The sequence below is a fragment of the Muscardinus avellanarius genome (assembly GCF_963383645.1).
Source record: "Muscardinus avellanarius genome assembly, chromosome: 6".
In the NCBI taxonomy this organism is placed as follows: Eukaryota; Metazoa; Chordata; class Mammalia; order Rodentia; family Gliridae; genus Muscardinus; species Muscardinus avellanarius.
Window position 1 is genome coordinate 82,120,572 of NC_137791.1, and position 65,943 is coordinate 82,186,514.

Here is a 65,943-nt window from a genome sequence, read left to right on the forward strand (position 1 = left end):
ATTTTCCCAGTAATTTTTCTGAGCACTTACACATCAATAAAATGTTTCAGAAATACAGAGCAAAAGGAAGTTCTAGAATATCCTATGCTAACAAATTACTCCGAGTGTCTGGTGATATTGTCAGGTCAACTAAAAGATCATACTCATGAAACTTTAGCTTTAAGTATTTCCTTTCTAATCACAATCATACATAGGACCCAATTTCTAACTTAAAAGACAAAGTCAACATTTATTAAGAGGAAACAGTCAAATTTACTGAAATTCAGACAATACCCACAAGTGATACTGGCCAAGCTGAAAAATTCTTCATATTCTATATCAAATCTTGTACAACTGTTACACAGAGAAGTGACAGGACTGTCTTTATTCTATAAAGATGTGGTTGATAATCGTATTACACAGAAGTAGAAATTTTTAAGAAGAAAAAGAGGCTATGAATAAGGACAAAGTAGAAAGCAGATTCCTTAGAAAAGGAAAGTACCTGAATTTTGAGTATATTCTTATCTTTACCTCCTCTTTTTTTTTTTTTTTTAACCAAACATACTTATTTCTGCTGTGAGTGAATTAGACACTCCCCATTTCCCATTTGGAGAGTAGTACAGACCACTCCAACACTTAAACTACTGTTTTACTAAGACTCTTAGCCAATAGTCAGTTTTAGGTCACTACCTAGGTAAATTACAAAGAAAAATAACCCTCAAATTCCTCTAGCTGACTCCAGTGGACCCTTCATTGCTTACCTACCATAAACCATCTCAATTTTGGATCTCTGTAGTTTGATTAAAAAGTGTGGTCTGAAGCTAGGAGTGGTGGTGAATGCCTGTAATCCCAGTACATTGAAGGCTGAGACAGGAGGATGGTAGGTTTGAAAACAACCTAGCAAGCAGTGAGACTCTCATCAACCTAGTGAGGCCCTGTTTCAAAATAAAATAGGGCTCAGAGGTATAATGCCCCTGGGTTCAATTTCCAGTAACACACACACACACACACACACACACACACACACACACACACACACACACACACACACACACACACACACTTTTGATGGGGGGATCTGGGTCAACTTCATACCTTCTTTAGCTGTTTCTGAGGACAAATCAATTATTCTAAATTACTTTAGCTTCCTCATCTGAAAAGGGAGGGTCCTATTTGGCTCATCACACAAGAACATGGGAAATATCCAACAAATGCTTATCTTTTCCTAGTTGCTGGATCAGAAGGAGAAAAAGGCAAACCCAGAGTTTCTTGGCAGTGCTGAGCAATTACCAAGGTTTGCAGTAGTGCGCTAGCAAGAGGGAGAAGAGGAGAGAGGAACAGAGACCCATCCAGCAAGGTATTTGGCCTTTACAGCATACTTTATCCGGTCAGTCACATTTTCATACAAGATCGTGTCTTTCTTTTTTCTTTTTTTTTTTTTTTTGAAGATTTAAAGAAGTTTATTAAAAAGATAGAAATACAGAAAATAAAAATACAGAAAATAGTTACAGCTCCATGCCAAAATGGCATGAGGGGGGAGGGTGGCCCAGGCCAACTCACCACTCCCCCAAGATCGTGTCTTTCTGTACCAGACTTAGGTTTAACACTCTTTCAAGAATCCTCACATTACCTACGCTAGGTGCCCGCTCACTGCCACAGCAATAAGCATTTGTTGATGCGCCAGGCGGGCGGCATCTCGAGGGCGCCTGTGTGGCAGTGACTTTAAAACGTGGAGGCCCTCTGGCTGACAAAAGAGAAAACCCTGGTGGGTGCCCTTCCTAAACCACGCTTTCCCTTCTCGTCCACCTCGCTCACCTCTCCGGATTTCCAGTCCCTTTTGGGCAGACGCATCTGTCATATTTATGGGTATGGAGTGAACGATCGTAAAAAATTTCACTAGTCTGGCTGGGGCGGCGGCAGCCACACCTACTCGGTTGTCGGGGCGCGGACGGGGGCGGGTCCGACGGCTAGGCTTTCCCGGGTGGGGGTCCAGGGATGGGGGTCCCGGGGTGGGGGTCCCAGGGTGAGGTCCAGGGATGGGGGTCCCGGAGTGAGGGTCCAGGGATGTGGGTCCCGGGGTGATGGTCCCTGAGTGAGGGTCCCGGGGTGGGGGTCCCTGAGTGAGGGTCCAGGGATGGGGGTCCCGGGATGAGGGTCCCGGGGTGTGGGTCGGGGTGGGGTCCCGGGGTGATGGTCCCGGGGTGGGGGTCCCTGAGTGAGGGTCCAGGGATGGGGGTCCCGGGATGAGGGTCACGGGGTGTGGGTCGGGGTGGGGTCCCGGGGTGATGGTCCCGGGGTGGGGGTCCCTGAGTGAGGGTCCAGGGATGGGGGTCCCGGGATGAGGGTCCCGGGGTGTGGGTCGGGGTGGGGTCCCGGGGTGAGCTCCCGGCGTGGGGGTCCCGGCCCAGCGCCCGCGCCCGGGGAGGCGGCCAGGCCGGGGCACAGAGGCCGCCGCGCTCCCGCTGCCCCGCGCCGGGACCGCGCTCCCGAGGGCCCCGCCGCCCGGCCCGCCGAACAGACCCGAGCCGACCCGATCCGACCCGATCCGACCCGAACAGACCCCACCCGAGCCGCCCGCGCGGCCCGCGGCGCGGGAGGCGGAGCTCCGCGGCCCCCTGCCCGTCCCGTCCCGCCCGTGTGTCCCGCCCGTCCGTCCGTCCCGCCACTCACGGTGCTTGCCGCCGCCGCCGCCGGCCGGGTAGCTGAGCAGCAGGAAGGGCAGCGGGGAGCCGGGCGACGGCGGCGTCCTCCAGGCGCGCGGCGGCGGCGGCGGCGGCGGCGGCGGCGGCGAGCGGCGAAGCCCGCGCCTCCATCGCCCGGGTAGAGCAGGAAGAAGGGGGCGGCCACCGGCGAGTCGGGCTCCGCGGGCCCCGCCGCGCCCGCGCCCTCGCCCCCGGCCGGACAGCCGCGCGGCTCCGCGCCGCAACTTTCGGCGGCCGCGCTGGGCGGCGGCGGGCTCTCGGCCATGCTGGTCGCGCCTCCCCGCCCGCCGCCTCCCCCGGGTCTGCCCCGCCGCCGCCGCCCGCGGCCCCGCCCCGCCCCGCCCCCGGGGGCCGCAGAAGCCCCCCCCCCCCGGGACGCCCACTCGGGGCCGGCGCCGGCCACGCGTCCCGGGGGGCCTTCACGCCGCCGCGCTCCGCAGGGACTGAACGGCGGCATCTGCCGTTCTCAGAGCTGCAACTTCCACCGTGGACTCAGGGTTAGCTGCCTAAGCCTTGGCATGAGAAAGGTGGCTGCCACCTCCGCCTTTGTTCCCTGTCCATGTGCCTTGTGTAGCAATCTTGGGTTCGCTTTGACTTAATTCTCTGGTTTCCCAGTGCTCTTGGGTGGACACGAGTGCGTTTTAAAACTACCAGTTCAGGCTCTTACAGCCTGCTTTCACTTTCATAGTGCCTGTGTCTTGCGAGTAATGGGCCACTCTTGCTTTATTTTGCATATTCGAATCGAGATTTACCGCTCCAGTGATTCCCGAAAGTGAACACGTCTTTCGGTAAGAAAGACATTTTCCAGTTGCTAGCACTATTCTTTATCCTGGATTCCTAGCCGAATAGCTCTCTGTCTGGTTGCAGGATGCTGGCACAGAGTCCATGTTGACTCACAGTTAAAAATCACTGTTGTGTAACATTTTGCCTACCTGCTTGGCTCTCCTCTGTTTAGTTCTTCTCTCTGTAGAGGGAGATTACACTTCTCTAAGAAGGAGAAGTAAACCGCACAGGGTGGCGTCCTAGTACTTGGGAGGCCGAGACAGGAGGATCGCAGGTTCGCGGCCAGCCTCAGCTACTTTAGTGAGGCCCTACTCAACTTAGTGAGCCCCTGTTTCAAAATAAAGAAATAGGGCTGAGGTGTAGCTCGGAGGTAGAATGCCCATGGGTTCCGTCCCCAGTAATGCAAAATAAAAAGGAAAAGTAAACCGAGTGTGGTGGTGCACACTTGGAATCCCAGTACTTGGGAGGCTGAGACAGGAGGATTTATTTCAAAATAAAAGGGGCTGAAGCATAGCTCAGAGATAAAATGCCCCTGGGTTCAATCCCTAGTACCACAAATGAATATAAATAAAATAGAGGGTGTAGCTTGGAGATAGCATAGCCTTTGAGTCAGTCTCCAGTAACTCCCTCTCCAACACACACACAAAATCCTAAGAATTTTCTACTTCTCAAGTTTTTTCATCATAATGTTTTGTAAAGAATTTGTTAAGATTCTACACTTATCCCTTGGTAGGTAGAGGAAGAGAGCCAAACCCTCATGGATCATTCTTGAGAAAGGCCAGTAATCAGCCAAAGGAATCGCCAACTTAAAGTGTGGAATGCTATCTATAGTCTAAATGCCAGCTTTCTCCCTTTTTAAGCCAAGAAACCTATAGGTATAAAAGTAGATGTGCTGTGGAATCTTGCAGTGTACTTTTTTGTGCCTCTTTACTTTTAAAAGGGCTTTGCTAATTTTCTATTGTCATTAATTAAATGGCAGGAAGATGAATATAAAAACAACTGAAATATGAGTACTTTAAAATTTACAGGCAAGGTTATTTATGAACCTCTTCTTTAGAGGTGAATAGTACTCCAAGTCCTATTTTCTTATGCTTTTAGTTTTCAGATCAATAATATAATCACAACTTTGCATTAGCTTAATGACAAAGGGCTGATTCTGCTGCTACACACATTTAAGAAAGCCAAGATTATAAAAACAAGCCTAAACATGTCCCTTTATAAAATTGTACAGAACATCTTCCTGTGCTTTTTATTTATTTATTTATTTATTTGGTGGCACTGGGGGTAGAACCCAGAGGCTTTCTACCTCTGAGCTATACTCCCAGACCTATTTTATTTTATATTTTATTTGGAAACAGGGTCTCACTAAATTGCCGAGAGCCTCTGGGGATTAGGAACTTGTGCTGCCACACCCAGTGATTCCTGTGCTGTTTTAAAGCCACAAAAGTCCAAGCGTTATAATTAAGAATCAAACTCATTTTCTTGCAAAATAAGGTAGAAGTTGCTTTATACTTTATCTACAATTCTAGTTATTCATGTTTGGTTTTTAAGTGCTCTTTTGTGATCTTAAGCTGGAATACAGTATTTAGAATCAGTATATTACAACCCTTTTAGAGAACGATGTCATGGAAGATAATGTATTTTTAGTATAAGCTTCTTAATACTGTGAATCAGAAAAGATAGCACTTGAGAAGGGCAGATAGTCTTTCAGTATAGTACATGGATTTATTTTGATCCCGAAATAATGGTTTTCTTGAATTATTTGATATTGCATGGTATTTGGGAAGTCTTTTGGAAACAAGGCACTCAAGACTTCACATTAACTTTTTTGTTTTAGTTAATGCAGAAACTGATTAGCTAGTCTGTTAATGTAATGCCTTAAATATGAAGGCTTTAAGGGTTGCCTGTGTTGTTTGTGTGTGTGTGTGTGTGTGTGTTGTGTAATATACACTCCTCTCCCTCCCTTTTTATTTTGAAGCAGAGTCTGGCTAAGTTACCAAGTTTTGGCCACCAATATATGATCCTCCTGTCTCATCCTATGATTACAGGGTTGAGTGATCATGCCTGGCTGAGTCACTGTTCTTTACTTCTGAATTATGTTTTGGAATTATGTTTTGATGACTGTCACTAACTTATTGATTCATTTTCCAGAAACATTAATTATGAAAACACTTAGCCAATTGTATCTCCTATGTTTATTGTACTCTGCAGAGATGTAACCATGTGCCAGGCATGGTGGTACGTATCTTATAGTAATTGGGAGGCTGAGACAGGAGGATTGCAGGTTTGAGGACAGCCTCTGTAACTTAATGAGATCTTGTTTCAAAATAAAAAAATAAAATAGGACTGGGGGTATAGTTTAAAGGTAGAATGCCCCTTGGTTCTATCTCTAGTACCACACACACAAAATGCTATATAAGCAATATATTTAGTCAGGTCAGATAACCAGTGTCATTTTTTGGGGGGGGGGTGATAGAAACATGATATAATTTTGCATTTTTTTGTATTTGCAAGTAGCCTAAAAAGGATGTTACTTTTATAATAAAAATAAAGCATATTGGAGTGCTACTTTAGTAGTTTGATAATTATATCTTTTTATTTTTTTTATTTTTTTGCGGGCCTGGGGATGGAACCCAGAGGCATTTGACCTCCGAGCTATACACCCTGCCCAATTTTTTTATTCTTTATTTTGAAACAGGGTCTCATTGAGTTGCAGAGGGCCTCACTAAGTATCTGAGGCTTTCCGCGGACCGCAATCCTACAGTCTCAGCCTCCCGAATGCTGGGATTACAAGCACACGTCACCTGCCCGGCTGATAATTATCTTTTTATTTGTTTTTTGTTTTTTTTTTTGTTTGTTTGTTTTTTTGCAGGTCTGGGGATGGAACCCAGGGGCATTTGACCTCCGAGCTACACCCTCTGCCCTATTTTTTATTCTTTATTTTGAAACCAGGTCTCACTGAGTTGCAGAGGGCCTCACTAAGTAGCTGAGGCTGTCCGGGAACCGTGATCCTCCAGGTCTCAGCCTCCCAAATGCTGGGATTACAAGTGTGCGCCACCACGCCCGGCTTAGTTATATCTTTTTAAATGAAGATCTACTAACAGTAAAGCTGTATTCCTTGGGTATTTATTCTGTGGAGAAGCAGAATTCAAGGGACCCATAGGAGCTCATATTTTGTGTAACTTAGTGTTTTATATCTTAATAATGTTGCTCAAGTATTTAGTTATTTGCTCTGCTTACCTTCTAATGATCTCATCCAGTTTGTCCCAGTTCTCATGCTCTCCAAATTCTCTTCTAAATTTCTTTCATAATGTCCTTTAATTTAAATCTTCATTTTTTTTTTTTTTTTGGCCAATATTATTGCAAAGGACTAGCGACTGGTTTCCTTGCCTCTGGTTTCAATCCAGTCCAGTTCCCTTCCTGTAGAGCAGCTAACATGAGTACAATGGGTATTGTAGTTTTTCTGAAGATTGACATAATTATGTCGTATCATTTCTTAAAAACTGGTTGGCTTCTCCTTATTGGGATGAAACATAAGCTGTTTTAACTACCTGGGAAGGTTTTGAAAATCTAACCCCTGCTTACCTTTCCAAGGTTATCTTCCTACATTGCTTAACCTTTATTGCCTTTGGCTAAATTTTAACATGTTTGACATTCCTCATAATGCCATAGCCGCCCCCCCACTTTTCCTGCCAAGATTCTGCTCTAAAAGATGTCTTTAAAAAAAAAAACTCTTCTTACATGCAGACATGCACGTGCATGCGTGTGTGTGTGTGTGTGTGTGTGTGTGTGTGAAGGGGTACATAGGATTGAACCAGGAACATTCTGCCTCTGAGCTACAACCCCAGCCTTATTTTTTCCCTTTTTTTTTGTGTGTGTGTGTGTGTGTGTGTGGTGCTAGGGATGCAGCCCAGGGGCATTCTACCTCCGAGTTACACCCCCAGCCCTAGTTTTTATTCTTTTTTTTTTTTTTTGCGAGTCTGGGGATGGAACCCAGGGGCATTCTACCTCCAAGCTACACCCCCCTGCCCTATTTTTTATTCTTTATTTTGAAACCGGGTCTCACCGAGTTGCAAAGGGCCTCACTAAGTAGCTGAGGCTGTCGTCGAACCGCGATCCTCAGCCTCCTGAATTCTGGGATTATAAGAATGCGCCACTATGCCGGGCAACCTCAGCCTTATTTTAACTTTTAGTAACAGACTCTCTAAATTGTGGAGTGCCTTGCTAGGTTACTGAGGCTGGCTGCAACCCTGTGATCTCCTGTCTCAGCCTCTCAAATACTAGGATTATAGGAATGCACCACCATTCCCAGCTCTTTCCTTTTTTGGGGGTAGTGGAGATTGAACTCAGGGTCATTCTACCTCCAAGCTATACCCCCAGCTCTATTTTATTTTTTAATTGAAATCAAGGTCTCACTAGGTTGCTGAGAACCTCACTAAGTTGTTGATACTGGTTTCAAACCTATGATCCTTGTCTTGCCTCCCAAGTACTGGGATTACAGGTGTGTGCTCCATGGCATCTTGCTTACACAGCTGTAATAGCTCCATCTTCTCTACTAACATGTTTGCTTCCAAAGTTGACATCTTTGGATTTCTCCATTTTAGAATGTGCAAATTTCAGCCCCCCTTCACTTTTATTTTTCTAAGTCCTTTCCAAGATCCTATCAGAGTTCTTTGGTTCTGACTGTAGCCATCAAGCCCTGACAAAAACCTGTACATGATGTACATTCACAAATGCATCGAAGTCAATCACTAAGCCAAACATGAAGAGGGAGGGAATTGGGTAAGGGCTGAGTGATGTGTGCATGTATGCCTCTACCATCTTGTACTCCATTAAGATGTATGACTATAACGCACCAATAAAATAAATAAAAAGAAAAGTTGGGCTAAATATGAAGTTTAAGAAATAACTTATTTGGCTTATATTTCCTTTTGTATGTATATTTAGTGTGGTGTAAATAAAAATGTTATGCCTACCTGGGTGGGGGTGGCACATGCTTGTAATCCCAGTACTTGGGAGGCCGAGATAGGTGGAACACAGGTTCTTGGCTAACCTCAGCAACACAGGGAGGCTCTTGGCAACATAGCAAGACCCTGTTTCAAAACAAAAATCAGGGCTGGGGATGGAGCTCAGAGGTAGCATGCCCCTAGGTTCAATCCCCAGTACCACAAAAGAAAAAAAAAATTTATCTAAAAAAGACCGCTGCATGGTGGCGCGCACTTGTAATCTTAGTACTTGGGAGGCTGAGACAGGAGGATTGCAGATTCAAAGCCAGCCTCAGCAACTTAATGAGACCCTGTTTCCAAATAATAATATAAAAAGTACTGGGGATATAGGTAGAGTTTAATATAGGTAGATATAGGTAGAGTCAGAGGTAGAGTTTAATTCCCAGTAACACACACACATCACTTAATGAATGTAAAAAAATTCTGGGTGCTAATAATTTGTCATTTACTTAATTTGAACAATCTCTTTCTCCACCCATGGTAAAATGATCTCTTAGTTTATATGTTAATATAGGTCAAATAAAGCAATGGTTAGGGGTTCATGGACTCTTGGCTTCAGGGAGTCATGGCATGTAAGTGCTATGGTCAGACTTATCCTGTGGCTCTGGCATCCTTTACTTTCAACAGGTTCTCTAGTGTTACACTTGAGGTTTTATAATTCTCAAGTAAGACATCATATTCTATTCCTGTAGTTAAATTTTTATATATACTTGATGTTATATGCTGAGTGGAACCTGAAAATCAGAATCATCAGATCAGTGTTTCCTGAAGTGTTCTGTTCCAATTCCATCTGGATTGGAATCTGGTGGAGTGCTTTTGGGCCTCATACCAGGCCTCATACCTCATACACAATAGGAAGTAAAACACTGGAATCTGCATTTTAAATTTACTAATTGATTTTTAGGCATTCTAGAATAAGAACCATTATGTATATCCAAAGAGAAATTAACCCATTCAAATGTTTTTTTTTTTTTGTGGTACTGGGGTTCCTGGAAGCCCTTCTACCTCCGGGCTACACTCCCAGACCTTTTTTTTTTTTTTTAAACAGGGTCTCATAAGCCAGCAGGGCTGGTTTCGAACTGCGCGATCCTCCTGTCTCTGCCTCCCAAGCGCGGGGATTACAAGCGTGCGCCACCACGCCCGGAAAAAAAAATTTTTTTTTTTTTAATGGACTACTAGTAACCAAGCACTTACTATTTGCCAGGTATTTTTCTAAATTTTTTTGGCACAGAGAATAAGTAGATCAAAGGTACATAGCAAATGGTGAAACTGTGAGGCAGAATTTGTGCTTGACCTTGCTCCAGAGGCCAAGATCCTAATCTCTCTCCTATAGTCTCTCTGAAGGCAAAACATTTTCCTCCAGTTTTTGTTTTGTAGTTTAACAAATGTTAATTCTTAGTATTTACTATCATTTAAAGCTTTACTTTTCTTTTTAAAGGACAGCTAAAAGAATCCAAAAAATACACTGTCTGGAATACTTGGATAGCTAAAGTAACTACAACAAGTGGCAATGACTAGCCAAAAGAATAAAATGTGTACTTTATTAACCGAAGAAACCTTTATAAAATTTGAATGACCTAAAATTCTAATTGAACACTACATGATTTTTATTTTGGAGCATCTTCTACTCATTTATCATTGTGACCCAACATGTAAAGTGTATTAGGCTTAATGTTTTCCAAATTATTTTTGTATTGTTAACTTATTTATATTTTTATTTTTATTTTATAGAACCAGAAAAGCAAAATAAGCAAGTCTAGCCATTCCTTAGATATAGCAGATATTTTCTGTGTATGAAATATATAAATACAGCTGGGCGTGGTGACACACGCTTGTAATCCCAGCGCTTGGGAGGCTGAGACAGGAGGATCGCACAGGTTCGCAGCCAGCCTCAGTTACTTAGGCTCTCAGCAACTTAGTGAGACCCTGTTTCCAAATAAAATATAAAATAGGTCTGGGAGTATAGCCTGGAGGTAGAAAAGCCTCTGGGTTCCACACCCCCCCAAAAAATATATATATATACAATTATTCATATAATCCAGTTTTTAAGATCACAAAAAGTAAATTTCTGGTTTGCCAAATGCAAACTATTAGGTGGTTTTTAGAGGTCTGATAAAATTTATTTCTACACAAAAACTAAGGGGACATGTTTATTTACTTCCTACAGGTAAATAACTGGCTTAGTGAAATGGACTAGCCCAAAGCTGTTTAATGGTAGAGTAAATCACCGGACCATTAATTGGATGTTTTTGTCGAATTTTTAGTATTTTCCATAACTGTCTGCATTTTAAATATTGTCATACAATCAGTTTGCTGGCCAGCCATGGCAGCACATGCCTGTAATCCCAGTACTTGGGAGGCTGAGACAGGAGGATCACAGGTTCAAGAACAGCCTCAGCAATTTAGTGAGACCCTGTTTCAAAACAAAATTGGAACTCTGATTTGTGAGCCTCTCTAGAGTTCACAAAGTGAGTCCCTCTGAAAAATGACCATCACACTAGTTAAGGACTTAATATTCGAATCAGACCAGTACTTGGCACATCTTGGTATTCTTTAATGTTTATTAAAGTTGGGAGTGGTGGCGCACGCTTATAATCCCAGCACTTGGGAGGCTGAGAGAGGAGGATTGCACAGGTTTGAAGCCAGCCTCAGTTACTTAGTGAGGCTGTCAGCAACTTAGTGAGACCCTGTTTCCAAATAAAGTATAAAATATGTCTGGTATATAGCCAGGAGGTAGAAAAGCCCCTGGGTTTCATCCTCAGTGCGCGCGCACGCGCACACACACACACACACACACACACACACACACACACGTTTATTAAAATGCCAGGCAGGTGGTGCACACCTATAATCCCAGTACACAGGACAGCAGGATTGCAGATCTAAAGATAGCCTCAGCAAAATAGAGAAACTCTTAGTAACTTATGAAGACCCTGTTTCAAAAACAAAAAATAAGGGCTGGGGAGTGTAGCTTGGAGCTAGAATGCCCCTGGGTTCAATCCCCAGTGATAGACACACACCCACAGTTTAAAAAATAGACACAAAGTTTACAGGATATAGTAAACTTTTTTTTTTCCAGCAACTTTTTACTATTAACTCACATCAAAGCCACCTTTTATAATATATGGTAGCATCTTAAGCCAGCTTCAGCCACTTAGTGAGACCTTTCAAAACACTATCATAAAAACAAACAAAAAAATAGGGTAGCATCATGTACATCCTAGCTATTTCATAATGAATACTTATAAAGTGAAGTTTTGAAGGAATATATGCGTATTTCTGAGATAGATATATATGTATATCAGAATTTTTTCTTCCTTCCTAAATGGAAGACTTTTTCTTCCTTTAAAATAGTTTGCATCATAAGCAAGCGCGCGCGCGCGCGCGCACACACACACACACACACACACACACACACAGCAGAAATTAACCACAGCTTCAACTACTTAGTGAGACCTTATTTTATTTTATATTATTATTTTTTTGGTGGTACTGGGGTTCCTGGAAGCCCTTCTACCTCTGGGCTACACTCCCAGACCTATTTAATATATTTTTTTAAATTTGGAAACAGGGTCTCTTAAACCAGTGCGGCTGGCTTCGAACCTGCGTGATATCTCCTGTCTCTGCCTCCCAAGCACGGGAATTACAAGCGTGAGCCACCACGCCCGGCATGAGACCTTATTTTAAAATAAAAGAATAAAGTAGGAAGTTTGGCATGGTGGCATACACTTGTAATCTCAGCATTTGGGAGGCTGAGACAGGAGGATTTTGCAGTCTGTTGACATCCTCAGCTTAGTGAGGCCCTTTGCAATTCAGTGAGACCCTGTTTCAAAATAAAGAATAAAAAATAAGGCTAGAGGTGTAGCTCAGAGGTAGAATGCCCCCTGGGTTTCATCCCCAGTACCATGAAAATAAATAAAAATAAAAGAATAAAATAGGCCTTCTGCAACTTAGTGAGATCCTATTTCAAAATAAAAAAATAGGGCAGGGGGTGTATCTCAGAGGTCGAATGCCCCTGGGTTCTATTCCCAGACCTGCCAAAAATAGATAAATAAATATATAAAAATAAATAAAATGGGGCTGGTAGCCGGGCATGGTGGTGTGGGCTTGTAATTTGGGGGGTGGGTAGGGATAGGAGGATGATTGGTTTTGCGCCAACCTCAGCAACTTACGAGGCCATCTGCAACTTAGTGAGACCTGTTTCAAATTAAAGAATAAAACAGGGCTGGAGTGTAGCTCAGAGGAAGAACGCTCCTGGGTTCCATCCCCAACACCATACTAACACCCTCCCCCGAAAAAAAGAAATGAAACACCAAATACTTCTGACATTTATTTAGTGGCAATGGGGATTGAATTCAGGAGCATTCTACCTCCAAGCTATACCCCCAGCCCTGTTTTATTTGGAAACAGGGTCTTATTAGGTTGATGAGTCTCACTACTTGCTGAGACTGTCATTAAACCTGTGATCCTCCTCAGCCTTTCTAGTACAAGGATTACAGGTGGGCGCCACCATGCACAGCTAACTTCTAACTTTATATTTTGGCCCTGTCCCAGACTTTATCACTTTATGGACTTGCTGAAAACTAGATAGTAACCTTCCACTGATAGGCCAACACTTTTTATATGACTACTATATAAGAAATGCTATTTTCAGTGCTTTATATGTATTTACTTAATCCTCATAATAGACCTATAAAGTAGGTACTATTTTCCAGGTTTTAGATTAAAAAAAATAAGGAAAATCCAGGCATGGTGCTGAGGCAGGAGGATCACAGGTTTGAGAACAGCCTCAGCAAGTAATAAGACTCTCATCTACCTAGTGAGACCCTCTTCAAAATAAAAAATAGGGAGTGTAGCTCAGAAATAGAAGGTCCTGGGTTCAATCTCCAGTACAAAGAAAAACACTCCCACCCCCAAGAACATCATGTTAACTCACCCAAAGCAACAGGCACTAAATGATAAAGCTAGATTAGGAACTTCAATAGTTTTTATCACATACTGCTCTGCTCTTAATCCCTGTTAATATAGCTTTATCAAGGTAGGTGTAACTCACAAATAGGACAAACAAGAATTCACCTAACTCAAAATTGCCCTGGTAACTCCAAAATCTGTACTTTTTCTATTTTATAAGAAAAGAAATAGCCAGGTGGCATGGCACACATTTGTAATCCCAGTACTTGGGAGACTGAGACAGGAGGATCACAGGTTTGTAGACAGCTTCGGCAATTTGTGAGGCTCTCTGCAACTTAGTGAGACCCTGTTTAAAAAAAAAAAAATTAAATAGGACTGGTGGTGTAGGAAAAAAAAAAAAAAAAAAAAAGCAAGGAAGTGTGGGATTGGGCTCTCAAGCCAAAAAGCCTGGATTGAAATCTTTCCTCTGCCACCACACAGCTATATGACCTTGAGAAAGTTTATTCTTTGCCACAGTTTCCTCATTTTCAAAATGTGGATAATATAATTTACCACATAGGGTTGTTGAGGAATAAGGAAATAAGGGGAAATAAAGTGCTCAGAAAAGTAACAAAATAAGCACTCAGTGTCACTTTTATTTCCAACTAACTCTTATAATAAACCAACAGAAAATAATTTGGCACATGTGCTACTCTGAAGAAGCAGCTAGAGGCCAGAGGTTAAAAGTAAATTCTCGAAGTAGGCTGGTTTGGGTTCAGATCCCAAACATGTTAGAAAGTTGACCTCCCAGAAATTCAGCATCATCCTTTGTGATACCAAGAGAAGTTCTTTTCATAAAGTTATTATAAGGATTAGATGAATTAGATTTGATTTGCTAGTTAATGCACACAAAAAACCCATGTACCAGTTTTAGCCGGGTGTGGTGGCGCACGCTTGGAATCCCAGCATTTGGGAGGCTGAGACAGGAGAATCGCGGTTCTCAGACAGCCTCAGCTACTTGGTGAGGCACTTTGCAACTCACTGAGACCCTGCTTCAAAATAAAGAGTAAAAAATATGGCTGGGGGTATAGCTCAGAGGTAGAATGTCCCTGGGTTCCATCTCCAGTACTGTGAAAAAAAAGTTTTTTTTAAAGATCTAATGAAGATTTTTTTTTTTTTTTTTGGTACTGGGGTTCATGGAAACCCCTCTACCTCCAGGTTACACCCCCAGACCTATTTTATATTTTTATTTAGAAACAGGGTCTCTTAAGCCAGAGAGGCTGGCTTCGAACCAGCGCGATCCTCCTGTCTGCCTCCCAAGCGCAGGGATTACAAGTGTGCGCCACCATGCCCGGCCTCTAATAAAGATTCTTTCTGTCTCTCTGATAGTTAACATCACAATGTTCAGTAAATAAACGATGGTGTAAGTAACACTTCTTTGTACTTTCCATCATTATTCCTTACTTTATTCCCCGGCATCATCCTAAGTGCTCAGGGGCATTCTATCTCTAAGGTATATCGCTGGCCCTATTTTATTTTTTATTTTGAAAGAGAAGTTGCAGAGGGCCTGAGTTGCTGAGGCTGATCTCAAACCTGTAATTCTCCTGCCTCAGCCTTCCAAGTACTGGGATTACAAGCATGCACCACCATGCCTGATTCCATCCTAATCCTAAGTATTTTAAAGTTCACTATTAATATTTTCCCATTATAAGCTGGGCTTGGTGGTGCATGCTTGTAATCCCAGTAATTGGGAGGCTGAGGCAGGAGGATCGCATGTTTGAGGATAGCCTCAGCAAGTAATGAGACTCATCAACCTAGTGAGACCCTGTTTTCAAATAAAAATGAAATAGGTATGAGGACATAACTTGAAGGTAGAAAGCTCCTGGGGTTCAATCCCCAGTACCACACATACATACACAAAAAACTCATTTTTATATATACATATATAGTACATGTATATATAAAAAACATATATATATACAAAAATATATATTTTCCCAGTTATAAACACCAGAGTAACTATAAAGAAAAATACAACTGCTTTAACCATAGAATGTATGAAATCAACATTTTACCACTAAAACCCCATGTCAATAAGAATCCTGTCCAAGAATTATAGTTGTAGAAATGAAATATATGTCAGAACTATTTTATAGGCTATCATACAAATAAGATGACTGCTAAAGGTATATTCTTTATGTGAAAAGTTATACAAAAGTCTAGCTTACATTAACACTAGGCAATTAGCTTGGAAATTTTCCTAGGCTAAAATTTTACAAACGATTGGTTATTTTTTGTCATCATCATCTTTTCCCAAATCTTTGTACTGCTCCCAAAGTGCTTAGTGTGATTTAATATAAACTAAATGGTAAATAAATTAAGCAATAACCCAAATTTCCCTGTTGGCAAGACCTTTTAAAGTTAAGATAAATTAATAAATCACTTCAGTCAAAATTAAAAAAATTTATTGATTTAAAATTATTGTCAAAAACCTTAAGCTCAGCAAAAACTTCACTTAAGCTTAATGCTCTTTTTAACTCCTGCACGGATGCCAGATAATTCACCACTATAACGCTGCTCTTCTCTGCGAACTTCTCGAACTTGGCCTCTTCTTCTAATTTTGGCTCTTCTGAACTTCTCCCTATGTTTCACTCTGGGGTTGCGATCAATCTTCTTTCTCCTGGGTGTAAGTCCCCTATTTTTAGCTATCTGATAGGTAATAGCTCTCTTTGCATTTTGATCTTCAAGAGTCTGTTCTTCGGTGCTATTTTCTTCTTTCTTTCTCTTCAACTTTTGCTTGTCATCTATTTCTTTATTGTATTTAAGGGCGGCTTTTTCATCAGCATCTGAATCATCAGAGAGACCTACAGCAGAAGCAGCAGCAGAAGTCTCTGAAACAGACTTCGGCTTGGCCTTGGTGAATTTTGCTTTTGGATTCAGTTCTTTCTTTACAGCACCATCTTTAAATGTGAGTAGATGACGAATTTCAGAGGAGAGTCTCTGATCCACATTTGACAGCTCGTTGATCAGATTTCGGTAGGTAACAAGCCTTTCAATGACAGGATGTCCATGTGCAGGGACTCTCCTGGCTTTTAGGATCAAATAAAAACTGATGTTGGAACAATAGTTCAAGTAGAGGTTATACTTCATTTTCAGGTATTGGCTTCCTTTTCCTGGCGGAATGATCCTTCGCTCCACCAATTGTAACAATGGCTCCAGCTCATCCTTTAGTTCTGTCAACTTGACTTTCAGGTCTTCTATCAGCTCCAGGAGCTCTGGCGACTCCTTTCGCAACATCTTCAGCTTTTCTTTCACTGAGACTTTAGCTAAATCCTTCACGACCCGTGTCTCAGCCACGTCTACTTGAGGCACTGGCTTTGCAAAGGCCTCCACCCAGGCAACTCCAAAATCATCCTCTTGCAGGGCTTGAGCTAGGCGCCGCTGAATGGCCTGTGCCTCCTCCTCTTCCTCTCTTTCCTCTTCTTCCACTTCTTGTTGACTCTGACGGCCTCGTTTTTTGGAACCATAGTCCGTATCATAGTAAAGTTTTTTCCTTTGACCCCACGCCAAACTGAGATCGACAGAGGCCTCAGCCTCACTCTGCACGGAACTACCACCATCATCATCATCCTCTTCATCCTCCGCACTCTCTCCATCTTCGTCGTTTTCATCATCAATATCTAAGGCTAACACCTCCTCCTCCTCATCACCATCCTCCTCGTCCCCACTCTCGGCCTCACTCCAGCCCTTAGCCAGGGCTGCTCGGGAACGTGCCTCATGGAAATCATCTACCTGATCTTGGTAGTAGCTGGAGTCTCCCGGCGAGGGTGGCAATCCTAGGTCGTCTTCATTTTCGTCTGCGGCGGCGCTACCTGCCTTGGCTTGCACAGCTGCCCACTTGGCGGCTCCGCGCCGCCGCGATCGCCCCACCATCGCTCACCCGCAGTCTCAGATTATACAGCGACGCCGGGATCCTGGCCACTTCTGACCTCTGCGCAGGAGCCACGCGCTCGATCCCCGAGCCGCTTCAGACAGCAGCGCGCTCCCTTCCACGCGATTCTGCCGGAGCGGACGGCTGCACCTCCACTTCCTTCCGGCTCCCATGATCCTCTCGGCTTGGCGTGCGATCCCGGACTTCCGCCCGGCCCTAGTCTCGTCGATAGCTCTTTCCCCGCCCTGTGTTCTTTGAATGCCAGCCGGTTCCGGCGAATTAAAAATCTTTCCGTGTAGGAACCTTAGGCCTAGAGGATTCCGTTCCGCGAGGCCCTTTCCGGAGACGTCTGCACTTTCCTCTCGCGAGCCTGGGCGTGGCTGGGGCCGGGACTGCGACCGCGCCGCGGCCGAGTTCGCCCGCACCGGCAGGTGGCGGGGTCGGCTTCCCTTTTCCCGGTCTCGGAGGGAGCTTAGTGCGTGGTGGGGGGCGTCTCCCGCTCGCCCCTCCCGCTGCCGCGCGCAGTCGCGGCCTTCGAGGGCACCGCCGCGGGGGCGGCGCGGGCGTGCGGATCCGAGCGGATCCTCGGTGGCCGGGGCGCTCCAGGGGCGCTGGGCTCCATCCTCTTGCGAAGGGCTAAGGCACCGGGGTTTCCTTCCCTGGAAGAGACACATTTTATTTTATTTTATTTTATTTTATTTTATTTGTGGTTCTGGGGCTGGGACCCAGGTGCAGTCTAGCTCTGGGACCCCCCACCCCCCGACCTGTTTTATTTCCTGTTTTGAAACAAGATGTCGCTCAGATGCGGAGGGTCTCGTTAAGTACCCGGGGCTGACCCAGAACCTTTGGTCCTTCCGTCTCATCCTCCCAAGTACCGGGATTACAAGCGTGCCCCATAATGCCGTGCTAAAATAATGCAATTTAACTCTCAGTGGGGGCGGATCCGTTATTTGGTAAAGTCTGGGCCCCTTACTGTTTAGGGCATTGAAAGTATTTAATGAACATTCAGAAAGGGTTGTGTGGTCAACATTGATAAAGCGGACACGTGTTCTTTGTGACCATGCCCGGCTCTGTCACAAACTCCTGACAGTCAACTTTATGAAAAAGATAGTATAATAATCTCTGATTTATGACTGAGGAAAAGAAGGCACATAGAACTTAAACGAGGTTATAAAGCTAGCAAGTGGCCGGGCGTGGTGGCGGAAGCTTGTAATCTCAGCATTTGGGAGTCTGAGATAGGAGGATCGCAGTTGGTGGACAGCCTCAGCTACTTAGGCCTTATGTAACGCAGGGAGACCCTGTTTCAAAATAATAAAAAATAGGGTTGAGGGTGTCATCAGTACTGCAAAAGCAAAAACAAAACAAAAACCTACCAAGTGGTACAACTAGTTTTGAACACAATCTAGTTCCAGAATTCATGCTGTTTTATAACTGTTCTGAACTATACTGTCTTTCAAATATTTTAATAGGTCTCCTATTAGTGTCTGTGGTACATTTAATCCAGCATCAGATATATCTTCCTAGAATACATTTCCACCACTCATATCCTGGTTCAAAAACTTCCAATGAGAAGTGGCTTTGGTGGCTTCTGTAATCCAAGTACTTGGGAGGCTGAAACAGGAGAATTACAGGGTTGAGACCAGCCTTAGCAATTTAGTGAGACTCTCAGCAATGTAGTGAGACCCTGTATTAAAACAAAAAATAAAAAGGGCTTGGGGTGTAGTTCAGAGGTAGAATGCTCCTGGGTTTAATCCCTAGTACCACACACACACACACACACACACACACACACACACACACACACACAAAAGCAAACGAACAAAACTTTTTTTTTTTTTTATGGTACTGGGGATGGAACCCAGGGGCATTTTACCTTCGAGCTACACCCCCAGCCCTATTTTTTATTTTTTATTTTCGAAACGGGGTCTCACTGAGTTGCAAAGGGCCTCACTAAGTAGCTGAGGCTGTCTGCGAGCCATGATCCTCCCGTCTCAGCCTCCAGAATGCTGGAATTAAGCATGTGCCACCATGCCTGGCCCAAACAAACTCTTTAATATCCTTTCTTGTCTTACCATTCATTAATCCCCCACTAAAACCTTCCATTCTAATCTAAACGCTCTGCTGTGTTCCAAACATTGCTTTTTATTTTCCTTCTCTGTAACTACTGATTTTTTTTTCGGTGTTCAATAGTTATGTCTGAAATTTAAAAATCTTTACACATATCCTTTTGGTTAAGAATTCACATACAAAAGGAAAAAAAAATTCTCATGCAAATCTGTCTGTAAAGGGACCTGTATTGGACTATTTTAAAAGTTATTTTTTAGTAGCAGGGAGTTGGAGGCAATTTGGATGTCCATCCCTGGAAGAGTATATAAATAAAAGTCCTGGATTAACAGCGCAGAATTTGAGCACAGAGTGATTATAATTCTGGTTTTCCCTGGACAGCCCTGTTACACCTGTTATTCCAGTGTAATTATTTTTTTATTTTTATTTTTATATTTAGTGTTACTGGGGATGGAACCCAGGGGCCTTCTACCTCTGTCCTACACTCCCAGACCTATCTTATATTTTTTATTTGGAAACAGTGTCTCTTAAACCAGCTGAGGCTGGCTTCGAACCTGAGCGATCCTCCTGTCTCAGCCTCCCAAACCCGGGGATTAGAAGCATGCGCCACCATGCCCGGCTCCAGTGTAATAATTAAGAACACCTTTTACCCTCATGGTTTCATGGTTTAGGTGACAAATTTTATGGTCATTTACCATTAAAACAAGATAATTATTTTTGTGTGTGGGTCTGGGGATGGAACACAGGGGCACTCGACCTCCGAGCTACACCCCCTGCCCTATTTTTTTTTTTATTCTTTATTTTGAAACAGAGTCTCACTGAGTTGCAGAGGGCCTCACTAAGTAGCCAAGGCTGTCTGCGAACCGCGATCTTCTGGTCTCAGCCTCCAGAATGCTGGGATTACAAGCGTGTGCCAACACGCCCAGCTAAACGATAAAATTTTAAAGTCATCATCCTAGTTATGGTCTTAACTACATAGCAGTTGAAAGCAGTGGATATTTTCACATAGCAATATGGATGTAGTAGTAAGTGAAAAAAGTAACACATAAGCCGGGCGTAGTGCCGCACGCTTGTAATCCCAGCATTCAGGCGGCAGAGACCAGAGGATCATGGTTCGCAGATAGCCTCAGCTACTTAGTGAGGCCCTCTGCAACTCAGTGAGACTCTGTTTCAAAATAAAGAATTAAAAAAAAAAAGTAGGGCAGGGGGTGTAGCTTGGAGGTAGAGTGCCCCCTGTGTTCCATCCCCAGACCCGCAAAAAAAAAGTAAAAAATAGAATGCAGTATGTAAAAGTACATGCACAACAACGTAATGTGTATACATTTTGTAGGAACATGTACAAAGAAAACACAGAAGTACAATTGCCTACAAAGAAGCAAAGAATAGGATACGAATTAGAGATTAGGAGAGAGCCAGGTGTGGTGGCTCAGGCCTATAATCCCAGTCTTGGAAGGCGAGACAGGAGGATTTGAAGTTAGAATTTGGCCTCAGCAATCTAGTGAGTCTCTCAGCAAGTTAGCAAAAACCTGTTTCCAAATAAATAATAAAATAGGGCTGGTGGTGTAGCCTGGAGGTAGAAGGCCCCTGGATTCTACTCCAAGTACCATTAAAAAAAAAGAAGAAGAATAGGAGAGGAACTTTTCAGTTCTAGTAATAGTATGTCAGGAATTGAGAATAATTCACTGTATTTGAAGTTCAATTAAAAATCAAATGAACAAACAAAAAATTTAACCGTATTACTACCTATCTTGCAGTTCTTCCTAAACTCTCTAGTGTTTATAGGAAGTTCATACGCCTTATGGTCTGACCCCTGCATAGACCTCACATCTCCTCTCTCAGCACACTCTCACTGCCGCCACCCGGAACAGCATCAGTCCAGTATATATATTGACTTGTTTCGGCTGTGCTCATTTTTGCCTCTTTTTCTTTGTACCTATTTCCTCATTGCCTTCTATAGAACCGTTATTCATCCTTTAAGACATAAGAATAAACCAGGAGTAGCACCCGTCTGGAATCCTGGTACTCAGGGGGCTGAGACAAGACGATCCCAGGTTGGAGGCCAATATGGGCAGACTTAGTGAGACCCTGTCTCAAAATAAAACTTTCATACATATCTTACTTATGCTTACTGCTTTCCCTGTACTAAGTCTATAAACTCAAACGTTTGTCCATATAGTCTTTTTTCTTTATTTCTTTACTGGAATTACAGGTGTGTGCCACCATACCCCAGGAATATGTTTTTGTTTTTTGTTTGTTTTTTTGCGGTTCTGGGGATGGAACCCAAGGGCATTGTACTTCCAAGCTACACCCCCGGCCCTATTTTTTAGACTTTTTATTTTTGAAACAGGGTCTCACTGAGTTGTGAAGGGCCTCGCTAAGTAGCTGAGGCTGTCTGTGAACCGCAATCCTCCAGTCTCAGCCTCCTGAATGTTGGGACTACAAGGGTGCACCACCACACCAGGGTGCATGTGGTCATTTTTTTTTCTTTTCTTTTTTTTTGTGGTACTAGGGGTGGAACCGAGGGGCTTTTCTACCTCCGCACTATACTCCCAGTCTCCCCCCCCCTTTTTTCAGACTTCATTTGGAAACAAGGTCTCACTATCCCAGACCTTTTTAATACTTTATTTGGAAACAGGGTCTCACTAAGTAGCTGAGGCTGGCTTCGAACCTGTGCTATCCTCCTGTCTCAATCTCCCAAGCACTGGGATTACAGGCGTGTGCCACCATGCCTGGCTCACATAGTCATTTTTAAATTCCAAGAATCTCAGGCTAACGCAGTAGCATGTGCCTATAATTCTGGCTACTCAAGAGGCAGAAGCAGGAGAATCACAAGTTTGAGGCCATCCTGAGCAATTTAGTCAAACAATCTCAAAATAAAATTTTTAAAAGGGCTGAGAGTATAGCTCAGTGCAAGGCCCTGGAGTGCAAGACCCTGTATACTCCTCCCCAATGAGTCTAGGTCAGTACTTCAGTATAGGTATAAAATATATAGATCTTATCTCTCCAAATAGACTGGACTAAACACTTTCCGAGTACAAGGAACAAATAGTTGGTATTCACAATTCGAAGTATTGCTATTTTGTCATGCAGAACATGAGCATTCAAAAACATTTTGTTTATTCATCTTATCCAGCCATTTTTTGTGTATAATGAAAATAAGAGATATAAAATAGCTGAATTACTTTAACTGCTAGAACAATAATAAGCTAACTCAGAATAGGATGCCAGTTTTAAATACTTTCCTGAAATCTTTTTAAAGCACACCAAGTCTAACTGGTCATGTGTAAACATAAGAAATACGGAAGCTGGGCGTGGTGGCAACCTCTTGTAATCCTGGTACTTGGGAGGCTGAGACAGGAGCATCGCAGGTTCGCAGCCAACCTCAGCTACTTAGTGAAACCTCTGCAACTTAGACCCTGTTTCAAAATAAAGAATAAAAAATAGGGCTACGTCCTGGTTCAATCCCCAGGACCACAAAAAAGTTTTTTATTTCAATCATGATTATAGATAGGGTCACTCATGTTTATACATACCAGTGGTGTGTAATTGTGCCTGAATCATGTTGTTTAGATGGACATGTCATTTTCCTCTGGGTCTATAGCTATGTCCAGACTCAGACTTCAAAGGTTATGGTTTCCAATGTGGATGTGAGATTATATAATAATTTATTTCCTTGTGGGGATCCAGGGAGAGTTGAGTTGCAATCAGTCCAGGTACATAAGTTTCTGTACTCGATGTCGTGTATGTTTCCATACCACATCATTTCAAAGCAGGAACTTTAACGGTTCAGTGTCTTTTTAGCTTTTGTAGTTCTCAACAGAGGTTTATATATGTCAACAATTGCCATTTAGAGGTTAAAATATTTAACATATAGTTTATATGAACTTAGGATGATAGTTGAATGCATATTTACTTTTTATCTCTGCATTACAAGACTAGGTTGAGGTGACTGAAGCTGTCAAGCAGCATTTTTCTTTCAAACGTTTCCTGAGGTAGTAATGACTAAAGTCATAATTTGATATAAGGATAATAGTAGGAAAATGTATTCTTGGTATTAATAGCTATCAATTTATTTAGATAATATAGTCATAGAAACTCACTAAACTTTTTTTTTTTTTTTTTGGTGGTACTGGGGTTCCTGGAAGCCCTTCTACCTCCGGGCTACACTCCCAGACCTATTTTATACTTTTTTTTTTTAAATGTGGAAACAGGGTCTCTTAAGCCAGCATGGCTGGCTTCGAACCTGCTATTTTTGAAACAAAAAAAGAAGAATTATTTTTAGGTGTAAGAAAGAAAATGGAAGTGATGAATATAGCTACCATCTGCTTTCATTTCTCTTAAAAACCACTTACTCAGACTAATATGTAATACATTCTTGTTGCAAATAAGGTCTGTGTTTATTTTAAGTCACAAAAAACCTTAAAAGTTATTTGGAAGTACAATATGAAACTTCTACTGAAATATGTTAAATATTTGAACCTTTCTAAGCTTTTGCTTGAAAATAATTTAGTTTTATAAATAATACAAAATGAAAAATTTAATAAAATTGTGACATTACTTTCCCTTTCAAATGAATCCAACTAAAAACTGTAATCATTTTCTAAACATTAGTTTAATCATAAAACTTATATAATTATTTGCATATTAACTGCTAATCTAATGACAATTATAGCTTTGGTGGTAAAGGTCTCAGGTAAAAAAAAATCTTTAGTCTTTTCTTATTCTTTATGAAATAAGGTCCATAATTCTTAGCCTGTATTTAGGATCTGCCTTTATCTGACCCCAACATATTTTCCCAGTTGCTCTTTTTTTTGTGTGTGTAATACCAGAGATTGAACCCAGGCCCATTCCACCTCTGAGCTACACCCCCATCCCTATTTTAATTCTTTATTTTGAAACAGGGTCTCACTAAGTTGCAGAGGGCCTCACTACGTAGCTGAGGCTGGCTTCGAACCTGTGATCCTCTTGCCTCAGTCTCCCAAGTACTGGGGTTACAAACGCCATGCACCACCATGCCTGGCCTCTCAGCAACTTGACTAGACCCTGTTTCAAAAAAAAAAAAAAAAAAAGGTCTGGGGGCATAGCTCAGTGGTAGAATTCTCCTGTGTTTAATCCCTAGTACCAAAAATAAAATAAAACAAAATAAAAGGCTACTTAAGGAATGATATTATAGGAGTTAGTATCTGATTAAGCATAAAAGATAAGGAGTTATAGTGAATCCCAGATTTTCTTGAAACAACTGAATGTATGATGTTCTCTCCACAAATAAAGAACACTCAGGAGAAAAGAGTTTGCCACAGGAAGGAAAGACCGAAAGTTAGGGTTTGGGCACATTGTATTTTAGGTGTCTATGAAGATGTCCCAGTGTCTGCATGTCTTCTAGAGAGTCGTTTGGATAGATGGGTCTAAAGTTTAGGAGAAAAATATGAACTATAGTATTTTAGTCTTTCAAAAAAAAATTTTTTTGGGTGGTACTGGGGTTCCTGGAAGCCCTTCTATCTCCGGGCTACACTCCCAGACCTATTTTTACATTTTTATTTGGAAACAGGGTCTCCTAAGCCATCGCGCGCGGCTGGCTTCGAACCTGCGCAATCCTCCTGTCTCTGCCTCCCAAGTGCGGGGATTACAAGCGTGCGCCACCACGCCCGGCAAGTCTTTCAGATTTAGTTGGACTAAAGACTATATTTGATATTTAACTAAAAACTACGATTTTTGCACAATTCACAATTGCCAAACTATGGAACCAGCCAAGATGTCCATCAACATATGAATGCATTACAAAATTATGGGATATGTACACAATGGAATTTTATTCTGCTATAAAGAAGGACAAAATTATGTCATCTGCAGGGAAATGGGCGGAACTGGAGAACATTATGCTAAATGAGGTTAGTCAGCCACAAAAAGTAAAAATTTGGATGGTCTATTTAGTACTTGGAAGCTAGGGAGAAAATAGGTCATAGGAGGAACTGTAGATGAAGAAGGAGATACTATAGATGAGCAAATAAGGTGACCTAACTGAGGGGATGGGAGGGAGGAAGAGGGAAATTCCCTACAAACATATCAAAGTCCATCACTAAGCCCAACATGAGGAGGACGGGGAAGGGAATGGGATGGAAATTGGGGAAGGACTAAATGTGTGATGTGTGCATGTGTGCCTCCACCATCTTGTACACCATTATGATGTAGAACTACAATGCACCAATAAAAAATATTTTGAGTTTTTTTCATACTATATATCAAACCAAGGGTCATTCTACCTGCAAGCTATACCTCAAGCCTTTTAAAAAATTGAAATGGGGTCTTGCTAAGTTGCTGAGGGCCTTACTAAGTTGTTGAGGCTGCCTGTGAACCTGTGATCTGCTTGTCTCAGTCTCCCAATTACTGGGATCATAGGTATGCACCACCACACCAGGCTGGATTCTTTTTTTTTTTTTTGGGTGCTGGCGATTGAACCCAGGTCCATTCTGTCTGTCCCTGAGATCCTCTGGGGAGGGGTTACTCTTTATTTTGAAACAGGGTTTCACTAAGTTTCAGAGGGCCTCACTAAGTAGCTGAGATTGGCTGCAAATCTCCATCTCAGCCTCCCAAGTATTGGGATTACAAGCATGTACCACCACACCGGACTCCTGGATTGTTTTTAATTAAGGATATATCACACATGAACTAATACAACAAAAGAGTTATATACTATTTGCTTACCACTACAGTTATAAGACTATCTCGGTATTAGTGAGCTTTCATTAACTAATGTAACAAAATATCTGAGATAATTAACTGGCTCCTAGTCTGTTCAGAGGTTCCAATCCACATTTGATTGACTTTATTGCCTTTGGTTTTATGGTGAAGTAGAATATTATGTCAGAGAGAGAGAGAGAGAGAGAGAGAGAGAGAGAGAGAGAGAGAGAGAGGAAGAGGGGGAGGGAGAAAGAGGTAAAAGTGGGAGGGGGAGGAGAGAGAGGAAAAAACCCTGCAAAACCCCCCTGCACAACTACATATGACTTGAAGATTTCCAGGTGGACTCCACTTCTGAAAGGTTCTACCACCTAATAACACCAAAGGCTGGGGACCAAGTGTGTGTGTGCGCGCGCATGCGCACGTGTATGTGTGTGTGTGTGTGTGTGTGTGTGTGTAGTGTGAGAGAAAGACACACACACACACACACACACACACACACACACACACACATTGGGGATTGAACTCTGAGATACACAGCCCTAGTCTATATTTTATTTTGAAATAGGGCCTCCCTAGGTTGCTGAGGCTGGCTTTGAACCTGCAATTCTTCTGTCTCAGCCTCCCAGGTATGTGCTACCATGCCTGGCTTGTAACACTGAATCTCTGAATAGAAGTGTTAGAACAAGAAAAAAATTATTTTCTTACCTATTTCTCCAAGTAAGTTTTTATAGTTTCTTTTTGGGGGTGGAATGCTGGGGATTGAATCCAAGGCCTCACCCATGCTAAGTGTACTCTACACCACTGAGCTACACTGCTGACCCAAAAGTTCCCTTTTGGTCTCTCTTCCTCTCCCTCTCCCTCTCCCTCTCCCTCTCCCTCTCCCTCTCCCTCTCCCTCTCCCTCTCCCTCTCCCTCTCTCTCTCTCTCTCCCTCCCTCCTCCCCCCACCCTCTCTTGCAGGTCTGGGGATGGAACCCAGGGGCATTCAACCACCGAGTCACACCCCCTGCCCTAGTTTTTATTCTTTATTTTGAAACCGGGTCTCACTGAGTTGCAGAGGGCCTCACTAAGTAGCTGAGGCTGCCCACAAACCACGATCCTCTAGTCTCAGCCTCCCAAATGCTGGGATTACAAGTGTGCGCCACCACACCTGGCTTTTGTGTCTCCTTATATTATTTTTTTGGTATTATTTGATGCTGCAGTTTCCTTTCTGCATCTAGAAGGCATTGATTAGGTATAGGAGAGAAATCTCATGCATGTGAAGATAAGTGAAAAGAATGCAGAGTAATCTGCCAATCTGTAAAGTGATATGTAGATATATAAAATGGATATATTAGTAATGGGGAAATAAGTAAGTGAGGGAACTGAATGGGATGATATGAAACATTAAAGATTTTAGTGGGTTTTTTTTTTTTTTTGTACTGGGAGTTGAACCTAAAGGCATTCTACCTCCTAGTTATATCCCCAAACCAATTTTATTTCTTATTTGGAAACAGGGTCTTACTAAATTGTGAAGAGCCTCACTAAGTTGCTAAGGCTGGTTTTGAACCTGTGATCTTTCTGTCTCAGCCTCCATGCTTGGCTAGATTTTAGGAGTTTTAACAAAAACTGGCTGAAAAGAAAGATCAGGATATTTATGGTAAGGAAAATGACAGACTAAGAAAAATTCTGAATGGGAATTAGCAAATCATATAGGAAAAAGAAAGCAGATACATTTGACTACAGCAGAGGTCTCTCCCCAAAATAGACTTGAAATTTCCTTATAGCAAAGAGGATCCAGACCACTGGAGTTCATGAGTCACTCATGCTATCATTGTTGGAGGGGTTTCCTGGAAGTCTTGTTTATTTTATTTCTAGAGAAATTATGAGATCTAAACAGATTTTTTTAAATTTGGAGACAGGCCATTTTTAAGTTAGGACCTGCGCAGAAGGTAGTGTGGTGAGGGTAAAGAGCTTTGTGTGATGGTCGAACAACTGATATGTAGTATCCCAAATAGCAGTTCTAAGAAAAGCCTCTGCAGGTGCAAGTTTAAGAACAGACCACAGCACAGGTGCATTTCTCCTTATAAACATTTAACCACAAAACACCACCTTCAGAGTCTGTATGGAAAGCTGTTGGAAAAAAGAATTCAGTTTTTGTTTGTCTTAATTTTTTTTTTTTTTGCAGTACTAGGGATGGAACCCAGGGGCATTCTACCTCTGAACTACACTCTCAGCTCTATTTTTTATTCTTTATCTTGAAACAGGGTCTCACTGAGTTGCAAAGGGCCTCGCTAAGTAGTAGCTGGGGCTCTTTATGAACTGCAATCTTCCTGTCTCAGCTTCCCAAATGTTGGGATTACAAGCATGCACCACCATGCCTGGCAAATTTTTTAATTTTTAGAAAATTTGGGGGATAAAATTTCTTATGGTTTGATTTCCTTTTAAATTTAGCTTTTACCTAATGCTATCTATAGTTTAACATATACTATAATTGGGTAAACATCAAAATTGCAATCTCTACATTCAAGAACCAAAATGTTTAGGGTTAAAATGTCATATAGGAGAAATTTCTCCATACAGATGTGAAAGAGTAATATTAATGGCTTTGGTATTGGAGTAAAATGGACTGGAAGTTCAGGCCAGGGCTTCACCTTTAGCTTTAGAATGAGTAAGGTTGATTCTAAAATTCAAAATGGATTGTATATTTTTATAATTTAAATAGGACAAGAACTTACTGTAACAGAGCATGGTGTCATTACTGTGGGTCTCCCCTCACCCTGCTGCCTCCTGGTTTTCTCTTGGATCCTAATCCTGTGCAGGAGACGAGAGCGCAGGGTGTCTGACACTGGAGAGAGTAGAGTAATTAGCCCAGTCTACCCAAGCTTCTGACTTAACAGAGCTCTGGAGATAACCAGTTGTGTATTTAAAATTAATTAATTAGTTAATTTATTTATTTTTGTTGTACTGGGGATTTAACCCAGGGGCATTCTACCCCCAAGCTACATCTCAAACCCTTTTTATTTTATTATTTGGAAATGGTGTAAGTTGCAGAAGAGCCTCACTAAGTAGCTGAGGTTGGCTGTGGATCTGTGATCCTCCTGTCTCAGCCTCCCACGTACTAGGATTATAAGCATGTGCCACCACACCTGGCTGAAGTGGCATTGTTTGAAACACTCAGCCTATACCAGCATAGGCTGCTGCTTGTTGGTTCTCACCTCAGGGTAGATGTATCTCCTCAGAGAGCCCTTCCCAAAGCATGTTCTCAAAAGTAGACTACCCCAACCTTACTCCACATGCTCTTATCACAGTATTTTCTTCCTAGCATTTGTCACAAGCTGATTATTTTTTAATTTATTTTACTCACCCCCTTGTCTGTCTTCACAGGAGAAGATCTGGGAAGGCATGACCTAGTTGGTCATGGCCATCAATGTATCTTAGCATGAAGGGTATACATAATATGTCAGACATATACTAGGTCTATAATGAACTTTGTTGAAAAATAATTTTTGATATAATAGTAAATATGGTAACCCTAAATGGGGTAATAGAGACTATGGAGAACTATGATATATTGACAGAATATTAAATAATGACTTCAAAGTTAAATGGGTTGTATGTCAAAATTCCCCCCCCCCCCCCGGTACTGGAGCAAATGTCAGAGGCATTCTACCTCCGAGCTCCACCCCCAGCCTTTTTTTATTCTTCATTTTGAAACAGGGTCTTACTGAGTTGCAAAGGGCCTCACTACATAGCTGAGGCTGTCCATGAACTGTGATCCTCCTGTCTCAGCTTTCCAAATTCTGGAATTATAAGTATGTGCCACCATGCCTGGCTTCCACTTTTCTTTTTTTTTTTTTCTCTTCTCTTCTCTTCTTTTCTCTTCTTTTCTTTTTGTTATGCTGAGGATTGAACTCAGGGGGCATTCTACCTCTGAGCTATATCCCAGCCCTATTTATATATTTAATTTTGAAACAGGATCTCACTGAGTTGCAGAGGGCCTCACAAAGTTGCTGAGGCTGGGCACGAACCTGCAATTCTCCTGTCTCAGCCTCCCAAGTACTGGGATTACAAGCATGCACCAGCATGCCCAGCCTGTATCAAGTTTTGGAAGTTGTTATATAAATATACAAGTGACCAAAAAGGAACACAAAGCCTGACGTAGTGGTGTGCACTTGTCATCCCAGGACTTGGGAGGCTGAGACAGGAGGATTGCAGGGTCCAGAACAGCCTCAGGGACTTAGTGAGACCATCTACAACTTACACTCTGTTTCGAAACAAAAAGAAAAATAGGGCTGGGGGTGTAACTCAGAGGTACAAAGCCTCTGGGTTCAGTCCCCAGTACCACACACATACATACACACTCACAAAAAAAAGGAACACAAAATTGACTTTTTGGTAGCAACTCAGTTGTTTTTAATATATTATGGATATGCAAATTGTAAAGGATAATTATCAAATATCCTTCCAATTCAGTTTTAAAAGCAAAATTACAGTGCCAAGTATGCATGCCAGTAATCCCAGTACTTGGGAGGCTGACACAGGAGGAGCGCAGGTTCCCAACCAGCCTCAGCTACTTAGGCCCTCTGCAACTTAATGAGACCCTGTTTCAAAAAAAAAAAAAAATAATAATAAAATAAAAAACAGGGCTGGGGTTGTAGCTTAGGGGGTCAAATGCCTCTGGGTTCAATCTTCAGTACCACAAAAAAGTTACAAATGCAATTGAAATTGCTTGTGTACTCCTCAACATTATTAAGCATATCTTTAACCTTTTATTGAGAATGATCTGGGTAAATTTGATCTCTTGTAGATTTGGAGAGGAAAGTGTCCTATGTGAGAGACTATGGGGAAGTGCAGAGCCACTTAGCAAGGATCTTGGTGAGGAGGATGGATTGCCTAAGATAGGGGCTTAGCTCAGTTTTGTCACAGAAAAACTATTTTTATCATGCATTAGTAACCTTATACATGATTGATGTGGAATTCTGGGAATTGGGAGATTTAATTTGCTTAATATAAAACTGGTAACAAATATTCATTGTATGTGCATATATACATATAATGAATGTTCCAGTCTGGAATGCTTTACCTTGCTTCATGTCTGTTGTAAATAATTTTTGCTATTGTCTTCTCTCTTTTTTTTGTGGGCCTGGGGATGGAACCCAGAGGCATTCGACCTCCAAGCTACACCCCCTGCCCTATTTATTATTATTATTATTATTATTATTATTATTATTATTATTATTTGTTGTTGTTGTTGTTGTTGTCCTAACAGAATATCTTCCTCCAGTGCTAATAGCATCCTCCTTAGTTTATCTCTCTGGTTCAGTTCAAAGTTAATTTCCCATTATCTATTGTTTCACAGGTAGAGGAGGTAGAGATCTGGTATATGTGGAGAAATTATAAATACTGTGTTTCTGATGATCCTTTAACATTTGGGGTGTCATGTTTTAGAGAAAGAAACATATCAATTTTCTTTAATATATATTTCTGGTGGGATTGTCAGTTAATTCTGGATTTCTGAGGTTTTTAACTGTTCTGCTATAAAAACAGTCATGGAGTGCTTCTATAATAGACTAAAATCTTTCTGTTGCCAGATGTGGTGGTGCACACCTGTAATCCCTGTATTTGGGAGGCTGAGACAGGAGGAGCACAGGTTCACAGCCAGCCTCAGTTACTTAGTGAGGCCCTCTGCAACTTAGTGAGACCCTGTTTCAAATCAAGAATAAAAAACAGGGCTAGGGATGTAGCTCAGAGGTAGAATGCCCCTGGGTTCAATCCCTAGTACTTCAAAAAGGAAAAAAAAAATCTTTATGTCAAGTATATATTTTGTAGTCTTCTTTTCAAATTATTTCTTTTTCCCCCCTCTGGAATCAGTAGATTCTGGAGTGTATTCATGAAAGTGCTAGGGAAATGAAAGAAGATAATTTTTAGAGAAATTCAGAATTGATGATTCTCATTAATTTTACTTTTACCTTACACACTAACACCAACAATGATGTTAAGTCTATCTGAGGCTTCCAACACAAATCTATGTTTCTTCTTTTATTACACTTTTGGAAACACTAAGAAGTTTCTTCTAAAATCTAAAGGATTTTTAGATCACTTTGAATTTATAGACTGACGATTCAAGGTTTAGTGTGAACTTCATTTTTTCCTGATTTTCTTTAGCTGATTAAGCAATTCTGTTCATTACAAAAGCTCGTTTTTCATTTCAAGTTCAAGGACAAATGGGAAATATGCATCATTATACTAAATGCAGAGCTTGATCCATTAAAAGGAAAATCAAGAGATTTCAGCTACATCTTAGATTTGAAGCCAAGAAGCCTATTAGAAATATTATCCTCTTTTAAGTGTTTAAATGGCAAAGTGCCTAGTGCTACCAAGATCCTTTTATATTAAGGACAAATATCAAGTGGAGAAATCAGATGATATTAAAGATAGAGGTTAAAAGAGATTGATTTTTTTTTAAAATTGGGGATTGAACCCAAGGGTATTCTTTCTCTGAGCTACACTCTCAGCCCTACTTTTTATTCTTTATTTTTTTAAACAGGGTCTGACTAAGTTGCAGAGGGCCTCACTAAGTACCTGAGGCTGGCAGAGAACCTGTGATCCTCCTGTTGCAGCCTCCCAAGTACTGGGATTATAAGCATGTGCCACCATGCTTGGCGCCCAGCCCTTTTTTATTTATTGTTTCAAAACAGGGTCTTGCTAAATTACTGAGACATACCTCAAACTGTCGGGGCCCACTCAGCTAGACCAGGATGGGGCGGTGGCTCAAGATGGCGCCTAGGCAGGCTCACGAGGCTGGCGGTGCCCTGAGCCTGCGCAGTGAGCCCTATCAGGCGCCCTACGGATGATCAGTGACGCAGCGCCTCGTGCTACCACCAGCCCGCCTATGAGAGGGTTAGAAATGTGCATGCCCTAGCTGTGGGAAGCTTGGGGTTGGCGGAGTGATGAGGGAGGGGTTATGAGACTGATATATATTTGCCTGCTGTGCGCATTGAGGGGGAAGCATTAAAGAGGAAGTAGTATCATCAACAGACTTGGCGTTCATGTGTTTCTTCCCTAGGCTCTGCTGGTCAGAGCCTTAGGGTCACGACATCAAACCTGTGATCCTTCTGTTTCAGCCTCCCAAATACTGGGATTGCAGATATGCACTACCATGCCTGGCTAATATATATATATGTGTGTGTGTGTGTGTGTGTGTGTATATATGTATGTATATATATATATAGTGTGTGTGTGTGTATGTGTGTGTGGGTGTGTGGGGGTGGTATTAGCAATTGAACCCAGGGGCATTCTATCTCCGAGCTACACCCCAAGCCCTATTTTTAAAAATTATTTTGAAACAGGGTCTCACTAAGTTGCAGAGGGCCTAAGTAGCTGAGGCTGGCTGTGAACCTGTGATCCTCCTGTCTCAACCTCCCAAGTACTGGAATTACAAGCATGCACCACCACACCTGACTTGATATTTATTTTTTTAAGTATTCATGCTACCTTTATCTATGAAATGGAGAATTTCAGTCTGTGTAATAATATGGATACATGCGTTAACTTTACGTGAATAAGCTGTACCCAAAATATGCTCAATAATGGATTATTGTTAGCTTTTTTGTAGGACTTCAGATGTATGTCACAGAAATCCATCTTAAGCACTGTACTATTAAACTTTTTCCTAAAAACATAAATGAGGATCTGATGACATGTATGTCAAGTTTGCAGATATTGTGAATCTGACAAAAATAACTAATGTGTAAGGTTTCAGAGTCTGGACTAAAAATCTGTTAGGCAGACACCGGGTGTGGTGGTGCACACTTGTAATCTCCGTGCTTGGGAGGCTGAGACAGGAGGATCACACGGGTTCGAAGCCAGCCTCAGCTACTTAGTGAGGCTCTCAGTAACTTAGTAAGACCCTGTTTCCAAATAAAATATAGAATAGGTCTGGGAGTATAGCCCGGAGGTAGAAAGCCCCTGGGTTCCACCCCCAGTACCACACACACACACACAAAAAAATCTTTTGGGCTATAATGTAATGTTGGTCTAAATTTAGTAAAATAAAACTTAAGAGACCAAAGTTAAATTTCATATTCAAATTCCAACTGTTAAGTATTAAATTCTGGGAAAGTCATTACTTTATAGAAACACTATTTTTATTGGTGCATTTAATTAAATAGAAGAGTAGGTTTCATTTCAGCTACAGATATAATTTGCATATTCATATATACAATTTGATATGCATATAACATAATTTCATCAGTTTAATTCCCCAGTATCTCAGCTTTCCTTCTCCTTCTCCATCCTGATCTCTTTCTTCTACTTTGATGATCTCCTTTCTACTTTTAGCCCCCTCATACTTCCACATACAGAAAACATACAATACTTATCATTCTGAGTCTGGTTTATTTTACTTAGCATGGTGCTCTCCAGTTTCATCTATTTTTCTGAATATGACATGAATTAATTAATCTTTAGTGCTAAATTAAACTCCATCATGTATACACTTCACATTTTCTTTACCCATTCATCTGTTGATGGATAACCTAGGCCGATTCCATAACTTGGCTGTTGTGAAGTGTGCTGCTATAAACATGAGTATGCATATATCTCTAAAGTACGCGGACTTTACTTCTTTCAGATAAATACCAAGGAGTAGTACAGCTGGATCATATCAAATGGTAGTTCTATTTTTAGGGGGTTTTGTTTGTTTGCTTGTTTGTTTGTTTTGGTGGGGATACTAGGGATGAACCCAGGGACATTCTACCTTTGAGTTACACCTTCAGCCCTATTTTATTTTTAATTTAATTTAATTTAATTAATTTATTTTTTTGGTGGTACTGGGGATGGAACCCAGGGGCCTTCTACCTCCGGGTTACACTCCTAGACATATATTTTTTAATATTTTATTTGGAAACAGGGTCTCTTAAACCAGCTGAGGCTGGCTTCGAACCTGTGTGATCCTCCTGTCTCAGCCTCCCAGGCGAGGGGATTACAAGCGTGTGCCACCACGCCGGGCTTATTTTTAATTTTAAAACAAAGCCTCAAGCTGGGTGTAGTGGTGTACACTTGTAATCCCTGTGCTTGGGAGTCTACGATAAGAGAATTGCAGGTTGTGGCCAGCCTTAGCTACTTAGGCCCTCTGCAATTTAGTGAGATTCTGTTTCAAAATAAAGAGTAAAAATAGGGGTGAGGGTGTAGCTCGGATGTAGAATGCCCCTGGGTTGAATCCCCAGTTCTTCAAGAAAACAACAACAACCCTCCCCCACCCCCCAAAAAAAACCCAGGGCCTAAATTGTTGAGGGCTTTGTTAAATTGCTAAGGCTGTCTTTGAACCTATGATCCTTCTTTCTCAGCTTCCCAAGTGCTGGGATTACAGGTGTGCAGCATCATGACCAGCTTATTTTGAGTTTTTTTTTTGTTGTTGTTGTTCGTTTGTTTTAGGAACCTTTATGTAGATTTCCATGGTGTCTGTACCAATTCACATTCCCAAGAAGAACGCATAAGAATTCCTCCCCGCCTCACATCCTCACTAGCATTTATTAATTGTATTCTTTTTTGTGTGTGTGTGGTACTGGGGATGGAACCCAGGGTCATCCTACCTCTGAGCTATACTCCCAGCCTTATTTTTTATTCTTTATTTTTTGAAATAGGGTCTCACTGAGTTGCAGAGACCCTCACTAAGTAGTAGCTGAGGCTGTCTGTAAACCATGATCCCCTGTCTCAGCTTCCAAAATTCTGGGATTACAAGTGTGCGCCACCACGCTCAGCTTTATTAATTGTTTTCTTGATGATGTGGTTTTGATTTTTATTTCCCTCATGGCTAAAGATGTTAACATTTTTCATAGAATAGTCTTTTGGGGAGCAGTATTGGGGATTGAACCCAGGGTTTAATGCATGCTAGGCAAATGCTCTACTGCTCAGCTACACCCTCAGCCAGTTGTTAGCCATTGTATTTCTTTTGAGAAATGGTCATTTAGTTCATCTGCTTATTTATTTATTTATTTTTGCAGTACTGGGGATAGAACTCAAACGCATTCTACCTCTGAGCTATACCCCTAGCCCTTTTTAAAATTATTTTTTAATTTTTTTGGGGGGTGGTACTGGCGGTGGAACCCAGAGGCTTTCTACCTCCGGGCTATACTCCCAGACCTTTTTTTTTAATATTTTATTTGGAAACAGGGTCTCATTAAGTTGCTGAGAGCCTCACTCAGTAGCTGAAGCTGGCTTTGAACCTGTGTGATCCTCCTGTCTCAGCCTCCCAAGCGCGGGGATTACAAGTGTGCGCCACCATGCCCAACAAATTTTTTTTATTTTTATGTGGATCATATTGAAAATGGCATACATTCAGACTGTATTTGGTGTCCCCCTGCTCACCCTCCCAACAATGAGTGTCTAGGTTGACCATGCTGCATTCATACTTTTACACATATTTGAATGTAGCTCCTTTCCACTAATCAGCCTCAGACTTCTTCCTCTCCTACCCTTTCACTATTTGCTGAAGCTGTCTCAAACCTGTGATTTTTATATCTCAGCCTCCCAAGTACTGGGATTACAAGTGTGCACCTCCACACCTGGCTTGGATATTATACTTTAAAAGGGATATTGACAATATGGAGCTTATACAAAAAAGAGAATAATAATTAGCTAGAGTACTTAAACTTAGAGACAATTAAAAAAATTTTTTTTGTGGTACTGGGGTTCCTGGGAGCCCTTCTACCTCCGGGCTACACTCCCAGACCTATTTTTTATATTTTTATTTGGAAACAGGGTCTCTTAAGTCAGCGTGGCTGGCTTCGAACCTGCGCGATCCTCTTGTCTCCGCCTCCCAAGCGCGGGGATTACAAGCGTGCGCCACCACGCCCGGTAGAGACAATTTTTAACTCCTTGTACAAGTACAAATGTTTTCCATCCTTCGTTCTGTTAGAATATTTTGGATGTTTCTTTGCTTGTTTTTTGGAAACAGAAGTGAGCAATGAGACAATGTGACTCAAAGAGTTCTTGTTCTAACAAGGAGAGAGAAACTAATCTCAACTAGAATTTCAAACAACAATAAGTGTGCTTAAAAAAAAAACAGGGTAATATGCGAATGACTGGTGATTACTTAGGATGACTAACAATCAAGGAATTTCTATCTAAAACGACATTTGACTTGAGAGTCAAATGATGGTAAGGGGCCAGTTGTACAAGATATGGGAAGTGTTTGAACTAGAACACTTGAAAGGTCCTGAGCAGAAGGAGATACAGGATAGAGGAGTAAAAGGGAGAATGAGGGAATTCAGACAAGATAATCAGCTTGAATCCATTCTAAGTCTTATAAGAAACCGCTGGACTTGCCTTTTGAAAACAAATTTGCTGAGTGGATGATGGGTTGTGGAGTAAGACTAGATGTAATAAATAGTTAACAGTGTTATAAGCATGAAAACATATTTCTACCTATTTATTGCTTCCAAATTACTATAAGAAATTTTCCTTTGGCTTCACTTGACAAGATTTTAAGATTTTTTTCATAATTTTGCATTATTGAGAGTTTTATTTGTTATGATCCTAAAACTGCTATAAAATATTCTTAAATGCCTAGTTTATTGTAAAAGTGTATATCTCAAATGTCCTTTTGAGTCTCTGACCTCTAGTTCTAAACAAGATGGAATAACAGACCAGATTTTACCCTTCAATCTGAAGCATCTTAAAACATGGATAAAATTTATGAAACACTCTTTTTTGGAGGTGTTACTGGAGATGGAACTCAGGAGCATTCCACCTCCAAGATACACTCCCAGCCCAATTTTTTTATTCTTTATTTTGAGACAGGGTCTCACTGAGTTACAAAAGGCCTCACTAAATAGCTGAGGGTGCCTGCAAACCTGGATCCTCCTGTCTCAGCCTCTCAAATGCTGGAATTACAAGCATGCGCCACAACGCCTGGCTGAAACACTATTTTTAAGACATTAGGCAACAAAAGACAGTGATTTCTGAGACAGGAGTGAAATGAAACCACTACTATTGTACCAGTTTATTGCTTTGGAGAGAGCTTCAAAACCATGGCTTCAGTGGTGATTTCTTTTCTTTTCTTTTTTTTTTTTAATTTCTTGTGGTACTAGAGATTGAATCCAGGGGCATTCTACCTTCGAGCTACACCCCCAGCCCTATTTTATTCTTTTATTTTGAAACAGAGTCTCATTAGTTGTAGAGAACCTCACTAAGTAGCTGAGGTTGGCCAAGAACCTGTGATCTTTCTGTCTCAGCCTCCCAGGTAATGGGATTATAAGCATGCGCCACCACACCCTCCCTTCATTGCCAAAAATTTTAGGACAAAGTAATATTAATTCCGCACAAATTTTTTCAGGAAATTGGAGAGGAGTAAATACCTCTAAACTTATTCTTTTTGGCCAGCATTATAATAATAAAATACTGCCAGGCATGGTGGTGCATGTTTGTAATCCCCACACTTGGGAGGCTGAGACAGGAGGATCGCACAGGTTTGAAGCCAGACTCAGCTGGCTTAAGAGACCCTGTTTCCAAATAACATATAAAATAAGTCTGGGAGTGTAGCCCAGAGGTAGAAGGCCCCTGGGTTCCATCCCCAGTACCACCAATAAAATAAAATAAAATAAAATAAAATAAATCCTTGTTTTTTTTTAAAGACAATTCACTGTACACATTTTTATTTACAGTTTTGTACACTGCCTTAATATGAATGGGACCGCTTTTCTACTTGAGCCATTTTTAACCAAAGCAAAATAACTTAAGTAATATAATGTGTTAAAATACAGCATAAAGATACAAAAACAGACATACTAATTCTAGTTAGGAATGTAATTATGATGTTACATTGTTTCATAATCCACAATTATGTTTAGGAAATCGCATAAACATAGATCACTGATTTGAATGAAATGCATAAATTTGTAGCAAAGCTTTGTAGTTACAAAAAAACAAAAAAATTACCAAAGGATGCACAAAATTGATGTTTATTCCACCTTTGTGTCATATTCCTGGATCCTTCACCAATGTTACATAAGGAAAAAACAAAAGCAAAACAAATGAAAAACTGAAATCAGAATCACTAATGTTATCAAGTAGGGAAACAAATAAATTAAAATCTAGCAGCCATCAGCAAGAATACAGCAAAGACAGTGCTATAAAAAAGAAACAAAGAAAATTGCTAGAAAACTGTATGCATCATACTCTTTCAAACCAGCAAAATATGCTCCTGCATACAATGGAACATAAATTTTTTTTTTCTTGTTAAGATAGAAATGCAAGTTCTTTTTCTGAATATTGTAGATGGATAGATGTGTTGGTAATGGTAATTCTACTAAGCTATTACAAAGTGGGCCAGGAACACATTTACGGATTCGGGGGATGATGTTTACTGTAATTCTTTGATTGGGACAGTGGACACTCTAGCAAAAAAAAAAAAAAAAAAAAAAAAAAAAAAAAGAAAAAAAGAAAAAGAAAAAGAAAAAAAGAAAAAGAAAAAAGAAAAAGTACAAGACAAAGGCCAATGAGACTTTTCTTATATCTTAGCAATGTTTAGATGGAATCAAATTTAAATGCAGTCCAATCTGCTTTTGAGGAGGCTTTGGTTCAGCTCCCAAATCTCGATTGCTTGACGCAGTCTCCTTTGAGAATATTCAGAAGGTGTCTTCTTAAACAACAAACCTATTTTTAGTGGTGGAGCCCTCTTAGTAGCTGTGTCTGCGTGGGACTGATAACCAATCCCTATCTGTGGAGGAAGTCCTAACCTTTCCTTGTATACTCTCCCTATATGTGTAACAGCTTCTCTGTTTTCACATTCAGTAGTCCATATTGCTATCTTATCACCTTTAGCTCTAACATTAACAACAGCTCCACATACATCATCACTGTAGTGATCAAAAGATTCTACAATAAGGCACAGCAGTGTTTCTAGCCAAAAGCGATCAAGGTCACTTCGTCTCTGCTGTTTGTTCTATGTAATTGGCTATCGTCCTCCCTGTTTGTTTTTCTCATCTTCCCACATAGGCTCAATACCATCCTTAAAAAGTGAGTAGTCACAGCCAGGCATTAAATTACTAGACAACTGGATATGGTTGTATAGAGCCCAAAAGTCTTCAACAGTATCAAACTTAGAGATCAGTCGAGGGTTTGCTTGCCAAGTTTTACTTTTATCATTTTTAAAAAACCAGAGTGCCCATCTGTTCTGTAGAGGATGTTTAATATAGTGTTCTGGGTTAGCAACCTCCTGATTAGATTCTGTTTTCTCCTCTTCCATAGGGGAGGGATTAGTAGGGGTGGTTTCCGGTTCCACAGTCGCCATCTTAGATCGATCTCAAATGAATCCTTGTTTTTTTTTTTTTTTTTTTTTTGGTGGTACTGGGGTTCCTGGAAGCCCTTCTACCTCCGGGATACACTCCCAGACCTATGTTTACATTTTTATTTGGAAACAGGGTCTCCTAAACCAGCGCGTGCGGCTGGCTTCGAACCTGCGCGATCCTCCTGTCTCTGCCTCCTAAGTACGGGGATTATAAGCGTGCGCCACCACGCCCGGCGAATCCTTGTTTTTTTTTTTTTTTTTTTTTTAAAAAAAAAAAAAAAGCAAAGACATGACAAGAAAAGAACGTTTCAAATCAATATTCCTTTTTTTGTGGTACTGGGTATTGAACCCAGGGTCATTCTATCTCCAAGCTATACCCCCAGCCCATTTTTTAAATTATTATTTTAAAACATGGTCTCACTAATTTGTGGAGGGCCTCAGAAGTAGCTGAGGCTAGTCTTGAACCAGCTTTGATCCTCCATTATTTCAGACATTCTGAGTTTAGCATTTGTTTGAAAACCAGCTGAAATAATTGGATGCTACTCCGTCTGGACACAGCTTATTATATGTTGGGATATTCAAATCATGACAAGATTTTATTCTCTTAGTACCCTAGAATATACTCACTCTCACCAGTTACTCCTCAGTCTCTTGGTGAATCTTCTTCTGAAAATAAAGACAATCAAAAGCTAATTCTCAGCCTTCTCTTATCTCCCTTCCTCTTTATAGCTAATTTTATTTTACCCCATGGCTTCGAATCTAAGTTTTTCAGCCTTGCCCTTGACATGGAGCTTCAAACTCCTATTATCAAATGTTCTATTTGACTATCACTTGACTATCCAACAGGTGTCATTAACCTTTAACCAGGTAAAACAATATTGTGTTTGTGTGTGGGGTATACTGGGGATTGAACCCAGGACATTCTACCACTGAGCTATATCACAGGCTTTCTTATATTTTATTTTGAAAACAAAGTCTCACTAAGTCACTGTGCTGGCCTCTAACTTGGGATCTTCCTGTCTCAGCCTTCTAACTACTATAATTATAGCCCTTTGCCACCACATCCAGCTCAAGTTAAATGGTGCTCTTGAAAACCAATCCACCCTCACACTTTCATACCAATCTCATTATTTTTCAAGTCTTCTCCATCTCAGGGAATAGCACCTCCATCCACATGGTTGCTCAATCAAAAATGCTCTTCTTTATCTTCTTTCTTTTTTTCTCCTCACATTCAATCTACCACTATGACTTACTGACTTTATCTCCAAAATATATCCCAAATTCATGTAAATCTCTCCATTTTCACTACTATCCTACTAATTTAAGCCTCCATCCACAGATCCAAATTACAATTTGTCCTCAGGATTTTTTTTGGGGGGTACTGGGGATTGAACCCAGGGGGGCATTCTACCTCTGAGCTACACCCTCAGCCCTAATTTTATTCTTTATTTTGAAACAGGGTCTCATTAAGTTGCAGAGGCCTCACTATAGCTGAGACTGCCATGAACCTGTGAGCCTCCTGTCTCAGCCTCCCAAGTACTGGGATTACAAACATGAGCCACCATGCCCAGCTTGTCCTCAGGGATTTATTCGATGTGCTTTGGGGAAGAAATAATGACTCAAAATAATGATTTTAAAAAGTCAAGGTAAGCCAGGCATGGTGGCACATGCCTGTAATTCCATTACTGGCATATCCCAGTAATTCCTGGGAAGTGCAGACAGGAAGATTGGACATTTAAGGTCAGCCTCAGCAAGTTAGTGAGACCCTGTTTCAAAATAAAATATAAAATAGGATGAGGGTATAGTTTGGAGGTAGAACACCCCTGGTTCAATCCCTAGTACCAAAAAGGAAAAAAAGTCCAACTGTCTTTTTTCTTTTTTGAGTTATTTAGAAACTCAAGTAGGTGTGTGGAGCCCTTTGAGTGGTTGATATTTGTTTTGACATCCTGACCACAAGCTAAAATGATGTGCTCTCACACCTGTTTCTTCTCTCCACCCCACCCTTTTCCATCTCTTCCTCTCTCGTTGCATAGGCTGACCTCACATTTTCAATCTTATGGCTCATTTGATTCCAGTATATATTTTTCTTAAAGCCAAGTGGTTCCTAAGACCTATTTATTGGTAGTAGAAATTAAAATAAGAATATACATTGATGGTATAGTAGTATTGCATGTAGTTGTGTCCGGTACTTTGTTCTTGCTAGACTTTCAGTTCATATTCTTTGGGGGAATGCAGTTATAGGCAAGCCTTTAATATCTTTGTCATTACTTTCAGCTTTCCTACTTATGATCTTGAGTATTATTTATTCTTAAAATTCTGGAAGACACTAATAACCAAAAGTCACATGGATTTGATGCTGTTGCTTATAAAAATGTAACAATATATTCTTGCAACCAGCCTTGTTTAAGAGACAGGAAATTTAATATGTTGGGGTAGGGGTAGGGGGTGCTGTATCCAAAAGCTCAGGTTTTTTTTTTTTGTGTGTGTGGTACTAGGGATTGAAACAAGGGGCATTCTTCCTCTGAGCTACCCCACAGCCCTATTTTTTATTCTTTATTTTGATATAGCTATACTCTCAGTTTTTTCTCTCTTTCCCTCTCTTTCTCCCCCTCTATATAATTTATATATGAAATCTCTTTATATAAATTATATAGTATATATTATATATAATATATAATATATAATATATAGATAAACATATATATTATACATACACACACACACATATATATACATATATATATATATATATATATATATATATTTTTTTTTTTTTTTTTTTTTTTGCGGGTCTGGGAATGGAACCCAGGGGCATTTGACCTCGGAGCTACACTCCCTGCCCTATTTTTTTTTTTTATTCTTTATTTTGAAACAGTGTCTCACGGAGTTGCAAAGGGCCTCATTAAGTAGCTGGGGCTGACTGCGAACCGCAATCCTGCAGTCTCAGCCTCCCAAATGCTGGGATTACAAGTGTGTGCCACCACGCCTGGCTATATATTATATATGTTTTTTGTGGTACTAGGAATGGAACCCAGGTGCATTCTACCTCCCCAGACCTATTTTTATTCTTTACTTTGATATAGGGTCTCATTAAGTTGCAGAGAGCCCCACTAAGTAACCGAGGCTGGCTGTGAACCTGCAATCCTCCAGTCTCAGCTTCCCAAGAATTACGATTACAAGCACGTGCCACCATGCTTGGCTCCCAGAGTTTTTTTTTTGTCGTTTTTTTTTTTTTTTGTTTTGTTTTGTTTTACCATAACTAAGTGAAAATTTTTATTTATTTATTTATTTATTTATTTATTTATTTATTTATTTATTTATTTATGGTACTGGGGGTGGAACCCAGAGGCTTTCTACCTCCAGGCTATACTCCCAGACTTTTCTTATATTTTATTTGGAAACAGGGTCTCACTAAGTTGCTGGAAGCCTCACTGAGTAGCTGAGGCTGGCTTTGAACCCGTGTGATCCTCCTGTCTCAGCCTCCCAAGCGCGGGGATTACAAGCGTGCACACCACGCCCGGCTTAAGTGAAAAAATTTAAACAAATACTTCAGTGATTTAGTTTTCTATTAAGCCATATCTAATTAAATGAGTTTTAAATTCTGAAAGTTTGTAGATGAGAAATGCAAGGTCTGCATTAATGCTATCAAAAAAGTGGCAACTAATTCATGAAGTATTCCCAGTTTCTAATCCTAATTACATGTTTGAATTTATGAAATAACAAAGTCATAATAATATATAGAGAGATATTTAAATCTGGTAGCTTGATTGAACACTAAAAATTGATACCAAAAAAGACTTGAAAAATTTGATTCAAGACACAATTGGGACCTTAAAAAGCTTTCATTTCCTTCTTTCTTTTATCCTTTTTCTTTTCCTTCCCTTCATTTATTGTTCCAGTAACAACAATTGCCAGTTATTTGACTTTTTTTTTTTTTTTGAGTACTGGGGATTGAACCCAGGAGCAATCTTCCTCTGCGCTACACCCCCAGCCTGCCTGCCTGCCTGCCTTCCTTCCTTCCTTCCTTCCTTCCTTCCTTCCTTCCTTCCTTCCTTCCTTCCTTCCTTCCTTCCCTCCGTCCCTCCCTCTCTCCTCCCTCTTTCTTTCTTTCTCTCTCTCCCTTTCTTCTTTCTTTCTTCTTTCTTTCTTTCTCTTTCTTTCTTTCCCTCCCTCCCTCCCTCCCTCCCTCCCTCCCTCCCTCCCTCCCTCTCTCTCTTTCCTTCTTTCTTTCTCTTTCTTTCTTTCCTTCCTTCCTTCCTTCTTTCTTTCTTTCTTTCTTTCTTTCTTTCTTTCTTTCTTTCTTTCTTTCTTTCTTTCTTTCTTTCTTTCTTTCTTTCTTTCTTTCTTTCTGTGGTACTGGGGTAGAACCCAGGGGCTTTTCTACCTCCTGGTAATACTCCCAGACCTATTTTATTATACTTTTTGGAAACAGGGTCTCATTAAGTTGCTGAGAGCCTCACTAAGTAGCTGAGGCTGGCTTCGAACCTGTGCGATCCTCCTGTATCAGCCTCCCAAGCTCTGGGATTCTAAACATGCACCACCACGCCCAGCTCTATATTTGAAACAGAGTCTCATTAAATTGTAGAGGGCCTCACAAAGTAGCTGAGGCTGGCTACGAACCTGTAATCTTCCTGTCTCAGCCTCCCAAGAATTGGGATTACAAGCATATGCTTGGCAGGTATTTTTTTGAAGATTAGTATGAATATATTTGGATAATAAAGTTGAGAAAATCCCTATTGAAACATTCTTAATAGACTCCTGATTTGACATTATTATTAGTCTTATGGTTTACACAGTTAAATAGCATAAATGCAAAGTAAAAATTATTGTACCAATCATGGATTTTGGAGTGCTTTAGAAGAAAATACTTAAATATGAATCATACATCCTTTCCAATGTAGCGTTTAAAATTCAGACTTTAGCCGGGTGTGGTGGTGCACGCTTGTAATCCCAGCATTTGGGAGGCTGGGACTAGAGGATTGCAGTTCGGGGACAGCCTCAGCTACTTGGTGAGGCCCTCTGCAACTCAGTGAGACCTGGTTTCAAAAGAAAAGAATATAACATAGGGCTGGGGTGTAGCTTAGCAGTTGAATGCCCCTGGGTTCCATCCCTAGACCCGCAAAAAAAAAAAAAAAAAAAAAAAAAAAAAAAAAAAAAAAAAAATTCAGACTTTAACCGCAGTTGTGATTGTTTTCAGTTTGTTACTTGCCTGGAGTGTTATTTTAAGAAAGCAGAAGCACCATCATTTGCACACACGTTAGAGATTACTTACCTTAACTCTGACTTTTTGGCTCCACTTTTTTCAAAGAAGTGAAGTCGAGATGAAGAACCATTTGTTTTTTTGGGGAGTTCTAGCCATTTTTGTTAAGGCTGTTCTTGTGACAGGTATGTGGTTTTTTATAAAATGAACTAAGATAAAAGGTAAAATATAGCACAGACTTGTTTTCCAGATTTAAAGATTTATGTTTATACTTTGTTTTGCCAGCTTGCCAGATACTTTCTTCAAACATGTTCTAATCATGGACATGTTCTAATCTAATACATGGACAGTAGTATTTACACAGATGAGAATCAATGTAATTCTTCTTTATTCCCTTTTGTTTTCTTTTCTTTACTTGTTGGCCCACTTCAATCTATAGAACAGGAAAATACAATTTTTTAGATAATTATATACTTGCAGGAATATTGACATTGAATCTTAAAATCACTAATTATCTCTTTGTAGATTAATTTCTAGAGAAACAAAGTAATAATTATCATAAGCAAAATATAGAATTTATTGTGATTTTATTTCCTCAGACAGACTGGTATCAGTTTTAACAACTCTTCTAGATCTGAGCCCCAAAATATATTATGATCCTTTAACAATGTGTAATGTTAAACAGTTTGCTATCTCAGTGGTTGAATTTCTGATATTTTTATTGAATTTTCAGGCAACTGTAGAAAATGAATATAGAATACAGAACAGTAGTATGAAATAATTTTGAATATAGACTATAAAACTACAGTGTTAAATAATTTTCATCTGGAAGAGCACAAGAATTAGAAGTGATATAATTTAACTGGATTAATTTTTTCCAACACTGAACCTACTTTTATTTCAACAGAGTATAGCAGAAATGTTACTTAGAAGTCATTATATGTAAGCATTAATAATAACTTTATAATATTATAAATGTAAAAGTTTTGGTAATAAAACATATATGTGCATATACATAAGCATCTAAGTATATATGTTTATATACCTATAGTAAACATTTTGTCATATTGTGCTTTGGTATGTAATTTTATTTTTATTTGTTTGAGCTGAATTAAACTTAAAAAATACTTATTTATCATCTACTATGTCTCAAATTCTTTTGGAATAAAGTAAGGCAAATTCCTAAATGTTTATTAGGAAAATACTTCTGTTTGGTGAAAAAAATGATAAAATTTGAATCTTGGTGAGTTGAAAGTATTTGTACATTTTTCTGAAAGATCTATTAGGCAATTAATATTTTAATGTAATAACAGTAATGATGATCTCTTCTTGGGTTTCTGGTAAGGAAATAAATGACATGTCACATAGAATATGGACATTTCAATTTAATATTTAATAGCCAAGTCATTTATTTGCTGCTTAATTTATATTTTTGGCCAGGCATCACATGCTCATTTATATTTCATTGAGAAAAACATTTAAGAATTATGGAAGCTGGGCGTAGTGGTGCATGCTCGTAATCCCACTACTTGAGAGGCCGAGAGAGGAGGATTGCATGTTTAAAGCCAGCCTTGGCAATATAGGGAGACTCTCAGAAACCTAGTGAGACCCTGTTTCCAAATAAAGAAATAAAATTGGGTTTGGGGTGTAGCTTGGAGATAGAATGCCTCTGTGTTCAATCTCCAGTACCACAGGGGGGGAAAAAGGCTTATGGATACAGAATTAAGGAAGAGGACACCATTTGAATCATTTTACTCTTTTCAGACCATTATTTAGAACATCCACTCTACTTAATGGACTCCATAATATTTCTTTTCTAACACTACAGACTTGAGTCTGAAGAGTTATTAAGAACTTATGAATAATGGCATAATAATGCATTATAAAACATTTTAAGTGATCAAAGTAAAATAACCATCTTAAAATGTTTTTGTAAAAGCTGTTATCATTAAGAGTAAAATGTTACAGTTAGGCCCTCTGCTTTGGGAGTCATCTCAGGAATAATTAGATTTCTAGTTACAATAATGTATCTATCTATCCTGATCATCATAACTTGAATTCATATAGCAAATAGTGTGTGCTTTTGAGTTAAGGGGTAATTGAAGGATTTTTTAAAGGCCACTTAGATAAAATTATAAGAATGAAAAGATATTTTTATTTAATTAGCACTATGAAATAATGCTATTCTTTGCGGTACTAAGGATTGAACTGAAGGGCATTCTGTCTCTAAGCTATACTTCCGCCCCTTTTAAACTTTTTTTCATTTTTAAATTTTGAAACAGGATCTAGCTAAATTGCTGAACATATCACTAAGTTGCTGAGCCTGGACTCAAACCTGTAGATTCTCCTGTCTCAGCCTCCCAACTACTGGAATTACAGGTGTGCACTTTTTTTTTTTTTCAGTGCTGGTGATTGAATCCAGGGGCATTTTACCTCCAAGCTACTCCCCCAGCCCTATTTTTTATTCTCTATTGTGAAATAGTGTCTCACAAAGTTGTGGAGGGCCTCAATGAGTAGCTGAGGCTGGCCATGAACCTGCAGTCCTCCTATCTCAGCCTCCCAAGTACTGGGATTACAGGCTTGTGCCACCGCACCTCATTCATGTTCAGCTTTTAGATAATGCTATTTTTAACTTTTTTAATATCTGTTAATTGATTCAAGTCCAGATAATAAGAAACTTTTTTTGTTTATTTTTGCAAATATACCAAACCTCTTTGTATACTATTCAGATTAGATTAGACAATAAATGATGACACTCAAAGTTAAGGCTTTAATGGTCACCTGGGTATTAATTCTTTTTTTCCTATTTACTGGCTTATTATATCAAGTTGAGCTAATACATCATAATATTTTCTAAATTGATTTTGAAAATGTATAGCAGTTTATATATTCTAACACTTAAAATAATTTTTTAAGAAACAGTAATAGACTTTACTTATTTTAATCAGTGCACCATGATAATCTGATTGTTACAAAAAAGAAGAATATAATTCGTTTAGGAAAGTTATGGTGGAGAATATGTAAGTCTTACAAAACAAGGTTATCTTAGGGGAAAACATGCCTGTTCTTACTTAAAATGGAATTTATGGGAAAAAATTTAAGTACAAATGAGAGTTCAGGAAGAATGTGAAATTTCAATTTGGATTTATAAAGGCTAATGCTTCTTGTTTACTTCTTAAAATATGCTTTTATTGGTGCATTATAATTATACATCTTATTAAGGTAAGTACATAGCACCTGGTATGTTTGCCTCAGGATCCTACCCTGCTCCTTCCCCTTCTCTGTTCATAATATTGAACATGGTACTGATAGCTTCACATATTTTTAAATGGTTTCCTCTTTTTTTTTTTTGTCATTACTGGGGTTTGAACTCAGATGCATTCTACTTTTTTTTTCTTCTTCTTCTTTATTTTGAAACAGGGTCTCACTAAATTGCAGAGGGCCTCACTAAATAGCTGAGGCTGGTTGTGAACCTGTGATCCTCCTGGCTCAGCTTCCCAAGTACTGAGATGACAAGTGTGTGCCACCATGCTGGGCTCCCCTTGTTTACTTTTGAATGAATTGCTTTGGTTAGTCTAGGTTTTTGTTTCATTCTTACTTTGTATCTGGCACTTTTTTTTTTTTTGTGGTGGTACTGGGGTTTCTGGAAACCCTTCTACCTCCGGGGTATGCTACCAGGCCTATTTTTTATATTTTTATTTGGAAACAGGGTCTCTTAAACCAGCACAGCTGGGCTGGAAACAGAGTGATCCTTCTGTCTTCGCCTCCCAAGCACGGGGATTACAAGCGTGCGCCACCACGTCCGGCTGCACTTTTTTTTTTTTTTTAAACAACACTACATCATTCAAAGAGCCATGCCTCTATTAGAAGAATTAGTTCAATATCAGAATTTTTTTTCAGCCCAGGTTCTCATAGACTACTGATCCAAGGAAAAAAAGAACTCCTTTTATAGTATTTTTGAGTTTCCTTCACTACAATGTGAGGTTCCATTTATCTATGTTAGATTGGGAAAGAAACAGAAAAAGCTGGGAATGATCAATGACAAAGTATATTTTCTGTGGGCAAGAAATATAAATGAACTCAATGCAAAATGTATACGAAGACTTTTGTTTTCCTTTTTTCATAATATATTTTACCTTTTAAGCTCAAGATGAAGATGAAAGGATCATTCTTGCTGACAACAAATGTCAGTGTGCCAGGGTTACTTCTAGAATCATTCCTTCTCCTGAAGATCCTAATGAGGATATTGTGGAAAGAAATATTCGAATTATGTATGTGGTATTTATCTCCTTTTTTCTTTTGTAAGCAGAGTTACTCTATGTTGTTTGCGTTAAGTGTAATATCTGCGTCTTTGCTCCTTTTTTTGGTTCTGGGGGTTGAACCTCCAGGGGTTCTACTCTGCGCTACGCTCTTTCTCTCATGCCTTCAACCTGGTTAACTCTTCCTCACACCGCACGTCTAGTTTAGTCACCACGTCTTGTAGCAAGTTTTCTTTGATCACTTAGATTTTGCCCATGTGGCTCCATTATGGATAGAACACTCACAGAGGCATGCATCCCTGACATGGCACGTTGGCACTTCAACCATCTCTATCTTACGTTTAAGTCTCTGAGGGGGGAAATACATGTACATGTATTGGAAATCGAGCCCAGGGGCACATTACCACTGAGCTAAATCTACCTAGTCCTTTATTTTCGTTTGTATTTACTTTTGAGACAGGGTCTCAGCTAAATTGCACAGGCTGGCCTCGAGCTTTCGATCCTCTTGCTCAGCTTCCTGAGTCACTGAGATTACAGGCCTATGCCACCGTGCCTGGCAGAGAAGTTTTAAAACAGCCCTCCATGATTCTTTAATTTATTCTTTTTCTTTTATAACATTCTTTTAATTATATTGTTTCCTGAAATCGGGTTATTTAACTACTTTATTCAACTTTGCCTGATGTATATTGGTCTTCCCTAATCTTATTTCTGAAAGTATATTCCCAGTGCCGTGCCATTATGACATTATCCCCAGTTCTTAACTCTATCACTTACTGAAATGATGTGAATTTGGGGAAGATACTTAACTAATTTGAGCCTGTTTCTTAAACTGTAAACATGGGATAATTATGTATGTGTGTAGATACACTTATAAAATTTTGAAGATTAAATATAATAATTTGTAAAAATTAGTTTTTCACTCATAGTATATTGCAATATTATACTTTAATATTATATAATAACTATAACTATATTATATATTATACTTATAATATTTTCTGATATTATAAGAGTCTTTATAATCTAATAAAAACAGATATATTCATTCATTCATTCAACAAGTATATATTTAGTAAATAGCAAATATTGAGGGTTGGTGCTGAGGATACAACAATTTATATAAAACCAGCCCCTGCCAGAGCTTTTGTACATTCAAGGTAGTCTTCATAAAAGTAAAATTTGACCCGATTTTTAAAGAAAAAGCAGTGTTTTGCTAAGCAAGTAAAGATAGTTGACAGAAGTATTACTTTGAGGTTTATTTGAATGGGATATATTTAAAATACAGCCAATTACTGTAAAAAAAACTGTAATAGTATTACTGTAGTGCTTAAATGTAATGATAAGTGATGTTCTGACTAAACAATAAGTACCATTGTAGCAATATGCCTATTGCCAGAAATGATAAATCTGTGTTTCAACATTTTGCTTTGTTTACTTTGTTTTAGTGTTCCCCTGAACAATAGGGAGAATATCTCTGATCCTACCTCACCATTGAGAACCAAATTTGTGTACCATTTGTCGGACCTGTAAGAGATTTTCTTTCATACTAATATATGTAGAAATTAGTATCTTTTAATTAATCTTGTAAATAAGAATGTTTTTGAAGATATGTCAGGATTATAAGCATTTGTAAATATCTAAATGTTTGAAATGCATCAATTTCTGTGTTGTTAGATATCATAGATTCATAAAACTGTCACAGAAAAAAAGTAGCTACAGGTTTATTCTATAGGAGTGGACAGATTATCTGAATAGTTTAGTAAATAGATTTCAGCTTAAAAACAGATATTTCAGCCAGGCGTGGTGGCGCACGCTTGTAATCCCATCATTCGGGAGGTTGAGACCGGAGGATCGTGGTTCGCAGACAGCCTCAGCTACTTAGTGAGGCCCTCCGCAACTCAGTGAGACCTGGTTTCAAAATAAAGAATAAAAAATAAAAAATAGGGCAGGGGGTGTAGCTCAGAGGTCAAATGCCCCTGGGTTCCATCCCCAGACCCGCAAAAAATACCACCACCACCACCACCAACAACAACAAAACAGATATTTCTTTGGAAATGATAGAGTAGAATAGCAAATAGTATTTTAAAAATACTTTTGTCACTATAAATAACGAATTTAAAGATGTATACAGCTGGTAATAAACCTAACACAGTAGAAGCTGCTGTAGAATATAGAGAGAAATATTAATTTTTTGCTTATTTTCAACAATTTCTATTTATTACAGGTTGGCAAATTTCATGAACTATTCTGTATTGTAGAACTGACTAGATTTGAAAGGAGTCATTTTTTATTATACGTCAGAACTGCAATAATTAATTGATTTTCAATAAAAATGTATGTCATTTATATTTTGAGATAACATTTAATGGGGATTTCTAATGTGTGTATATTGTTTTTCAGCTGTAAAAGATGTGATCCTGTAGAAGTGGAGCTGGATAATCAGGTGGTTACTGCCACCCAGAGCAACATCTGTGAAGAAGACAGTACTACGGAGACCTGCTACACTTATGACAGAAACAAGTGCTACACCAATGTGGTCCCACTAACATATGGTGGTGAGACCGTAATGGTGACAACTGCCTTGACTCCGGATTCCTGCTATCCTGATTAAGTTGCTGCTGACCATACAACCCTTCTTGAGAGGCTCTCTATGTTTATTCAGAAAGTTAGTATGTTTATTGGCAAAGAATTTGAAAACAAGATTTTTTTTTTGAATGATGTAAATACAACTTGCCTTCAAAATAATTGAAATGATAACATCGTTATCTTTATTAAGTAATTACTTCCCGACTCTAAGAATCAAAATCAGTCAATTACCATATGTGCCTGGAGAGTTAAAAAATAAGCAAGTGGAGGAAGTAAAACTCAAAACAGTAAAAATCATGAGGCATGGTTACATTAAATGCTTTTTCCCCCTTTCTTTTGCTATGTCTTGGAGAGCCAGAGATTTTGCACATTCTGTCTTATTCTCTTCTTAGAGTTTCACTGTGTAGAGAAATATTTATGTAAAAATAGGCCAAATATATATTTCCACTAGAAAAATAATAATTGGAGAAAATGTTTTGAGACTATTTGTATAATAATTTAAAATGGGATCTCTAATAGTTATGAAACCAATTTGCTAAAGTGAAATAATTAAAAGTACAATTAAAGTATATTTTGACGTGACATAGACTGGGCAGCAGGTAGTTGAATTTTCTTTTATTGATAAAAAATATTATTTTGACCATCAGCTTAAAAATTCCCACTGGAAATAGTCAATGTTACAACTGAATCTAATGAACTATGTATTTCAAATATGTATTCTCTAGCACAGTTTGCATAATTAAATAGATTTATAAGCATATACTTGTGTGAAGTATTTATTGGGAACAAGTTTATGTGTATTAACTTTCTTTTTTTGTTCTTGTTTTTGCGGGTCTGGGAATGGAATCCAGGGGCTTTCGACCTCCGAGCTACACCACCTGCCCTATTTTTGATTCTTTATTTTGAAACCGGGTCTCACTGAGTTGCAGAGGGCCTCACTAAGTAGCTGAGGCTGTCTGGGAACCGCGATTATCCGGTCTCAGCCTCCCGAATGCTGGGATTACAAGCGTGAGCCACCATGCCTGGCTTTGTATTAATTTTCTTATATGTAAATTAAGTGTAGTTTGTTCTTGATGAACAGTATGTGAGTACAGTGTAGTGATGCATTAATCACTGAACATGTGCTTATTTTGGGTGGCGCTATCATTTTGCACATAAAAATTAAATAAAAAGGCAAGGTCTCCATGGCACATAAACTTCTCTGTGACAGAAAGCCAAGGTCAATTTACATATGTGTGTGTGTGTGTGTGTGTGTGTGTGTGTGTGTGTGTGTGTGTGATACTGGGGATACTACTTTTGAGCTGTACCCAAAGGGACTCACTATGTAGCTGAGGCTGTCCATGAAGTGTGAACCTCGGATTGTCTCAGCCTCCCAGTATCTCACTAGGTTGCTGAAAGCCTCCCTATGGTGCTGAGGCTGATCTTGAACTTGTGATCCCTCTATCTCAGCCTCCTGAGTACTGGGATTTAGGCACACACCATCACTCTTGGCTTCAATTGACATATATCTATCTAAGGGTACTCTGGAAAGTAAATGCTGGCTCTTGATTTAAAATGGTGGGAGTGAGCCGGGTGTAGTAGCGTATATTTGTAATACCAGCATTTGGGAGGCTGAGACAGGAGGATTGCAGTTTGAGGACAGCCTCAGCTACTTAGGGAGGCCATTTGCAACTCAGTGAGACCCCGTTTATAAATAAAGAATAAAAAGTAGGGCTAGGGGTTAGCTGGGTGTGGTAGCACACGCTTGTAATCCCAGCATTCGGGAGGCTGAGACTGGAGGATTGTGGTTTGAAGACAGCCTCAGCTACTTAGTGAGGCCCTCTGCAACTTAGACCCTGTGTCAAAATAAAGAATAAAAAATAGGGCAGGGGTGTAGCTCGGAGGTCATATGCTCCTGGGTTCCATCCCCAGACCCCACCCCACCCCACACACAAAAAGTAGGGCTAGGGGTATAGATTGAAGGTTGAATGCCCCTAGGTTCTATCCCCAGTACTGCAAAAATAAATAAATAAATAAATAAATAATAAATAAATAAATAAAATAATAAATAAAATAAAATGGTGGAGTGTACACTAGGTGTGATAGAATCACAGTACTTGGGAGGCTGAAACAGGAGGATCACAGGTTTGTGGCCAGCCTCAGCTACTTTGTGAAGCCTTCCTCAACTCAGTGAAACCCTTTTTCAAAATAAAGAATAAATATATGGCTGGGGATGTAGCTCAGAGGTAGAATGCCCCTGCGTTCAACTCAGATTGTTAAAAAAAATGGTTGTGATACCATTAATAAATCAGTCTTTGTAAGAGGCATTCATGTTTCCTTTTTAAAAATAGTGATAATTGGCGGGCGTGGTGGCGCACGCTTGTCATTCCCGCGCTTGGGAGGCGAGACAGGAGGATCGCGCAGTTTCAAAGCCAGCCTCGCTGGTTTAAGAGACCCTGTTTCCAAATAAAAAAAGTATAAAAATAGGTCTGGGAGTGTAGCCCGGAGGTAGAAGGAAGGGCTTCCAGGAACCCCAGTACCACCACACACACACACACAAAAATAGTGATAATCAATTTTAGTGATGCCCACTGTGTTTATATTGATTATTCATCTTTTCTTTAGGGATAAGGATAGGACATTTTTGTGTGTCAGTAGGAATAATAGTTTTGTTATGTTAAAGACACATCCATTCTCGATTGATGTTTTATCTAGCATGTAGTTTTAGCCATCTTTGAATTCCATTTAACAGTAAACGTTCTTACCTCTGCATACCATCAAATATTACTTTTCCAAACTTCCTTTCTACCCTCTTTCCTCCACTTAGGTCAGAGCTGCATCAGGGTCTGATGGCTCTTCAGCTCTCTCCCCATTTTTCCATAGAGATATTTTCCTAATAAATTTCTTATACCTTTGATTGCATCCTTGAGTCTGTCTTTATAGGGCCTGAATTAACGTAATAGCTAATTGTAATCTACCTGATTTAATAGTGGTGATACCAAATAATTTATATATGTCATCTTACTTAATCCTTATAATAAATTTTGGGTATTACTCTTATAAATGAGAAAATTATTTCAGTGGATAAATAGCAATTTGATATGTCCCCATGTCTAGTAAATGTTAATGAAACTTGGACTGACTCTGCTGTACCTTGTACTCAGCAAACATCAGCTGAGCTCTTGGGCCGTTGGCTCCTCGGGAACATTTTCTTACAGTTCATGAGACATTTGAGACAGTGCAGCCTATTCACTGTCATAAGTCTATTATCGTTTTTCTACTTTTCCTTTATGCTTTTCAATTTGAATTTAATGAGATGATACTTTAAAAAGACAGGCATAAATAGGTATAGTTGGTAAGGAATTATTTTCTTCCATAGAAACCTTGACAAGTTAGCCATGTGCCCAAAGTGAGCACATTCAGCACTGACCAGAAGAAACCAATATGAATTCACAATTAGAGTAATGCTTATTTGCGTCAGGCTCTTATAAACTACTAGATCCAAGCTAAGCACTTATTTTTCACTTCGAGATTATTGTCATTTTAATGGCTTTATGTGAATCATAGGAAAAGCCAGGCGTGGTGGCGCACGCTGGTAATCCCAGCAGTTCCGAGCCTGAGACAGGAGGATCGCGGTTCACGGACAGCCTCAGCTACTTAGTGAGGCCCTTTGCAACTCAGTGAGAGCCTGTTTCAAAATAAAGAATAAAAAATAGGGCTGGTGGTGTAGCTCGGAGGTAGAATGCCCCTGGGTTCCATCCCCAGTACCACAAGAAAAAAAAAAAAAAAGAATTGAATCTAGGGGCATTCTACCTATAAGCTTTTTCCCAGCCCTATTTTATTTTTTGTTTTGAAACAGTCTTGCTAAACTGTCGAGGTTCTTGCTAAATTGTTGAGGCTGGCTTTTAATCTATGATCCTCCTGTCTTAGCCTCCTAAGTACTGGGATTATAGGCGAGTGCTACCATGCTTGACTAGAATAAGCATCTTTTTTTGCAGTACTGGGGATGGTACCCAGAAGCATTCTGCCTCTGAGCTACACCTCCAGCCCTATTTTCTTTTTTATTCTTTATTTTGAAACAGGGTCTCACCGAGTTGCAAAGGGCCTCACTAAGTAGCTGAGGCTGTCTGCTAGGGATCATGATCCTCCTGTTTCAGCCTCTAGAATGCTGGGATTACAAACATGTGCCACCATACCTGGCTGATTCAATTCTTAGTACCATTTTATTTTTATTTATTTTTATTTTTTATTGGTGCACTGTATTCATACATCATAATGGGATAAAAAACTTGTGTAGACATGCATGCACACATTGCCCAGTTAGACCCTACCCCACCTCATCCCCTCCCCCTCCCTCCTTCCCATGCTTGGCTTAGTGGTTGACATCTAATATTATAGAAATTTATCCAAAATTAACAATGATAATCTCACATAACAAAATTAATAATGATAATCTCACATGACAGATTCATTTGATATCAAACTTGTGATCACTTAGAGATAACATTTCAATATTTCTTTTTGCTTTCTTTTGTACCAGAGGATTTTTTTTTCTTTTTTTAAGGTGAAACTATCCTACATTTTTTTCCAGAAAAAATCTATCCTAACATGAAATATGAACTCTAAATACCCCCAAAAATCTCAAAAAAGTACAAAGCTAGAAGATGCACATTTTCTGATTTCAATTTTAGTACCATTTAAAAAGGGTGATTATCTTATCCCACTGCTCCTAGGTCAAGAGCATCTGTGTGTCTGCTTATGAGTGTGCATACATCTGTGTATTTGTGACTACACAAGGATACCTATGGTTGTTTCTTTTTTTTTTTTTTGTGGTACTGGGGATGGAACACAGGGCCATTCTACCTCCCAGCAACACCCTCAGCTCTATTTTTTATTCTTTATTTTGAAACAGGATTTCACTAGTTGCAGAGGGCCTTACTAAGTAGCTGGGACTGTCTGCGAACCATGATCCTCCAGTGTCAGCCTCCCAATGCTGGGATTAAAAGTGTGCGTCACCATGACCATCTCGAATAGCACTTTTTTTTCTTTTTTTTTTTCTGAAGACAAAGCCAGAGGTTTAATTCAAGGAAAGTAAAGATACACATTCCGGGGAATCCCTGGCCGGGGTCTCTTGCAGTCCTTTTTTTATAAGACACTGAGAGGGAGGCTGGGCACATGGCAGGAGATGGGCCATCATGGGATGTGCCTCTTCTCTGAATCTTCAGGCTGGCCCAAAGTGAGGATTTCTTCAACACAAGAATGCCAGGGTTTCAGCTGGGCGTGGTGGCGCACGCTTATAATCCCAGCATTTGGGCGGCTGAGACAGGAGGATCGTGGTTCACGGCCAGCCTCAGCTACTTAGTGAGGCCCTTTGCAACTTAGTGAGACCTGGTTTCAAAATAAAGAATCAAAAATAGGGCTGGGGGGGTATAGCTTGGAGGTCGAATGCTTCTGAGTTCCATCCCCAGACCCACACACACACACAAAATAGGGCTGGGAGTGTAGCTTGGAGGTAGAATGCCCCTGGGTTCCATCCCCAGCACCACACGCACACACACACACACACACACACACACACACACACACACTAGAATGCCAGGGTGGAGTCTGCAGCTGGCAGTGGGAGGGGGAGAGGGGAATGTGAGCCGACCAGGTGGGGTGGGAAGCAAAGGTATCATTTTTTTCCCGGGACTTTCTTCGCAGGAAATTGAAGATTATGATTTAAAGTGTGGGCCTAGCTTTTTCCTAAGAGTAAAAAGCTCTGTTAATATGAAGCTAAAGCCCAGGTATGATGATGCTTGTCATCCAGTACTTGGGAGGCTGAGACTGTCTTTGAACCTGCGATCCTTCTGTCTCAGCCCCCAAGTACTGGGATGGCAAGCATGTACCATCATGTCCCTTTCATTTTTATTTTGAAACAGATCTCACTAAGTTATGCAGGGCCTTGCTAAGTTGCTGACACTGGCTGAGAACCCATGATCCTCCTGTCTCAGCCTCCCTAGTACTAAGATGTAGGTTTGTGCCACCATGCTTGGCTCAATTACAACATTTTAAGAAGTTTAAATTTGTGTGTGTGTGTGTACTGGGGATGGAACCCAGGGGCATTCTACCTCCTAGCTACATCCCCAGCCCTATATTTTATTTTTTATTTTGAAACAGGGTCTCACTAAGGTGCAGAGGGCCTCACTAAGAGGCTGAATGATTTCTGCTAGTAAAGGTCGAGGTGCAAACATCAAATGATAAGCCAGATCATAGTTTTGAGGGGTATGAATTCCGGTATAAGAATGATTGAAGCTGGGTGTAGTGTTACACACCTGTAATCTCATTACTTGGGATGCTGAGACAGGATGGTCACAGGTTAGAGACCAGCCTCAGCAACTTAGTGAGACCCTGTTCAAAGCAAAACAAAACAAAATAATAATAAGCCAACCAGGTGAGGTGACACATGCTTGAAATACCAGTCCTTGAGAGGCTGAGATTGGCGGATTCAAGACAGCTTCAGCAATTTAGTGAGGCTCTCAGCAACCTAGTAAGACTGTTTCCAGATAAGAAATAAAAATCAGGCTGGGGGTATAGCTTGGAGGTAGAATGACTCTGGGTTCAAACTCCAGTACCAAAAAAAAAAAAAAAAAACAAAAAAACCCCAAAAAACAAAGCAAAAAGAAGATTGAATAATGCCTTAAATTGTTCACCATCAATATGTTTATTTGATAAATATCAAATATCAGCGAAACCCAAAATTTAGATAGGTGAGAGCTTACGTCTTCTTTTAAAGTAGAGCCAGGTGTGGTGGTGCATGCCAGTAATCCCAGTACTTGGAAGGCTGAGATGGGAGGACCACAGGTTCAAGGACAGCCTCAGCAAATAGTAAGACTCATCATTCTGGCAAGACCCTGTTTCAAAAAAAATAAAAAAATAAGTGCTAGGCATGGTGGTGCACAATTGTAATCCCAGTACTTGGGAGGCTGAGACAGCAGGCAGAGGATTTGAGGTCAGCCTCAGCTACCCAGTGAGGCTTTCTGCAAATTAGTGAGACCCTATTTCAAAATAAAGCATAAACCGGGCGTGGTGGCACATGCTTGTAATCCCAGCTTTCGGGAGGCTGAGACCAGAGGATCCACGGTTCGCGGACAGCCTCAGCTACATAGTGAGGCCCTCTGCAACAAGTTTTAATGGACTTTCTAGTTTTAGCTGCCCATTAGCAGATGTAGTCTGGTCACTAAATCTATGGCTAAAGTTGGAATATAGACTTTAAGTGACTAAATGATCTTGGGCAAATTTATTCAATCTGTCATTGTTTCCTCATTTAAAAACTGGAAATAAAAATAACCATTTTTTAGATTTTTTATAAACATAAGGATACATCTCATATGTATGTATGTCACTTAGTACAGCTGTTGTACAACACTGTCAATTGTGGTTATTATGTTTTCCTTTGCCAAGGAAACAAAGTAAAACATATAGATAAATATTAGATCAATGATTCTAGAAGTTTATAGTGCATGAGAATAATATAAAGACTCAGTTAAAGCAGATTAGGGAATCCCATCCCTAGGCATGGTGATTAAGTCGTTCCATAGGACAGCAGGGAAAACTGCAGTTCTGACAAATTTTGTTTCTGCTGGTGTTGGGAATTGGAGAACCACAGCTTTAGAAAGATAAACCTGCACTTCCACCTTGTGGTTCCATTATGAAGTACAATGAATATGCATTGTTAACATTTCATTAAAATCCTCATAAGGTCCCTTGAAAACATCACTGTATTTTACAAATGACAATAAAACTGAGATGTGAAGGAAACTAACCTACTTACAGCTTTATAAGTACTGCATGGAAAAGTGATAATTGGATCTGAGATTATAAACACGAGTGGTCTCATTTAGTATGTTTTTCTAGCTGAACACATTTTCACACCCTTTTCCCTAGTAGTTTCACATCCAAGGAAATAACCAGAAATACGGAGGAAGAGGAATAGAGGTATTTATTGTGACATCATTATATTATCATCATCATCATTATTAATATTATTAATTATTTGTGGGACTGGGGATGGAACACAGGAACGTTCTACCTCTGACTACACCCCCAGCCCTATTTTTTTATTCTTTTTATCGCGGTACTGGGGATGGAACTCAGGAGTATTGTACCTTAGAGCTACACACTCAGCCTTATTTTTTATTCTTTTTTAAAATTTTTTGAAACAGGGTCTTACTAAGTTTCGAAGGGCCTGGCTAAATACCTGAGGCCGTCTGGAGACTGTGATCTTCCTGTCTCAGCCTCCCAAATGCTGGGATTACAAGCATGTGCCACTGTACCCAGCTTATTGTGACTTTATTTATTTATTTATTTATTTATTTATTTATTCAATCATTTTTGGTGGTGCTGGGGATGGAACCCAGGGCCATTCTATCTCTGAGCTAAACCCCAGCCCCATGTTTTATTCTTTATTTTGAAACAGGCTCTCACTGAGTTGCAAAGGGCCTCACTAAGGAGCTGAGGCTGTCTGCGAACCACAATCCTCCTGTCTCAGCCTCCCAAATTCTGGGTTACAAGCGTGCCCCACCACGCCCTGCTGTGACATTATTTATGATAGTAAAAGTTCATATGAAGTTTTAAGTCTATAATCATCACAGAAATGATAATATAGTAGTACTTCAGCATATTTTACAGATAGCAAAAGATTTAAAAATATTTTTAATTTTATAGAAAATAGTTTTTGCTCTGAGGATGGTGGCGCACTCTTGTAATCCCAGCATTCTGGAGGCTGAGACCAGAGGATCGCGGTTTGTGGACAGCCTCAGATACTTAGCCCCTTCAACTCAGTGAGACCCTTTTTCAATAAAAAGACTAAAAAATAGGGCTGGGGGTGTAGCTCTGAGGTAGAATGCCCCTGGGTTCCATCCCAGTACTGCAAAAAAAAAAAAAAAAAAAAAAAAAGAAAAAATAGTTTTAAAAATGTGAATAGGAAAATGTTGGATATTACATAAAAGAATTATTTTAGGCATACCTCCTATGTACACATGAGTGAAGATGAGAGCAAAAGGCCAAAATGTTTTTAAATTTGTTTTTCTTTACTTTTCAAAATTTTCCAGATGTTCTGCAAAGAACATACGTTTTATTTTATTTTATTTATTTTTTGTGGTACTGGGGATGGAACCCAGGGCTTTCTACCTCCGGGCTACACTCCCAGACTTATTTCATATTTTATTTGCAAACCGGGTCTCACTTAGTTGCTGAGAGCCTCACTAAATGGCTGAGGCTGGCTTTGAACCTATGCGATCCTCCTGTCTCCGCCTCTCGAGCACTGGGATTACAAGCGTGCACCACCACGTCCCGCTTGAACATGTTTTATAATTATAAAAATGTTTGTAAAGTCAGATGTGGTGGCGTATGCTTGTAATCCCAGCATTTGGGAGGTTGAGATAGTAGGATCGCAGTTTGAGGACAGCCTCAGTTAATTAGTGAGGCACTTTGCAACTCAGTGAAATCCTGTTTCAAAACAAAGAATAAAAAATAGAGCTGGGGGGTGTAGATCCAAGGTAGAATGCCCCCCTGGGTTCCATCCCCAGTACTACAATTAAAATAAATAAATAAAAATGTTTGTGAGCCGGGCGTGGTGGCACACGCTTGTAATCCCCGCGTTTGGGAGGCAGAGACAGGAGGATCTTGCAGGTTCGAAGCCAGACGCACGCGCTGGCTTAGGAGACCCTGTTTCCAAATAAAAATGTAAAAATAGGTCTGGGAGTGTAGCCCGGAGGTAGAAGGGCTTCCAGGAACCCCAGTACTACCCCCCAAAAAATGTTTGTGATTATTACTTTAACAAGTTTAATCAATTGTAATATTTGAAAATTTTAGATTTTCTATCAATTTACATATATATTTAAAGAGAAAGTAATGTTTGTCTAGCCTCTACTCTGTGCCCACCACAGTATCAGTTACTGTGAGGGGTACATCTAAAGAAAAAGAAACTGATCTCACCTTTTAGGAATTCTCCTACTTCTTCTATAAGAAAAACTAACAAGAAAAATTAGCACATGATATAGGAAAATGTATGATTAAATATAAAAGACGATATGATGTGAACTTTCAGGGAAGCTAGGGCTGTTAGGGCTGAAATAATCTTGTAGATGATGCAAAATGAGTGGGGATTTCATAGATGAGAGTAGAACATTCTAGGACTGCATGAGTTCGGAATAGAGACAGGAGGAAGCATAACATAAATGTAGGAATAGAAATAGGATCAAGCTGCTCCTTTTTTCTCTTTGTATTATCTACCAAATCTTTAAATTACATATGTGTGTGTGTGTGTGTGTGTGTGTGTGTGTATTGTCTTCTTAAATGGGTAATTTTTTTAAAAGTAGTGATCAGGACCTTTCTGTCCCTTCCCTGGGACAGAAAGTGTGTAGTTTACCACTTACTTGTAGGGAAACAGCCCCGCACTTTGCTATGGCCAGCTTGGTTTACCCACTAGTTGAATCATTATCACCTAGGATCATGTTATTACAACAGAGAAGTGGGAGGACACTGGATGGTCAGGTGGTGAAATGGGCCTTGAGAGCAGAGGACTTTGCCTGGGGAGGCGATGGGAGGGACACCAAGCACGCATCCTCATCTGTTTCACAGTTTCGACTGTGTCGCATCACAGCTTAGCTTCCTCCTTTCTGCCTCTTTTAAAGGTTTCTCTGCAGCTAGAATGAAGTTTTGTTTGTTACCAGCTGAACTATGTTTCTAAATTAAATTGACTCTAAGTCTAAAGTGAGAGAAAAAGGTCCAGTGGCTATTACTGAAACAGGGTGAGGTGCAGAGGCAAGGAAGAACAAGTGGACCAAACCCAAATACTGTATTCTTTTGTGAAATGGTGATAATCTATTTTCCACTAAGTGAAGTTTTCTTTTGGGTTTTAATTAGCAGCGGGTCTGAGTCACAGTGAAACCCTTAAAGTTGTGTGAAGAAGGGACTGATCAGTTGACTTAAAGTCCAACATTTCTGGTTCCCTTTTTGGTTCTCAGAAATGAAGTTTGGTTTTCAGAGGGCAAGATGAGTCTTCTTTGGGTTTTTTTTTTTAAAGGTCATGACTGAAGGAGACTGTGGGAAGTGAGGGAAGAGGAAACAAATGGGCAGATATTTGTCGAAATAAGTAATAAAAGTACCTCAAAGTTTTCTTTAAAGATGTATAACGTTAAGACGGATGTGAGTAAAATATGTTATCTACATCTTTAGGTATTTCAGATAGCCAGAGGAAGAATCTTCATGACAATCGCTGCTAGATGAATTTTCAGAGTTTGGATGGACTCTACAGTTCATCACCTGACTTTGCCCCCCACATAGTGAGAGGCAAGATTTCTCCAGTCAACCAGACCAAGGCCTCTAGAGAAGTCTCCTAGAGATGGTGCGACAGAAAGCTCCTAAGGCAGGTGTGTATTCGTCTTGCTGGTTTCTCTTCTGAGTTTGTAATACTCTGATATTCTTTTTATTTATTTACTTTATCAAGTAAAGGTTATAAACAGATATTTTACAGCTGGTAGATGTAGGAACGTGCCATCGAAGGGGGGCAGTAGTGATGGGGTAGGGATGTTAGAGGCAAAGGGGATCGTTTTCAGGGCCTCCCACCTCTATTGTCTGCATCTCAACCTTAAAGTAGACCTTAAAAATACTATACATCACTTCAGAAGGGCACGTAGAGTGATCAGTTTCTTTTATATAATGAATTCAGGTGTGGTATCAATGTTTGCAGAAGCATAACTGTATTCATTGTGAGATAGTCATTTTCTACAAGGACATTTTCCCTTTTTAGTCCACGCTCTCAAATTCAATAAATTTTTTGTCACATTTTACATTATGGAGGTTTCAGATGGTAATCTGAGCAGCAATACCTCATAGATGTAGATGAGTTAACATATTTGACAAAGCAACACCGGGACCCATACATCGTGCTGAACATAAAGTGACTATTTCTCAAAGAAAAGTATTCACAATGAGATGAAAAAATCATTTGAAAAAGTACTAAAACATAATAATGTAGTTTATTTTGAGAGGATAGTTCTTGTTTATTGGTGCATAATCATCACACATCTCAATGAAGTTCAGGGTGAGAGAGGAGTACACACACAGTACTCGCTGAGCTCTCCCCAGTTCCCGCCGACTCCCTCCTCCTCCCCACCTTTCTACCTCTCTGCCTCCCTGTGCACATTACAATTGGCATTGATAAATTGTGATGTACATCATCCCCATCGAAGTGCTTCCCTCTTCAAGTCTTTCTCCCCCTCCCACCTCCATTAGTAAAGCCCCCCCTCATTCCACTAAGATTTTTCCTCCTTTGTCTGGTATACCTCCTATGTCCCCATTTCTCCCTAGCTTCCACATATGAGGGAAAACATCTAACCTTTTACTTTTTATGACTGACTAATCTTACTAATTTTTTAGTTTTATTTCCAGGTCCATTCATTTCCCCACAAATGACGTAATTTTGTTCTTTATGACTGAGTAGAATTCCATTGTGTGGTATATTCCATAATTTTGTAATCCATTCACCTATTGATGGATACCTAGACTGGTTCCATAGTTTGGCAATTACAAATTGTGCTGCTATAAACATTACTATGGTAGTCTGGTTTCATCTGTTTTGGGTAGATACCCAGGTGTGGAATAGCTGGGTCATATGGTAGATTCATTCTCATTCTCATTCTTTTTTTTTTTTTTTTTTTTTTGGGTGGTGGTACTGGGGTTCCTGGAAGCCTTTCTACCTCCGGGCTACACTCCCAGACCTATTTTATTTATACTTTTTTATTTGGAAACAGGGTCTCTTAAACCAGCGAGGCTGGCTTCGAACCTGCGTGATCCTCCTGTCTCCGCCTCCCAAGCAATGGGATTACAAGTGTGAGCCACCACACCCGGCTCATTCTCATTCTTCATAGGTCCCTCCACACTTTTCCAAAGTGGTTGCACTAATTTGCAGTTCCACCAAGAATGTATCAGAGTTCCTACTTCCCCTTAGCAAGCATTTATTATTGTTTATGTTTTTAATGATTGCCATTGCATTTGGAGTTAGGTGAAATCTCAGGGTAGTTTTGATTTACAGTTCTCTGATTCTAATGATGTTTAATGTTTACTCATATATTTATTGGCTATATGTATTTCTTCTTTAGTTCATTTAGTTATTTAGTTTATTTACACATTCTTTTGATTAGTATTTTTTGGCAATTTATTGAGTTCTTTGTATATTCTAGATATCAGTTGAGAGGATAATTCTTAAGAGATAGTCTTATACAGATTAAATTAGTGAATTTTCAATGTGTGATTAAAATATGAAACTGGTGAGGTGCGGAGGAATTAGCAACTATGGATGGCACAGATAATCTAATTTTGTGCTGCAAATGTCACTGAATAAATAAGGCAAAGGAATGTGGTGCTTTATTCAGCATCTCATACCTTTCACCTACAGGAAGAGCAGACTATAGTATTTCCATGCACACATTCAAAGCCATTCAAAAATTTGTCAGCCAATATACTGGGTATCTTCTATGGTCAAGACACTGTGCTAGATACTTTAGAAGATATAAGGGCAAAGTTACTTTTCTCAGGAAATTTTCAACATCAAAATTCTCCAAATTCCTGA

General features: G+C 40.0%; 2 protein-coding genes and 1 pseudogene across 4 annotated transcripts; 1 reads left to right on the plus strand and 2 right to left on the minus strand.

The window, feature by feature from the left end:
* Positions 1-15,871: 15,871 nt before the first annotated feature.
* On the minus strand, positions 15,872-17,293 carry UTP3 (UTP3 small subunit processome component; the record flags this gene model as incomplete). The annotated part of the gene is made up of 1 exon (XM_080698029.1): positions 15,872-17,293. The coding sequence occupies one exon, from the start codon at positions 17,291-17,293 to the stop codon at positions 15,872-15,874; it is 1,422 nt and encodes a 473-aa protein (XP_080554155.1).
* A 22,364-nt stretch (positions 17,294-39,657) lies between these two features.
* Positions 39,658-40,491, minus strand: LOC308264295 (eukaryotic translation initiation factor 4E-like; annotated as a pseudogene). The gene has a single exon. The product of its transcript is annotated as a eukaryotic translation initiation factor 4E-like (transcript).
* Positions 40,492-45,625: 5,134 nt separating this feature from the next.
* Positions 45,626-52,374, plus strand: JCHAIN (joining chain of multimeric IgA and IgM; the record flags this gene model as incomplete). 2 transcript variants are annotated; one of them, XM_080697567.1, is made up of 4 exons in its annotated part: positions 45,626-45,689; positions 49,649-49,775; positions 51,209-51,289; positions 52,164-52,374. In XM_080697567.1, the coding sequence occupies 4 exons, from the start codon at positions 45,626-45,628 to the stop codon at positions 52,372-52,374; spliced, it is 483 nt and encodes a 160-aa protein (XP_080553693.1). The 2 variants fall into 2 exon arrangements, with proteins under 2 accessions (XP_080553693.1, XP_080553694.1); XM_080697568.1 differs by having other exon boundaries at positions 49,655-49,775.
* Between the last annotated feature and the right edge of the window lie 13,569 nt (positions 52,375-65,943).